General features: G+C 35.8%; 5 protein-coding genes across 6 annotated transcripts; 2 read left to right on the top strand and 3 right to left on the bottom strand.

The window, feature by feature from the left end:
* Positions 1-6,622: 6,622 nt before the first annotated feature.
* On the bottom strand, positions 6,623-7,342 carry LOC140804810 (uncharacterized). The gene has a single exon (XM_073160952.1). It carries the CDS (start codon positions 7,340-7,342, stop codon positions 6,623-6,625), a length of 720 nt encoding a protein of 239 aa, XP_073017053.1.
* Positions 7,343-19,075: 11,733 nt separating this feature from the next.
* On the top strand, positions 19,076-19,766 carry LOC140811601 (auxin-responsive protein SAUR23-like). The gene has a single exon (XM_073169593.1). The coding sequence runs from the start codon at positions 19,203-19,205 to the stop codon at positions 19,494-19,496; it is 294 nt and encodes a 97-aa protein (XP_073025694.1). The 5' UTR covers positions 19,076-19,202; the 3' UTR covers positions 19,497-19,766.
* Positions 19,767-24,766: 5,000 nt separating this feature from the next.
* Positions 24,767-26,156, bottom strand: LOC140811587 (aquaporin PIP1-2-like). Of its 2 annotated transcripts, none has more exons than XM_073169580.1 (3): positions 26,046-26,156; positions 25,693-25,771; positions 24,767-25,600 (listed from the first exon to the last, which is right to left on the bottom strand). In XM_073169580.1, the coding sequence occupies exons 1-3, from the start codon at positions 26,138-26,140 to the stop codon at positions 24,791-24,793; spliced, it is 984 nt and encodes a 327-aa protein (XP_073025681.1). In that variant the 5' UTR covers positions 26,141-26,156; the 3' UTR covers positions 24,767-24,790. The 2 variants fall into 2 exon arrangements, with proteins under 2 accessions (XP_073025681.1, XP_073025674.1); XM_073169573.1 differs by having other exon boundaries at positions 25,693-25,774; positions 26,046-26,155.
* Positions 26,157-29,212: 3,056 nt separating this feature from the next.
* LOC140811583 (cyanidin 3-O-galactoside 2''-O-xylosyltransferase FGGT1-like) lies at positions 29,213-30,721 on the bottom strand. Its single transcript, XM_073169560.1, has one exon. The coding sequence runs from the start codon at positions 30,638-30,640 to the stop codon at positions 29,279-29,281; it is 1,362 nt and encodes a 453-aa protein (XP_073025661.1). The 5' UTR covers positions 30,641-30,721; the 3' UTR covers positions 29,213-29,278.
* A 5,328-nt stretch (positions 30,722-36,049) lies between these two features.
* LOC140804795 (uncharacterized) lies at positions 36,050-36,679 on the top strand. Its single transcript, XM_073160932.1, has one exon. The coding sequence runs from the start codon at positions 36,050-36,052 to the stop codon at positions 36,677-36,679; it is 630 nt and encodes a 209-aa protein (XP_073017033.1).
* The last annotated feature ends 35,410 nt before the right edge of the window (positions 36,680-72,089 follow it).

Below are 72,089 nucleotides of genomic sequence, written 5' to 3'. Positions count from 1 at the left end.
TCCCAAGAATTTATTTGTATCACTAACTGAATCGATATGGCCCCATATTTATTATTTTTACAATCATTTTTTTTTAAAAAAAAATCAGTTCGTTTATAATTATTTAATGGTATATTATATAACTAGATATATAATTAATTAAATTATTTTTTAGTATAATTTAAGCTATTTTACAAAATTTATAGCTGATCAAATATATAGTCGTTTAGTTTTAAAAATATTTTAGATTTGTTAATTTGTTTCATATATAACAGTTTTAACTTAAATCGGTGTTTTAATTTACATGACAAAATAGTAATTTAATGTTTTAATGTTTTAATCTATATATATATAAAAGTAGAGTTTTTGCCAAAAATAGTAATTTCCCGCCAAAATGTCATTATTAAAAAAGGAAATATTTATAATGGATATTGATATGTGTGTACTGCAATAAATGATCACTTCAATTATTGTTTACATTGATTTTATCAATTCATTTAATTCAAATTTGAATTTAATTAAATTTATATTAATTCAAATGTAATTTATGTATTATATATTTTTATTTTTTTTACTCAAATTAAAACTAAACTCTATTGAAAATGTAAAATATATTAAATTTTTACATTGATTATATCAATCAGTTTAATTAAACATTGTATAAATAAATTTAAAATACAAATTGCAATAATCAGTATTACTAATGAAGTAAATCATTCAAAAATAAATTTTGCTATTTAAATAATTTTCTGCCCAAATTACTTACTAAAAAATACGATATTTAATTAGTTTATTAAATTTTTCAAAAAAAAAATTGGTTGAGTGTTAAGAGTTATCATTACATCAAGGTTTTCAATGGACATTAATTTACCATTTAATAATCATAACTTTTTTATCTCAGATACATATTATTTCGAAATTATCTTAATTTGAAAGAATTAATACATTGAGTTTTTCTTCCAAAACCATACGTATTTTTTTTATCTTTAATTGTCTTTTTAAAATTCAAATAAGAGAGCATAAGAAAATTAAAAGAGATAGATTCAAGAGATTTTCAAATGAACATTAAACTACTCTCAATAAACATGTATATTAACCTCAATAATCAGAAATGTTTGACACCCAATGCATGCCATTCGAGATTTCATAATTTGAAAGAGTTAATGTATGGTATAATTCTGTCAAAAGCATCCAATGTATAATTTTTGTCTTTTGAGATATCTTATTTGAATTTTAAATTATAAATAATGTAATATTACATATTCTATTAGAAATCAAGTTTATTATATTTATCTTACTAAATTTATCTACTCCAAAATTTAATTATAAAATGACTCCTCTTTTTAGCACCATATATGAGTTGAATCATTCCAAGATGTAATATTCGTTTAAATTTATATTTGTTCGTTGTTATGAACTACTTACATATGGAAACAACGAGAACAACATATATTAAGTTTGAAGTATGTCTTTCATGATCGAGAAGTAAAAAATATTATTTTTATATCTGTACAAAATTTTAATTATTACGTATTTCTAATGTGATAATTTTCTTCTATATTATAAAGTTCATGTATATATGATAGTATAAAATGTTCCGTAATGAAAATGATTAAACCAATTTAAAGAAAGTAAACATCTTATTAGAAGATACATTATAAAATTTATCGACATTGTTTTGGAATACACATAGTAAATATTAATAAAATAACTTTTCTGATTTATACATAATTTATTTATGATTACGTTTTTCATTTTTCTTTCGAAATAATATGTTGTTGTGTATATTATGAAGATATTTTGTAAATAAAATCACAACCCATTTGGATAAATATATTGATGAAACAATTATTATTATAATTCAAATGTGTCGAACACGTGTCATGTCACAAAATTCCTTGTGAATGTAGATTTAGACGAAATTACTGAATTTTAAAAAACTTATTTCTCATTAATTTTATTGAATGTGATTTAAAAATATTTTTTATCACATTTTAAAAAAAATAAAAATATACTGCTTCTCGAAAATTAAAGAATTAAATATGTATTAAGATTGGTGGCCGACATCAATACACTAAATATGATAAGCATCATGTCATTGCCTTAGGCTATCACAATCTAAACTTTTGATATTGATAGTGATTATTAGTAAAAAAAATTAATCGACATGCGTTGTATTTAATAAATTTTTTTAAAATTAACGAAAAAATAGTTTTATTTTTTATAATTATAATATTTTTTTCGATTTAAATATCTATTATTTTTCACTAATTTTTAATAATATCATCCCGTGCATCGCACGGGTTAAATACTAGTTGTTTTTTATAATTACGATCATTTAGATCGTGTAATAGTTGTCGTAAGATCATTCAATTTAAAATGAGGGATTAGTGGGTGGACAAAGTAGATTTAACCTTAATTAATAAATCTTGATTCATTTAAAGGAAGACCTGTCATGCCCCGGGACGAGGGTTGGTTGACACCGGCGTTGCTCTCAAATTTACATTCGAAAACAACAAGCCTCAGAAGTACAAAATTCAGAAATCAGTCTTTTATTCATAAAATTGTTGTTTGATACAAGCTCAATGATAAATGTTTTACAGCGGAAATGTAAAACAAGAAAATACAATGTCTGAACAGATGCAGCGGAAAATAAAATATAAAACAGAACTAAGATGACGATCTTCATCACCAGCCCCAAAAATGATGTTGCTCATCTTCTTCTAACGACTCTTCCTCGTTCTTATCTGAGATGGGTTTGGTGGATGAGTGATATGATTGTCACTCAGTAAGCGGGGGCGGGAATAACTTCCATTTTCGAAATCATTTTCATACAGAAACAATAATACGAATAATATACAGAAATTCTCATTTTCATAACAGAAATCAGTATTCAGTATAAGGAAATCAGAATCAATATTCAGTAAACAGGAACCAGAAGTTTAACAAGTAAGCACTGAGCACGTTCGTGAATTTCATGGCTAAACTGATATCAGTCCCCTATATGTTCTCTCCTCTAAGAGGTGAGGCCAGTAATCAGTAATCAATAATTTTCAGAATATATATTCCTACTATTAGTTCACTAAGTTTCAGTGCTTCAAAATTCAGATATCAGAAATCGATCATACATAAACTGGATTTCAAGATACTATACATAAGCCCACTTACTGTAACTTGCTACAAGTGTTTCGGTTGAAGTCTGAAATCTGCTTGTTCTTACTACTGGTTTCTGCTGCTCGAAAATCAGCACTCCCTTATCTCAAATATTTCAAGTGATAACTCAAGATTTGTGTAACACCAATTCAGAGGTTGATGTTACTATTTATAGGCCAAAATATGACTGTTAGCCTCCCAAATAAATGGCCATAATCTGCCATTAACAGCCTTTATTCCATGTTAAATATTTCAGTTACAACTCAATAGTTGAATCAGTAACTGTCTGCTGGAATTCGCTCTTCTGCTGCTGGATTTTGTCTGCTGGATTCTGTATGCTGGAAAATATTATCTTCTGAAATATGAGTTGCTGCTGGAATTGTTAGCTTCTACTGAAATTGGCCAGCTGCTGCTACTACTGGAATTTCAGGTTCTCACATCCCTCCATCCTTATAAGAAGTTTCGTCCTCGAAACTTGGCTAAACATGATTCTCAAAGAGGTAAGGATATTGTGCTCGCATTTTTTCTTCCAACTCCCAAGTGGCTTCTCTTTCGGTGTGGTTGGACCATTGTACTTTGACATATGGATTAGTTCGTCGCCTCAGTACTTGGTCTTTGAAATACACAATTCGAGTCGGATTTTCTTCATACTTCAGCTCTTCATTTAGGTTGCTCTCAACCAGAAGTGTTCCAGCTTCTAGAATATGACTTGGATCAGAAATATATCTCCTCAGCTGCGATACATGAAATACATTGTGAATTCTTGACATGTCGGGTGGCAGTGCTAATCTATAAGCAAGTGTTCCCACTTTCTCAAGAATTTCAAATGGTCCGACGTATCTGGGATTCAGTTTCCCAGCCTTATTGAATCGGATTACATCCTTCATGGGTGACACTTTCACATATGCCTTCTCTCCAACTTCAAATTCCACGGGCCTTCTTTTCAGGTCAGCCCAGCTTTTCTGTCGATCTTGTGCAGTTTTTAATCTCTCCTTGATCACAGCAACTTTATCCACTGTTTCTTGGATTAGTTCGGGTCCAACGATGGCTTTTTCCCCTACTTCCTCCCAATACAGTGGTGATTGACATTTTCGTCCATACAGAGCTTCGTATGGTGCCATTCCAATACTACTGTGGTAACTATTATTGTATGAGAACTCGATTAAGGGCAGATGTTCGCTCTAATTACCCCTGAAGTCTAGAGCACAAGCTCTCAGCATATCCTCAAGAGTTTAAATTGTTTTCTCTATTTGGCCATCGGTCTGAGGATGATAGGCCGTACTCAGAGTAACCTTTGTCCCCATAGCTTGTTGAAAGCTCTTCCAAAATCGAGATGTAAACCTAGGATCTCTGTCTGATAGTATGCTAGCTGGTACTCCATGTAATCGCACGATCTCAGTCATGTACAAGGTGGCTAGCTTGTCCAAATTATAATTCATGCGGACAGGTAAGAAATGCGCAGATTTTGTGAGCCTATCTACGATTACTCATATTCCATCATGACCTTGTCTCGACTTTGGTAAACCAACTACAAAATCCATGGAAATATGTTCTCATTTCCATTCCGGGATTTCTAATGGTTGAAGAAGTCCACCAGGTCTTTGGTGCTCTGCCTTGACTTGCTGGCACACGTGACACTTAGAAACAAACATTGCCACGTCTTTCTTCATTCCATTCCACCAGAAATTTTTCTTCAAATCTCTGTACATCTTGGTACTGCCAAGATGTACTGAAAATTTTGACTTATGTGCTTCAGACATTACTTATTGTCGAAGGTCATCAATGTCTGGTACGCACAATCGTCCTTTCATCCACAAGATTCCTTTGTTATCCGTCTCGAATTCTGGTGCTTTCTCTTCTTTAACTTGCTATTTCAGCTTCACTAAAGCGGAATCTCTATCTTGACTCATTTTGATGGCCTCTCGAAGGCATGGTTGTACTGAAAGTGACGCTAGGATTTCTTTGTTCATATCCTTCCGACTCAAAGCATCGGCTACCTTGTTTGCTTTGCCTGGGTGGTAGCTTATTGCCAAGTCGTAGTCCTTCAAGAGTTCAATCCATCGTCTCTGCCTCATGTTTAACTCTTTCTAAGTGAACAATTACTTGAGGCTTTGGTGATCAGTGAAAATCTCACACTTAGCACCATATAAGTAGTGTCTCCAAATCTTTAATGCGAACACTATTGCAGCTAATTCAAGGTCATGCATTGGGTAATTCTGTTTATACGGCTTCAACTGTCTTGACGCGTATGCAATCACCCTTCACTCTTGCATGAGTACACATCCTAAACCTCCTTTAGATGCATCACTGTAGATGGTGAAGTCTTTGTCTTCCATCGGTAATACCAACACTGGCGTGGAGGTAAGTTTTTTCTTCAAAGTCTCGAAGCTTTGCTCACATTTTTCACTCCATTGAAACTTAGAGTTCTTTTGTGTGAGCTTGGTGAGAGGTATGGCTATTAAAGAAAATCATTCAACAAATTTTCGGTAATAGCCTGCGAGTCCCAAGAAACTTCGAATTTCGGTCGCATTCTTTAGTCTGGGCCAATCTGAGATTGCCTCTACTTTCTTTGGGTCCACAGAGACTCATGCTGCTGATATTATGTGTCCCAAGAATGTGACGCTCTCTAGCCATAATTCGCATTTCTTGAATTTGGCATAAAGTTCCTTTTCTCTTAGCGTCTGGAGGGTAAGACGAAGATGTTCTTTGTTGTCTTCTTCACTTGACGAATATACTAAAATATCGTCGATGAATACCACAACAAACTTGTCTAGAAATGGCTTGAACACTCGGTTCATGAGTTCCATGAATACTGCCGGTGCGTTTATTAATCCGAACGGCATCACCATGAACTCATAGTGTCCATATCTTGTTCTGAAGGCTGTCTTCGGAATATCGTCTGTCTTGACCTTGAATTGGTGGTAGCCTGACATTAATTCGAGCTTGGAAAAGACCGTAGCTCCCTTGAGTTGGTCAAACAAGTCATCTATCCTTGGAAGTGGGTATTTATTCTTGATTTTGATCTTATTCAGTTATCTGTAGTCGATACACAATCTCATGCTTCCGTCCTTCTTTTTAACAAATAGGACAGGAGCTCCCCACGGAGATGCGCTTGGTCGTATCTGCTTCTTATCCAACAACTCTTGAAGTTGATCTTTGAGTTCTTTCAATTCTGCTGGAGCCATTTGATAAGGTGCTTTTGAGATTGGTTTAGCATTGGGCACTAAGTTAATCTCAAATTCCACTTCGCGATCGTGAAGTTCGCCAGGGAGTTCTTCAGGAAAGACATCCGGAAATTCTTGTACTACCGGAATCTCTTCTAGCGTACGTGTGGTTTCTTTCTTTACCTCGCTTAACATAGCCAGGTAAACTTCTTCTCCTCTTTTCATGGCTTTCCAAGTTTGAGAAGCAGAAAAAAGAGTCTTTCGTTCTTTTGTCTTGCCATGAATAAAAGTTTATCTTGATATGGAGCTTGGATGGTTACCGTCTTTCAATGACAGTCCACTATAGCATGATTCTTGGCTAACCAATCCATTCCAAGAATTACGTCGAATTCTACCATGTTTAGTTGGATTAGGTTTGCCTTGAAATTCTGATCTTCTATGAGAACACTAATATTCTGATATAGAGTGCGAGTTTCTAGAATTCGATTTGCAGGAGTTGCTACTCTATATGGTTCTTCTAAGTTATCAGGCTTAGCTCCTAACTTCTTGGCAAATCTCTTAGACACGAATGAATGCGTATCACCACAATCAAATAACACATAAGCATGTATATTATTGATTAGAATGGTATCGGCTACGATATCATTTGAGTTGTCAACCTCTTCTTGAATGATAGCATAGACTCGCGCATTGGGCTTGTTCTCCTTAGGCTTATTTGGAGTTGCTCCGCCTACTGGACCATTCCTCGGATCTGGAAAAGGGCATTGAGCAATGCGATGGCCCATCTTTCCACAACGGAAACAAGATCCCGAATTTTTACGGCATTCACCAGTGTGAGTGAATCCACAATTTTGGCATTTGACTCCATCTTTGCTTGATGGAGAAGAAGTGGTTCTTTTGGTTATATCACTGGTGAATTGGTTGCTTGGAAACCTAGGCCTCTTGAATTGTTGGCCCTGTTGGTATTGGCTTGACTGAGGACGTTTGAGTTTGTTCTCACCTTCACGCCTCTTAATGTCATTCTCAGCCCTGATGGCGGCTCCCATCAATTCATCAAAACTGTTGGGCTCGATAACGGCAAGGGCAGATTGAATACGGCTGTTCAATCTGTAGTGACCCGTTCCAGAATCACCTACTAGGCAAGAACTAAGCATGCAATTAACCTAAATAACAATAATCAGAGATAACAGCGGAAATAGTCAACAAAAATAATGGTTATACAACCCAATCGAAATCGAAGTCTAGACTAACTCAAAATGAAATATCCAGTACAACCATATCGAATCAAATGGAAAACACTGAAAACTAAACCAACCAGCTACTCAACGTCCTCCTCCTGCTCCTCCTGAGCCATCCAACCTGAGGCCTGCCCCGTGGGAATGGGGTGTCCAAGAATAAACAAAACCGAGGACGTGAGCGATAAGAACGCCCAGTACAAAAGTATGAGTATACAGACCTATATGAAATGCACATGCTATGATCATGATACCGGGGTAGTCAAGAAACAGGAGTCACAAAAGGATCTCAACAATGCTCAGTCTAGAGGCGCCAAGTGGATAGTGCCGCGCGGTACACCTCTGGGTCACTGCATCCACTACAAGACAGACGTGGACCTAAAATGTCCCGGACCACCGAAGCCCTCCCGACCCGTCGGCCACTGTGTACTCTCGGTGTCCATGCGTCCACAAGACAGGGCTGAGCGGCCCCAAGATATAGCTTATCTCGAAAGAGATACAGCTCAACAGTAAAGGCTATCTCGAAGAAGATACGGCTCAACATGAAATGCAACGTGCAGTAATAAACGTGACATAATAGCATGCATCATATGACATATATCAATGCACCACATAATCATGCAACACATATAAGAATGTATACTCAACCAGGATATCTCGGATAGTACTTTCGTACCTCTATCACAGCAAGCCTAGCCTTACGCAACACCGCTAATCAGGTCTAGAACAAGCCTACGCATCAAAAGCATACTCAATCAATACTACCATGCTCGACTAGCAAAACCAGTACTCCCTAGTACTACCAAAGGTTTAGGGTTTACCTTCGTCCGTCGACAGCCCTTTGATGTCGATTGCCTCGTAACTCAGGCGCCGCTACGCTACTACTCCTGGCAGCTCTTGGCTATCGCTCGACCAACAACTAACCCTAGAAACCTTCCAAACTCTCCAAAATGAGAGAAAACTCAAGAAATTGGCAAGTCAAAAATGAGAAATCCGAGCACTATTTATAGGCCATGTTCGGATCCTCCGAACAACACTTCGGAACGTCCGAACGCTACGTGTCCATTGGCTCTTGACAGCTCATGATCGGATCCTCCGATTATACACTTCGGACCGTCCGAACATGCATGGAAAAATGACGTGTCGATCAACACTTGACACCTATGATCGGATTCACCGAACTACACTTCGGATCGTCCGAACTCTTCGGTGCTTCCGAACCCTCTTCGGTCCGTCCGATCATGACTCGGTCAAAATTACACCTTAAACCTTCTTAATCACCATTACTCCGTTAATTACCCAATTTGGAATTCGGGCTACTACATTCTTCCCCCCTTAAAAAGATTTCGTCCTCGAAATCTAGGCAAGAGAATGAAACACCATTGTAATACACTGCAAATATTCTTCATTACAACTGTATAACAATTACATCCCAGGCTGATCCTGGTTCAGCGCAAAAACCTGACCTTGGGCACAAGGTCGAAGATTCGAACTACCCACTGCCTGACCCTGTCTCCTCTGCTGAATAGTCGTCTGGGATCCAGAACCAGATCCTGCTCCACCTCGCAGCTGAGGACAATTCTTCTTGAGATGACCCATCTCTCCGCACTGAAAACAAGCTCCTGCTGCTAATCGGCATTGCTCCGATGGATGGTTCTTCCCACAATGCGCACAAGAATCCTTCTTCTCACCAAAGCGAACAACACCGCTAGACCTTGATCCAGATCCAGAGGAAGAAGAACCAGATTTCTTGAAAGACTGAGGTCGAGGGCTCAAAACACTCGGAGGTCTAGAAGAAAGAATAGCCCTACCACGCTGGAGACTGATCTCTGCTTGACGACACCGGTTCACTAACCCATCATAAGAAGTAGGATTATCACAGACAGTGACTCGATCAAAGATCTCCTGGTTAAGGCCCTGGAGGAAATGATCATACTTGGCTTCAGAACTGCCACTGATATGAGGCGCAAAGGGTAACAACTCGAAGAATTTCTGCTGATACTCATCAACAGACATACTCCCCTGCTTAAGGTTCAGGAGCTCAATCGTCTTGGCCTGGCGAAGGGCTGGAGGAAAGTACAGCTGCATGAACGCTGCACGGAAATCGGCCCAAGTCGCTCTACCCTGGGACTGGACTATCGGCGCAGAAGTCGATCGCCACCACTTGCGAGCACGGCCCTCGAGAAGAAAACTAAGGGTCTCCATCTTCTGCTCATCGGTGCACTGGAATGCACGGAAACAACTCTCCATGCGCTCTAACCAATCCTCCGCATCATCGGGAGTCTCACCGCCAACTAAAGGCTTAGGCCCCATCTGAATGAAACGATGCAAATCAAAACGCCTAGGACCATCCCGACGATGACGATGTTCACGGTTACGATGACGCCTACTATCGTCCTGATCACCCCATCGACCTACACTCCCCTGACTACTCCCGTCACCAAAGTGGTCAGCCATCGCTACAACATAGAATGGGGAAACTAGTAAATTGGTCAACGGAAATCCCAAAACAGAAATCTATATCCCAAAATCGTATGCATGCTCTGATACCATAAATGTAGTGACCCGTTCCAGAATCACCTACTAGGCAAGAACTAAGCATGCAATTAACCTAAATAACAATAATCAGAGATAACAGCGGAAATAGTCAACAAAAATAATGGTTATACAACCCAATCGAAATCGAAGTCTAGACTAACTCAAAATGAAATATCCAGTACAACCATATCGAATCAAATGGAAAACACTGAAAACTAAACCAACCAGCTACTCAACGTCCTCCTCCTGCTCCTCCTGAGCCATCCAACCTGAGGCCTGCCCCGTGGGAATGGGGTGTCCAAGAATAAACAAAACCGAGGACGTGAGCGATAAGAACGCCCAGTACAAAAGTATGAGTATACAGACCTATATGAAATGCACATGCTATGATCATGATACCGGGGTAGTCAAGAAACAGGAGTCACAAAAGGATCTCAACAATGCTCAGTCTAGAGGCGCCAAGTGGATAGTGCCGCGCGGTACACCTCTGGGTCACTGCATCCACTACAAGACAGACGTGGACCTAAAATGTCCCGGACCACCGAAGCCCTCCCGACCCGTCGGCCACTGTGTACTCTCGGTGTCCATGCGTCCACAAGACAGGGCTGAGCGGCCCCAAGATATAGCTTATCTCGAAAGAGATACAGCTCAACAGTAAAGGCTATCTCGAAGAAGATACGGCTCAACATGAAATGCAACGTGCAGTAATAAACGTGACATAATAGCATGCATCATATGACATATATCAATGCACCACATAATCATGCAACACATATAAGAATGTATACTCAACCAGGATATCTCGGATAGTACTTTCGTACCTCTATCACAGCAAGCCTAGCCTTACGCAACACCGCTAATCAGGTCTAGAACAAGCCTACGCATCAAAAGCATACTCAATCAATACTACCATGCTCGACTAGCAAAACCAGTACTCCCTAGTACTACCAAAGGTTTAGGGTTTACCTTCGTCCGTCGACAGCCCTTTGATGTCGATTGCCTCGTAACTCAGGCGCCGCTACGCTACTACTCCTGGCAGCTCTTGGCTATCGCTCGACCAACAACTAACCCTAGAAACCTTCCAAACTCTCCAAAATGAGAGAAAACTCAAGAAATTGGCAAGTCAAAAATGAGAAATCCGAGCACTATTTATAGGCCATGTTCGGATCCTCCGAACAACACTTCGGAACGTCCGAACGCTACGTGTCCATTGGCTCTTGACAGCTCATGATCGGATCCTCCGATTATACACTTCGGACCGTCCGAACATGCATGGAAAAATGACGTGTCGATCAACACTTGACACCTATGATCGGATTCACCGAACTACACTTCGGATCGTCCGAACTCTTCGGTGCTTCCGAACCCTCTTCGGTCCGTCCGATCATGACTCGGTCAAAATTACACCTTAAACCTTCTTAATCACCATTACTCCGTTAATTACCCAATTTGGAATTCGGGCTACTACACAATCCCTTCTTGAAGCGATGCATCTTCAAGGCCTCGTCTCTCATGAGGGTTGGGGAGTAAGTTCCCAATGAGTGGAACCTAGATGAATACTCCACCACTGACATACTTGGTTCTTGAACCAAGCTTTTGAATTCTGACAACTTCTGCACTCGGACTGCTGTCGGGGAGTACTGCTTCAGAAATGCCTCTCGGAACCTTTGCCAAGTGACATGTCCCGCCCTTACCATAGCTGGTGAGACTTTTTCCCACCATTTGGCTGCTTTATCCACAAGAAAAGGTGTAATCACATCTACTCTGATCCCTTGTGGAACCTCAAGTAGTCGAAGGTGATTCTCCACTTCTTTCATCCAATTTTTTCCGACCTCAGGATCGGTGCTTCCATCAAAGTTTGGGACTCTTGCTCTTCGGAGAGCCTCATAGTGTTGCTTAGTCTCATTCTGAGCTGGAGGTGGTGGTGGTGGCTGGTTAGCATTAGGGTTCACTAACCCTTGTAGCGTAGTGGCCGCAATCGTGGCTATAGCCATCAAATCCACTTGACTGAGGCCAACTACTGGTGGTGGTTGTGGTGGTTGTTGCTGTTGTGCATCCTCATCGTTGCGGTTATTATTGCGGTTTCCATATCTAGGGTTGCGATTGTTTCTTACTGGTCTTCCGTCCATTTTCTACAAGTACGAAAGTTCTAATGTTGATGGCAAAATATGGACTTAAGAAAAGAAACAAAATGATTGAGTAATTGCTCGTAATTTAAATATGAAACCAATGGATAAAAATAACTTTTATTGATTTCCCAGGAAAGTGCAATTACAACTGAACTTCGAAATGAAAACAGAAATGCAAATGAGACAAGTTTTATTACAAAGAACTATTACAGATGTTCTAATCTATCACTTCTCCCAAATCTAAATCCATATGATCCTCTTCAACTTCTTCTTCTTCTTCTTCGGGATCCTCCTCGGGTTCATCTTCATGGTTAGCTATTACTGCTTCTAGATGTTCAATATGCCCATGCAGAACTGCATTCTGGTCGCTAAGAACTTCAACAGTATCTTGCAACTCATGAATTTGAGCATCCGTCTGCTCACAATACTGATTATGCTGATGCACAAGTTGGTGATTCTGATCCTTAAGCACTTGGATCTTCTCAACGAGTGTATCACGTAACTCGATGAATTCTGCGACAGTCTCTTGGGAGGTTTCAAACTCTTATTGAGCCTTCCTATTCCTCTCTTCTGCTTCATGCATATAATGCACCACTTCTTAAGTGTTCTGTTCGCCGCTCTAATTCATCTTTATCTAGCTCTAGACAATAGTTATGTTCCTTGAGCTTCTCTAGCTTCCCCTCTAAGCTCTTAATATAGCTATTTTGGTCAGCCATATCCTACATCCAAAACATAAGGGTAAAGGTTCAGAAATGATCTCAAGAATATAGGTCGAGTTATAGACACATACTAGAATGAACAGAATCAGTACTGCCTATATAATTAACAGAAGAACTAGCTCAAAATTTTTCGGTCTCAGAATTACGTGAAAAATTTACTAAAAATCCTTGACATCAAGACCATGAATGGTGCCAAGTTTGGTGCAAAAATACTAAACCATTTGGAAATGAAAATTCCTCAAAGTTTCGAAAATTTGGAAAATGATATCACTATCTAAACGATGGTTTTGGGGTTCGTCGGCGGTGGTAGAACAAATAAATCGTTCTAAGTTAGGTTCTCCTCGTCGAGAGCTTTCAAACGCCTACTTTTAATAGTAAAAATTCCTCCTTGATCAAAAGTTATGGCCGTTTAAAATTTGCGCGAAAAACACCTCAACTTCCATGCCCTTTGCAAGGTCTACTGCATGCGCCTGCTGGAATTCTCTATCTACTGCAATTCTGATGCTTCTGCCATCAGTGTGCTGCTTTTCCAGCCTTGTCTGCTGCTTTCCAGCACTTAGAACCAGTCTGATGCATTCCGAGTCTACTTACTCAGTCTTCTGCATTCAGATCTACTGATTTCGTCTACTGGTTCTGGTTTCGGGCTACTGGTCTGATACTACTGATTTCCATCTACTGGTTCTGGTTTCAGATCTACTGGTTTGATACTACTGGTTTCCATCTACTGGTTCTGGTTTCCATCTACTGGTCTACTGATTTGTTTCCCTACTGATTTTCCTAACTGTACGTATTCAGTCTATCATTTCAGTAGTCTATTACCGTAGTTTATTTTCAGTAGTCTATTCCCGAAATTTTCAGAACTTATTTTCAGAAGTCTATTAGAACTTATTATTTCTAGTTCCTCCTCCCCAGATTATGAAACCTGGTTTGCTGTGATACCACTTCCATGTCACGCCCGGGACGAGGGTTGGTTGACACCGGCGTTACTCTCAAATTTACATTCGAAAACAATAAGCCTCAAAAGTACAAAATTCAGAAACCAGTCTTTTATTCATAAAATCGTTGTTTGATACAAGCTCAATGATAAATGTTTTACATCGGAAATGTAAAACCAGAAAATTCAATGTCTGAACAGATGCAGCGGAAAATAAAATATAAAACAGAACTAAGATGACGATCTTCATCACCAGCCCCAAAAATGATGTGGCTCCTCTTCTTCTAACGACTCTTCCTCGTTATTATCTGAGATGTGTTTGGTTGGTGAGTGATATGATTGTCACTCAGTAAGCGGGGACGGGAATAACTCCTATTTTCGAAATCATTTTCATACAGAAACAATAATACGAATAATATACAGAAATTCTCATTTTCATAACAGAAATCAGTATTCAGTATTCAGAAATCGTAATCAGTATTCAGTAATCAGGAATCAGAAGTTTAACAAGTAAGCACTGAGCACGTTCGTGAATTTCATGGCTAAACTGATATCAGTCCCCTATATGTTCTCTCCTCTAAAGGGTGAGGCCGGTAATCAGTAATTAGTAATCAGTAATGTTCAGAATATATATTCCTACCATTAGTTCACTCAGTTTTAGTGCTTCAAAATTCAGATATCATAAATCGATCATACAGAAACTTTGCTTTAAAACATAAATCATCAAACTGGATTTCAAGATACTATACATAAGCCCACTTACTGTAACTTGCTAAAAGTGTTTCGGTTGAAGTCTGAAATCTGCTTGTCCTTGCTACTGGTTTCTGCTGCTCGAAAATCAGCACTCCCTTATCTCAAATATTTCAAGTGATAACTCAAGATTTGTGTAACACCAATTCAGAGGTTGATGGTGCTATTTATAGGCCAAAATCTGACTGTTAGCCTCCCAAATAAATGACCATAATCTGCTATTAACAGCCTTTATTCCATGTTAAATTCTTCCGTTATAACTCAATAGCTGAATCAGTAACTGTCTGCTGGAATTCGCTCTTCCGCTGCTAGATTCTGTCTGCTGGAATCTGTCTGCTAGATTTTGTCTGCTGGAAAATATCATCTTCTGAAATATGAGTTGCTGCTGGAATTGTTAGCTTCTGGTGAAATTGGCCAGCTGCTGCTATTGCTGGAATTTCAGGTTCTTACAAAGACCGACCTAGGTTTCCGATAAAAATCGATTTGAAATCAACATATTTCCGATGCGGACAGTGAAGGAGCCCATGGCGGGATGGGTGGATGCGATCGCCCCTACTTATTTTTTAAATTTTACTGACTAGGCACCTAAAAATAAATATATTTTTTCACTTTCCTCCTTAATATTTGCTATTGACCCCCTAAAAATTTGTAAAATAAATTATTCCCTCTCTTAATCTCCATTTTCTTGCTCTGTCTATGAGTGCAGATCAATAATCCAACATTGAAATTATATGAAAATAATTATATGTAATACAAGCCTTCAGTGATTTATGTACAAGTTGGTGCAATAGTTAATGATATATTGACCAATTGTTATGTGATCGATTTATCCTACCAAAACTTTCTCCAGCAAGACTGTCGCACAAAGTTTGTCTACTCAAAATTTGCAAGATACCGCGTCAGCTCAAGAAAATTGTGTAAATACCAAAGGCCAACTACATGCATCAAAAGAGCAATCAAACATTATAGATCCATGCATGCTTCCGCTTAATCGTCCAAATGAACTCCAAGATTGATCATCACGATCGAGTTCATGGGATTTCGGATTATGGTTTCTAATTCGAAGAAATTATTTAGAAAAATGGTGGATGGAAAAAAAAAAGACCATAAATTAAGTAAGAAAACATTTGAGACAATGAAAGGACCATATGCCGAAGCTTCCATGCACGTTACCAACGGCATGGAATTGACATATGATTTATCAATATAAGCATGATTAGCAGACATGGGCATTAATTTTGAAAGCGGCCCCCCTTCTTTCCCTATGCCCGACGGTGCCTTAATTGCAATTAGGCTCAATTAGCAGCAATAACCCTTAAATATCATTATCAAGATGGCGATGTATAAACTACGTCTTGGGCGTATGACAATTTCAGTTATGATGATGATCTCTTCTTGTTAGTTGTTACATAATAATAATAATAAAAAAAAAACAATTAAGGAGCAATGATATCGTACGAGTTCCAAAAAAACTCCAATTTTCGTCTCTATGTTTAACTTTTTGCGATTTTGATGATTTATTTTGTCTAATCTAAGTTTTTTTTAAAAAAAATTGTCATTTTTCGCGTGACATGGATATGAAGTTGATGTGTCCAATGTCCAGTAAGTACTTGTATGAAAAAATGATATATGACCTAAAATTGCAAATAGGGGAGAGAAAAAACGAAAAGAACAATTATTGCTATTTATTTGTATACCAGAAAATATTAAAGTAATGGGCATGCATATGAAATTATATTATATATAATATATTTTTGCTAAAACCTTATTTAATAACTTTGTTATTTATATAATATATTTTATAATAGAAGATGTTTTTGTTTAAAATTTATTGTACAAATATATAAACTGCAAAGCTTGATCTTGAGAAGTTGATGTAGGAAATGTGATGTAATATGACATGCTCGTAAAAAAATACAAAGAATTGAAAAGGTCCCCGAGATATGTTCGAGTTAGTACATTAAGCGAGCGTTGTGTCTCACATGATTTGTTCAATTCGATTTTTTGAATGATATGATTTACATGTTATTGTGTTAGTCTAGGAGTTTACTAAGTGAACAATGAAGGGTAACGACTGCAAATTACATGAATGCAAAAAAAAAAAAATTTAAATAACTGAAAATTAAGACTTGAGATTTCATTGTTATTTTTTTCATTCTAAAATATCTGTCTGTGTATCTGCTAGGTTCACATGGAAAACCGTGGATGAGGTGCATTAAATATCTGTGTATATATTGATGAATAAAAGTTTGAACCAAAATTAATTGTTACAGCACACTCCATCAATTTCAGACGCGCTCATCCTCGGTCAGAAAACAACTCAAATTTCGGAAAAAAATACAACCAAATCCTTGAGATGTCGATTGAGTATTGACTATAATGTTAAGATTTAGAAATTTGTTTTTTTGACTAAAATTATAGGAAAGAAAATTGTGCTTATATTCACATATGTTGTACAATCGAACATCCGCACAATCATCCAAATGATAACTAACAAAGTTTGAATTTACATTTTACTTTCACTTTTGAAAAGTTTACTATATAGAGCCCATTTACTTTTTTTATGTATATTTCATCCAATTTTTCTATGCAACTCAAGCTCGAGAGAGCAATTCAAATGAGAAAAAAAATTGAGTATTATTTGTGAGTAAATTTGAGAAATTATTTTCTCGGCTATACTCGAGTGAGATTAATTATGAGATATTGAGTATGTGTTCACACTAGTTGGCACGATAGTAAGCTGGGTATCTAAGTTGCAAAAGATAGTTGCTTGTATTTTCGACTATTGAAGCTGAATACATTGCAGTTACAGAAGCTAGCAAGAATATGATATGGTTGAAATACTTTCTAGAAAAACTAGGTCAGAAGCTTGATAATAGCACTTTAATTACATTATGACGAACTTTACATTATGACAGTTAGAGTGCTATTCATTTAGCAAAAAATCATGTTAATCACATTAGGACAAAGCATATACGTAATATTGATGCTTGAAAAGATTCCAAGAAGTAAGAATCCAGTTGATATGCTTACAAAGGCTGTGACCATTGACAAACTTGTGTTCAACTTCCGTTTGGACGAAAAGTTTAAAAGATGATACATGAGCTACTGCATTGATGATGTGAAGACATGATTGAAATCAAATCTTCAAGTAAGAGAATTGTTAAAATTAGGACATGTGTTTTTTGACTAAAATTGTAAGCAAGAAAATTGTGCATATGTTCAATATATCGTCCAATGCGAACGTCCGTACTACCGTCCAAATGATAGCTAGCAAAATTTGAATTTGCATTTGACTTTCATATTCGAAGAGTTTGCTATATAGAGAGCCAATTTGCTAGATATATCATCAAAGCTTTCTGAGCATCTCAAGCTCAATATAGCAACTCAAGCGAGAAGAAAAATTAAGTGTTATTTTTTAGCGAGTTTGAGAAATTATTTTCTCGGTTATATTTGGGTTGAGTTTATGATCAGATATTGAGTGTTTTGTATATACTTGTAATTTTCTCCATACGATAAAGATTTGTAATAGCACATAAATCTTTATGTTATTGTTGATTATTTTATTCCATATTTTTGGTACTATATAATAATCACGATCGTCATGGTTTTGGTGTATTACCCAACATATAGGCCTAATCTCCCAACTTCTTAGATGTAACGAAATGAGAAATGTAGTTAGAAATTCAACTGTTTTGTTTTGTCAAATCGACTAATGGTGCATATCGCAGGAGACTATTTGAACAGAGAACATCTTGAAAAATTCGGGATTTGATAACTGCTCATCAAACCAAACGATTGATCATTAATAAATCCTGTCAAATGGACAAAGATAGTTTCATATCACAGCTAAATAATTTAAGCTGAGAAATAAGGTTTGATAACTGGTCATCAAACCTACATGTTTTGCCTATCTTCGTACGCCCTCCCACGTACCTATTTGCCCAAGATTTTAGGCCGAAAAATCGAAGGATCCGAGAACATGCTACCTTGAAAAATTCCTTCATTTCCTCATGTTCCGATCATCCTTTCATAAAAACTTCAGATTAGTACTTGGGTGAAAATTATCCGTTTTACTTACAAATGGATCGATTCAACGTCCATGAATTATATCTTAGAACGGACATATATAATAAACACTATTATATACTTGCTATATTATCAAGTGTGAGCCCCTTAGACTAACTATTATATATATATATATATATATATATATATATATATATATATATATATATGCGCGCGGGCTTCGCATTATTAGTGCAGAATGAGAACTTTAATAATTACGTTCCAGTGGGCTTCTGGTCCATGTGCTGATGCGTACAGATACGAGAAATATTTTTAATATCATATATTTCATGACAAAGGCCATGTGCTTCTTCTTCTGGTAGACCCCTTCTTAAGGTATCATCCACTCCGTCCCCGAATTGATACGATTCCAATATATATATATATATATATATATATATATATATATATATATATATATATATATATATATATATAAACACACACTCATCCGTACCAAATACACATCCATTAAGATCAAAAAACATTACACACACTTAGTTTTCATTCGAACACCTTCGCAGGAGCCATACATGGCGATTCGGTTCCCTTCATTGATTGCGAACGCCAAGCAATTTCACAAGCTTCAATCCCTTCTGAATAGAAACCAGTCGGATGTGCCGAAGGGCCATCTTGCGGTCTACGTAGGAGAGTATCAGAGGAAGAGATTCGTGGTGCCCATATCATACCTAAATCACCCTTGGTTCCAAGATTTGTTGCATCGAGCGGAAGAAGAATTCGGGTTTAATCATCCGGCGGGAGGCTTGACGATCCCATGCAGCGTGAATGCGTTTGTCGAACTCACATCGAGGATGCACCTGTCGTGATTCAAGAAACCTCAACTTTTTTTGACTGATTCTTTGGCTATATATATTAGAGTATTGTAGATTCATCAACGAGGAATTCTTGTGCTAATATCATACGAATCCGTGATCTGGAAATTTAGCTATTTAAATTATATGAAATTTTTAAAAAATATCGTATTATATTATGTAGGCTATGATCTTTTAAGCATTGTCCTTATACATAATTGCATGTATTCATAGTTTCCTCGAGGATGGTTGTTTAGGCTAATTTTATGAACCGTATGGGCATGGCCAAACTATTTGTGTATCAATGATTTTTTTTCTTTTTACTGTTGGAAAATTATAAAAAATAAAGTTAATTGATATATTAATGCTTCATTAAAGTAACAACCATGCCATCTTAAGAAAAATTAAATTTCTAATTAAAGTAGCAGGCAATGTAATAAAATCAACATGAAGTGCACATTCTAGAAGCAGAGTTTATGTTTTTAAAATTCAAAATAAATAATAATAGGAATATATGACAAAGGAAATACATGAATTTAAGCTAGAGGCAAAATTCTAAAAAAGACCTAAGTGCGACAAAACATCGAGCGAGTCAAATTTCATTGGAAAAATGTATTTGATTTTTCACAAAAACTCTTGTGGAACGGTCTCACGGGTTAATTTTGTGAAACACATATTCAATATGGGTCATCAGCTAAAAAAATATTACTTTTTTATGTCAAATATATTAATTTTTATTGTAAATATGACAATGAATGATCCGTCTCATTAATAAAGATCCGTGAGACCGTCTTATAAAAGACCTACTCTTGATTTTTAATATAATATAATATAATTTTTATTATCACAAGTCAAATAATAGATTGAAACATATTGAAATTAAAAGTAAATGCAAAAATTTCAGATTGTTTAAAAAGCGCGCACACACACATACTATATATATTATGTATATATATATATATATATATATATATATATATATATATATATATTATAGTAGGTCTCATGTGAGACTGTCTCACGGATCACAATCCGTGAGACGGGTCAATCCTACCCATATTCACAATAAAAAGTAATACTCTTAGAATAAAAAGTAATACTTTTTCATGGATTATCCATATAAATATTCGTCTCACAAAATACGACCCGTGAGACCGTCTGACGCAAGTTTTTGTTTTTGAGAATGATATGGAGCAGTTTTCATTAGTAATGTTTATGTAGCGCTAAATTTCGTCACATCAAAAACATCCAGACACATGCCAATACTCCGACAAAAATGATTAAAAATAAAAAAGTAAGCTTACTAACACTAAATTTCGACTATATAATAATAAACAGAACCCGAATTAATTACGAAAGTAAATAAGAAGATTAATTATTTAAAAAGTTCCTTTTTCAAAGTTGATCTCTTTACGAATAGGCTCAAGATTGGAATTATATAAGAATTCGACTAGCACATAACCTACAATATTTGGATGTTGGGCTTGAAGAAATCGACTACTTTTTATAAGTATGCAGTCGAGTCATCCCATCTTATTATTTAATCAAAGTCTTTTTTTTTTTTTGGAAACTACGTACCAAAGATTTTTAAGAAGTGAGAGGGACATATATGCTTCGAGAATTATAATGTATTGATGATGAGAGTATATAATTATAGATTTAAGTTTGAAATTACTACTTAACAAAAAGGGCCATGTAGAAATAAATAGCTAGAGGCCTTAAATGGTCCTTTTACAATTAATATTAATAATCGGACTCGTCCATTTTTAGATAGAAAAGTGCCCGAATCAACTTTTTTTTTTAAACGAAGAAATTTGCATTCTTTATTCAATAATCAAAAGTTATCATATATAAGTCTGTCAAGTCATCAGAGAAAATCACCCAGATACCCAAAATAGAAAATTTTGCTGGAACATGTGCAACTCCGTTAGCTGATCGTATGATATGATATAGATGTGATACCATTGGACCCTTTCTCAACTCTCCGATCTTTGTCGTGATGGTTCCCATGTACCCAAAATCCTCATGTGGCTTGAGGACTGCTTGCATCGCTAATAGATAATCTGATGTAACGTATGTTCCTTGATAATTTTTCTCACGTAGAATCTTTAGTCCTTCATGTAATGCTATCAAATTCTCCACGTGTGACCTATAAAGGTTGCTTGATTTGCTGTCCAAAAGCGAATAACAGCTTTTTTTAATGGTCTCTTACAACTCCTTCAATTGCACTTGCATTCAGATTTGTGTTATAAAAAACATCCACATCCAAGATATCTCGAAGGAGGAGGTAGTCATCTCATCGGTGGTTCTAAAATAGTTGATTCTGAAGTCGGTCTTTTCATACTTTTCACATTATGATATTCACCTAGAAAGTCCATGCACTTTTACCACCCAATTGTTGTACTATGTTTGTGGCATTCCTCAATGTGCAACAAACTTGTTCTTTCCTTCTATATCGCCCACATACACGTAGCCAGTTTCTCAAACTTCGGTCTCCTTAGTTCATTCATCAACCGAAATCATATATTGCGTGAATCATGTCACTGAATACTACAAATGAAGTAGTAAAAATCAGTTTCCACTATAAGAAAAAAGGCAAAAGACAACGGTTTTTCACCGTTGTCGTAGGTCAAAAAAACTGTTGATAAATCCCCTGTAGTTAAAGGGTGTGCTCAAAGACAATGATGAAAAACCGTTGTCATAGACGTCAAAGACAACGGTGAAAAACCGTTGTCGTAGGTCTTGTAAAACCGTTGTTAAAGTCATGTGGTTAAAGGGTGTGCTTTAAGACAACGGTGAAAAATCGTTGTCGTAGACGTATAAAGACGACGTTGAAATACCGTTGTCGTAGCATTGAAAAATTGTTGTCAAACTACATAATTTGCGACGGTTATATAAAAACCATCGCTCATTAGCGACGGTTAACATATTATTTCGTCGCCATTTAGCGACGGTTAATATATTATTTTCGTCGCCAATTAGCGACGGTTAACATCATTTCCGTCGCTTCTTAGCGACGGGAATTTAATAGTTTCGTCGCTAATTAGCGTCGGTTATACATATGATTGCCGTCGCTAATTGTTTACGTTTTGCTTTTATAATTTAATAAATCTTGAAACATTTCAAAAATTAACACCATCATTTATAATTTAATAAACGACAGTTTTACTACATTAATAATATTTATAATCTATAATTTAATAACTTACAATTTTACTACATTATATTTATAATCGTAACATTTAAAATGGAAGCGAAAATGAAATCATAGAAGATAGAAAATGAAGGGAAATATAATTTTCATATTAAATTGATTTCCATAATATTATCTTTTCCTTGTTGATTTGATTGAGTATAATATTTAATTGTGGTTTTGCCTTTCTATATAATTATGTTAAGATTTTATTGTCATATAATATCATGTGGAATATTTACTTTTCTAGATATTATCTTTGTGATAAATATCTTCTATATATAATATTTATGATAGTGATTTACATGATATGGTATTATTGATTTGTTTCTAATAGAATTCTTGTTTACCATATCTTATAGATTTCTTTATGGAAGATAAACTTGAGGAGAGATGAAAGCTATACATAAGAGGTATCAACGTGAGGTGATGGAGTGTGAATAGAGAGAAGATTGTAGAGAGAGACTAAGAGAAATTCATAGAGTTTTAGTGGAGGAGTTTTTTTGTGGAAAAATTTTCGTGTGAGGTTCTTGGAGTTTTCTTCGTGGGAAAGTTTTCGTGGTGGTCTCTCTTCCTCGGTCAAATATTCACTCACATGTGAACGTTCATAATTTCAGAGAAAACTTTATTCAAGAGACGTTGCTGTTTTGAAGAGTGCTGGTTTACGTGTTGTCATGAATGTTGCCGACATCTACAGACAACATCCGTAACGATGTTGGCTGAAGATCGTGTTTAGCTGCTCGTGTTTTTAGGGATCTCGTTTTTGCTTTCTTATTCATGTTTTAATATTGTTGGTTGTTTTTAGAAAGCTTTATTTTCTCAAAGTGCTGAGGAAATTGATTTTTGAAAAAATCACTTATGATAGGTTTTTGTGAACGGTTAAGTTTTCTAGTGATTAATTTTTGCCATAAGGCACCGCACAAGTATTTATACTTGTGCATATTTAATCTTGTCCATCTATTTATTTAAAGTGAATTTGTGTTATTAATTTTCCGCTGCATGTAGATGTTATCCGAGATGTTGTAGCATCTGGCACAACATTTAATTCTGATAAAACACAAATTTATTATTTTTAATCTTATTCTGATATTTTTATTATTTTTGATATCTGTTGGACAAAATAATCCTTACAGAAAATTATCGTTTGAAGAAAATGACTGAGGGTGGGGGTATTTATAGACATTTTGGCGGTGGTTTTTGTGTAAACTGTCGCTATGAACGACGGTTCTGGCTTAAACCGTCGCTATTTGCGACGGTTAAGCTTACTTTGTCGCTAATAGAGACGTGTAAACTAAAGCCGTTGCTACTATTGAAACGTCGCAATTTTTAAATCAGCGACGGTTATGAGTTAAAAGTACGACAGTTTTATTAAAATCGTCGCTAAATATAGCGACGGTTGTTAAAAACCGTCGTTTATTTAAAAATGCGACATTTGCATAAAACCGTCGTTATATTTAACGACCGTTTATAACGTCGCTAAGTTAAATTTGCGACAACAACTGTCGCTAATGTTAGCGACGATTTACATAACAACCATCGCAAATTTAAATTAGCGACGGTTTTATGTCGTTTTACCCGATTTTTTTTAAAAATATTAGAACAACGACAACGGTTTTTGAACTGTTGTCTTAGTTCTAAAAAAAACCAGTTGAAAGAAAACGGTTTACACAAATCGTTGTCTTTGACCCATGAAAGAAACACATATAAACAACGGTTTTTAAAAACCGTTGTTGTAGCCCAAAAAAACACATACATAGACCACGTTTTAAAAACCGTTGTAGCAAAAAAAAACGCTTTTAGACAACGGTTTTTAAAAACCGTTATTGTAGCCTAAAAAAAACGCTAATAGACAACGGTTTTTAAAACCGTTATATATATATTCGATTGAAAGTATGAAAATACAAAACATGGTTGCAAAAAGATAACAATTTTATTTATTACATAATAGCAATTATACAGCCTCTAAGCTTTTTACAACGTATTAATCTCTAACCACCAGAAGAAGAAATTCAACTTACAAGATAAATAAATCATGCATATAAAATTAATACATGCATGACATATTATATATATATATATATATATATATATATATATATATATATCTTTACCATTTTTATTTAGTTATATGATCACCTCCTAACGTAACCTTCATCACATTGAAGAAATCATGGTCATAAGCCTTGGACTTGTGATGCTGGCTGGGAATAATCTTTGTGTACAAATAGAAAATAGCACAAGCTATAGTTGGCCCGGCCCAGAACACCCAATGCCCGTCCCAAAGATGCCCACCTCGAACGATGGCCGGACCGAGGCACCTCGCCGGATTCATCCCGGCTCCTGCATAACCCTTTTCGGTCGTAACTGTGGTTGAGACGAAAACGAGAAGGCCCAAAACAACGCCAACAATCGTGAAGACCAAGACATGACCCAATACACTGGCCTGTCTATGATCATAGGCCATCCAAATCGAGGCGAATAGGAAAATGAAGCTGCAAAAGATCTCAAGCCACAACGCTTGGTCCATACTGAGCCCGATGGTTACTGGCCCATTTATGCCTGGTGCAATGACTGTAATAGTACATCCCCCAAGTGAGAAGGTTTCCTCGATTGTGCTACTAACCACAGCCTTCAAGGCCAGGGCACCTAGTGTTGCACCGAGGCATTGTGCAGCTATGTAGGCTACGGCACGGGACATCGATATAAGGCCGACTAATGCGGCGGAGAACGAGATTATCGGGTTTATGTGGCCACCGGAGACCGGGTGTACGGCAAGCAGGAGAATCGTGATTATTATCGCCGCGAGTATTGACAACACTAGGTTCGGCAATTTGATGTCCGATTGTATAGTCGATATTACAATAGTGTCTAGCATGAACACGAGAACCGCGGTCCCGACGAGCTCCCCGACCGATGCTCGCCACAACTATTATATATTTTCAAGAAATTAAAAATCAAATAAAAACTATATAAATGCTTTAAATATTATTCTATGAATGTAATTGCAATTATTCTTACATCCAAAGTCAAAAGCTCATTCAAGCCCCACATCTCACTTGTTGTTTGCTTTCGAGGATCAATCATCCAGGTCTCTGGACTGCTCAACAACAGCAATCAAAAACATTCATTAAAAAAAATATTACAAATATATATAGTGCGATATATTCTTGAATAAAGGAGTAATACGTCCATACATACGGAGACATATATATATATATGTCTCCGTATATATATATATATATATATATATATATATATATATATATATATATATATATATATATATATATATCTGTGTGTGTGTGTATGCACAGAAAAACACACACATGTCTGTGTTTGTGTGGGAATATCTGGGAAGAATTTGTAGTTACTCGGGAGTACAGAAGACAGGCGGAATCTTGGTGGCGTTGGATTGGCTTTCTTCATCATCTGCAACATGTAGACGCTGCCCATTATTTGCAGCCATGTTTTTATTTTTTACAAGCTTAAATTATTTCAATCTAAAACAATATTTAATATCCTAATTTGTTATGACATAGATTATAAAATATCAAGTAAAATTAATGAATTTCAGTAATCGACATATACACAAAATTTTGTCCACATGGTTCGATCAGCATAAAAAAATTGGAATGAATATTATGTGTCTTTTTCTCTTAGACGAGGAAATCACTCTGGATTGGAGAGAATATTGTCAAATTAATATAACACAGAAATTTTTATCAGATCATTTAATGAATTAATTTTGTGAGACGGATCTACGATCGAATCCGATTCATAAAAATATACACTACAAAAAAATATATCATCAACAACACTCTTACGACAACGGTTTTTATTAAAACCGTTCTGTTTTTTCTTTTAACAACGGTTTTAACAAAAACTGTTATTGTAGCCTAAAAAAACTCGCTTATAGACAACAGTTTTTTAAAAACCGTTGTCTTTGATGTGTCTGCGACAACGGTTTTTAAAAACCGTTGTCTATGAACGTGTTTTTTTGGGCTACAACAACGGTTTTTCAAAACCTTTGTCTCTATAAGTTTTTCTCAAGAGTCAAAGACAACGGTTTGTGTAAACTCTTGTCTTTCGGCTGGTTTTTTAACTACGACGACGGTTTTTTAAAACATTGTCGTTTTTTAGTGTTTTATTTGGTTAACGACAACGGTTTTTGAAAAAACGTTTTCGTAGTTTCTAATTTTTTTTAAAAAAACTCGGTTAATATTTAACGACGGTTTTTCTTAAACCATCGAATCAATACAATTTATATCGAAATTCAATTTTAGAAAGAAAAAAAAATCGAGCCTTCCTTTCGGTTTTGATTCATACTGGGATACCCCAGGGAAAATTTGCAATATTTATCCTTGTATGTTGGCCTTGTTGTGATTTTGGAAGCTTTAAAATATTAGATGATTATTGATACAACATCATATATCACTTATGTGTTTGACATTTCAATAATATCACGGTTGAACAACATTATCACATTAACATTTCAATGTTGTGACAGATTTTCAATTAATGGGATTGAATGGTAGATTTACTGAATAAATTACAATGGAACTCTTGACTCTCCACTTAGCTTAGAATCCACTTGATGAGTTTGGGTTCACATCTTTTAAATGTATTCAAGTATTTTTGTTGTATAGAAAAGTAAGATCATAAACTTTAAATACACCTCTTATATGTTTATCTAGTTTTTATGTTAGTTATGATGAAATTCACTTAATAATAGTATCATTAATATTCAATCTGTTTATTTTTATGTAAATAAGTAAGTGATGCCCCTAAAAGTGATACATCTGGACAGATCGAAGCTCATTTCAGAATTAGCCCTAGCTCTATAAAGTCCAGACCTCATTGTCGATGGCCCGGACACGGAGCTCGACCATTTAGTTAGAAGTCCGAACCCATATGCCCTTGCCCATGAATCTCCAATAGGTCCGATCCCCTCAACCCTGGCCAACAGAAGCCTGAGCCCACCAAGGGGTCGAGAAATCCGAGCCTTGATACGGTTGAGAAATCTGAAAACATTCTCATTAGTAGATAAGAGATCTCGATAAATACGTGATTAAATCAAATCTAATCAAGATAACACAAGAGTCCTAGCCACTATCAAAGATCTCAGCTGTCACAGTCATGGAATCCTATTGTCTGAGGTCTCCTATCTCAGGTAGGATTATACATCAGCAAGAATCTTACTCCAACAAGATAACTAATATCTTCCCTCTATAAATACCAGGTAGTGGTCTCGGTTTTGACACACATTCTCTTGCTCACTTAGCATAATTATATCTCTCTCTTAAGTTTGCTCTCCAGACTGACTTAAGCATCGGAGAGATCACGATGGAAAACTCTCCGAGACCCCCTAACCATATTTCTCTCTGTGCAGAGTGTCAACCCGATCCACTTAGCTGGGAAGATTTGAAGACCCGCTCTTCAGATTGAATTATAGGTAAATTTTTTTTATCATCAATAAAGTATTGATTTAAAATTTAATTTATTGTTTCATTATAAATAATAAAATTATAATCGAAATCCATTGATTCCAAATCCATCGATATAAAGAAAACCTTTTATCATTTTGCATTGAGGACAACTCTTGCTCAGATATTCTATCCTCAATATTTACTCGATTTGAGTTAGATTAATCTTTGAGAAGACAACTGGAGCAATATGAATATGCAGCAGTTCATCATGCAGATTTGAGAAAATTTATTCTCTTTCTTAGTTATGTCAAGTATTATTTGAAACTATAAAATCTGAACATTTCAATTTGGTTGATTAATTAATTTGATTTTTCTAGTTTCCATAGAACTATACGGAGAACATTTTCAGAAATGAACCATGTTTAAGACGGTAGATGAGATATTACTTATGTGGACACTACCCTCACTTCATTTCAATGGGTAAGATCTTGCCACACATACAATTTAAAAAAAAAGTGGGTCCTATATATACATAGGCAAATCTTGGCCATCCATCCTATCATGGGGACAATGCCCACATGGATAGGATGAAATAAATCGTTTAAGACATCACTTTGCACTAAGATAGATGAAGATTTTCTTGCATATTGCATGATTGTTTACATTGAGTGGGAGTTTGCATTTTCAATAAATGAGAATGTAACATAATAACAATGAAATTGTTTTAATGTATTTATAATAACTGGTATGTTTATTATTTATATTTTTGACTTACTTGTTTGTATATTTTCTTGAGATGATATCAATTATATATAGTTAGTTTTTAGGTTGATTTATGTCTAAGTCTTAATAATTAAATGATATTATTTGTTATAAATATGATATTACTCTTATTTGAATATAAATCAAATTAATTAAAAATATATATATATATATACAAGCACAACGCGCATGCTAAAGTACACTTAGTATATATTATGTATTTCCATTGTTCACTTCCGTATATACATAATTATTACTCACGTCACCATGAATATATGTTTTATGCATGATCGAGATATCATCAAAACCAATCAGAGATCCATTTATTTCCATTATTCGCTTCCGTCAATTCAAATAAGGATCCATTAATTTCAAGCCATTAATTAACACTAAATAAAAAGACAGATAATTTGAAGTCACTCCACGAGGAGGCTTGCCAGCCCCTGAACAAACTCATGCATGTAAGAATCCTCGAGCCCTTTGGTCAACAAGAAGTCCCTCCACTTGCCATGATTTTCCATTATTTCTTTCCCAATCTCACTCTCTTCTTCCATCACCAGTTTGATCTTCTCCATCACAGCCTCTTTTGTGAAAAAACCATCTTCTTCTCGCCTCTTAACCTCAACCCCGACCCCCAAATTTCCCTGCAAGAATCTTGCATTGATGAAATTGTCCCCCTTGTGTGGTATCAGCACCAACTTCTGGCAGTCGCTCACCATCGCCTCCGATATCGAAACCCACCCGCAATGCGTGACGAAGCATCCGATGGAAGGGTGTGATAAGATCAGCTGTTGCTGTACCCAACCCCCATGGATGACGCCTCTTTTCTCAGTTCTCTGCCTGAAGCCTTCGGGCAATGCTTCTTCCACGGTATTACGTCCTTCGGGTGGTTTCAGTGCAGCAAGAAACGGAAGACCTGTGATTTCTAAACCCAGAACCAGTTCCTGAAATTGATCAAGTTTAAGAATTGCTTCAGTGCCGAATGAGCAGAAGATCACTGATTTGGCTTTGAATTGATCCAGCCAATTAACCCATGTCTCGTCTAGACTCACTGTTGGTGGCTCTGGTAACACGGGGCCTGCAAGAATAAACGGTTTTTTGTGTTTTTTCCCAAGAAATTCACAGTATGGCCCGTCTATTTCTCTGCATGATTTAAACCCAAGTGCATCACATTCTTCCATTGACATAAGCATGCGTTGCACGAAGTTCATGCCACTCCCATATTCTATCAAAGTGCACCATTGCCTCCGCGAACGCACTTCTTGCGGACTAAGCTTGATTCCTGATGGAGGGAAACCGATGGGAGGTTCCAACAAAGCATCGGCGTTAGGCTCTTCCCTGAGGAGGTACCCTACAGCGGCAGGGCTTACGATCATATAACAAACGGATTTAATACCTAATGGCCTCGCCAAAGCTGGCAACCAATGCGTGAAATCGTAGAAAGCGAAATGGGGTTTGATTTCTTGTAGTATAGAATCAACCAAGGGTTGTGTTAGATCCATTGCGTGCCTGAGAAGTGGACCCATCGAAAAGCTAATGTCTGCGGTGCTTTCGGCTCCTTCGGGGAGGCCATCAACACGAGGGATCGTAATCGGTATGAAGCTTATGAGATCCGGGCGGAGATTGAATTGGTTCAATTTGGACAGTGTTTTTGTGGGGAGGATGAAGAAGATTTTGTGGCCTCTTTCTGCCAGTTTGTTGGAAAGCTGAAGAAATGCTGTGAGATGCGCCATGGCCAGCCATGGATACATCACAATCTTGAAGGTTTCTTCACTCATCTCTCTTCAGTTTTTTAGGTAAATCAGGAAAATATATTTTGAAGGGAAATCGAGCTCAAGTTTAGGACAGACGAGGTCCATATTCTTATAGAAGATAAAGCTAGGAGAAAACATGTTTCCTTAACGCATTTTCTTGCGACTGTAATCTTGTCTACTAGCGTCACGATTTATTCACCTCACCTGTAGACTAGCACAGATTACAAAGGGATCACATGTGTTTTCACTTTGCGAACGTATTGCATCACACTAAAAAACGATGAATTACCTCCAAATGTCAAAAGAAAAAGCGATCTTCCGTAGAAAGAAGAAGTGAATGATGAGAGAATGAGAGAATTTGACAAAAGACTTGGATGTTTATCTTTTCAGATTTTTTCTTAATTGAATAAACTTTGGTGGATTATCTTTATCACCACAATTTTTTAAAAGTAGGGAACTTTTTGTGGAGAGATTTTTGTAAATCAATTGGTTAAATGAAAATTTTAGTGGTAATATTATACTATCTACCGCCAAAATTTTCATTTAACCAATTCAATTACAAAAATCTCTCCACAAAAAGTTCCCTACTTTTTAATTAAAAGACAAAAATTTGGGGTTTTTATTAAAATTAATTTAAAATTAAAATTTTTTTTCAAAAATAATTGAAAAAAAAAACATTTTCAAAAATACTGCAATCCGCGCTTACGGAGCGCGGGCGCTGCACACGTGGATCAGCGTCCGCGCTCCGTCAGCACGAACGCTGGTCCATGTCAGCATCATATAATATTAGCGACGGAAAATATATATAAACCGTCGCTAAATGGCGACAGTTTCTTAAACCGTCGCTAAACTGTCGCCAATAATTGCGACGGTTTATAAACCGCCGCTGTAATGGAATCCGTGACGGTTGTAAAACCCGTCACTACTTTAGCGACGGTTAAAACCATCGCTAAATGCACCCCAAACCGTCGCTAAATGCACATAATTTTATTAGAGAGTTTGCGCGGTGCGAAAAGCTATTTTTGTCGCACTGAAGACAGAAGAGAAAAAAGACAAGAAATTCATCAAGAAATAGGGGTGTTTATCGGTCGATTTTTTTTTTATTTCGGTTTTAAAAATATATGATCAGATATCCGAATCATTTTTCTTCATATCGGTTCGGTTTTCTACCAAAACGGTTCGGTTAGTTGGGTCGGTTAATTCGATTTTGATATAATTATTTAAATTAATAATATAAATATATTGTAAAATATAATATGTTAACTTTCTACATGTTTTCTTAGTAAAATCTTTAAATATAAGGTCTAAATTAATTAAGACTAGTTTTAATTCGGGGTGAGAAAAAATACGGAAATACCGAAAAACCGCACCGAAAAAAATACCGAATTTACCAAAAAAATCGGTATACCGAAAATTTCGGTATCGATATCGGTACAGAATATTTTTTTTTTCGGTATTTCGGTATATACCGAAATACCGAAAATAAATTTTTTTATTTTTTTTTTGAAAAATTTAAGTTCGGTATACCGACAACATTTTCGGTGTCGGTACGGTACTGGTATGAATTTTTTTCATACCGGGAATTCGGTGTACCGCATGTGCGGTACACCGAATTTCCTGGTATCGGTATGGAATTTTTCCATACCGATATTTTCGGTACGGTATACCGTACCGTACCCACCCCTAGTTTTAATTATAATTGGATCGTCGATCGGGATTATAATGAGATTATAATTAAAACTAGTCTTAATTAATTTAGACCTTATATTTAAAGATTTTACTAAGAAAACATGTAGAAAGTTAACATATTATATTTTACAATATATTTATATTATTAATTTAAATAATTATATCAAAATCGAATTAAACGACCCAACTAACCGAACCGTTTTGGTAGAAAACCGAACCGATATGAAGAAAAATGATTCGGATATCAGATCATATATTTTTAAAACCGAAATAAAAAAAACCGACCGATGAACACCCCTATTTCTTTATGAATTTCTTGTTTTTTTTTTTTGCTCTGTCTTCACTGCGACAAAAATAGCTTTTCGCACCACGCAAACTCTCTTATAAAATTATGTGCATTTAGCGACGGTTGTAACCGTCGCTAACGTAGCGACGGTTTTGCAACCGTCGCGGATTCCATTACAGCGGCGGTTTGTAAACCGTCGCAACTATTAGCGACGGTGTGGCGACGGTTTGAGAAACCGGCGCAATTTAGCGACGGTTTCTATATATTTTCCGTCGCTAATATTATCTGATGATGACATGTACCAGAGTCCGTGCTTACGGAGCGCGGACGCTGATCCACGTGTGCAGCGTCCGCGCTCCGTAAGCGCGGATTGCAGTATTTTTGAAAATGTTTTTTTTTTCAATTATTTTTGAAAAAAAAATTTAAATTTAAATTAATTTTAATAAAAACCCCAAAAATTTGTGTGAGACGGTCTCACAGGTCGTATTTGTGAGATGAATCTCTTATTTGGGTCATCGATGAAAAAAGTATTACTTTTAATTTTAAGAGTATTAATTCTTATTGTGAATATCGATAAGGTTGATCTGTCTCATAAATTAAGATCCATGAGACGGTATAACATGAGACTCACTCTTTTAAAAATTCTGGTGATAAAGATAATCCACCAAAGTTTCTCCAATTAAGAAAAAATCTGAAAAGATAAACATCCGTATTATACTATCTACCGCCAAAATTTTGGTCTTTGTGAAATTGAATATAATGTTAAATAAAAAAAATTAAAGAAACCAACATCATTATCTAATCAACTTACAAAAATTTTAGATTTTATATTGAGGAATGATTTTTATAGATTTATTATATCATTTTCATATTTTACGAAATTTTTGGATTCCAAAAAATATATCGAGATTCCATAAAATCAAAATTACATCTTACGGGAAGCATGTGGCTAGAATATTAAGGCCATCTCCAATCCACTACACTGCATTCTGCACTATATTCTGTACTATATTGGTGTTACACTAAAATCATCTCCAACCACATTCCACTACATTTTACACTACAATAGAATATTTCAAGAATATTATTTTTTTTTCAATATTAATATTTCTGTTTTATATTAATTATTTATAATTTGATAATATAATGATAATTAAATATTATAATTTATATATTAAAATTTATATATTTAAATATTTTAATTTATATATTAAAATTTGAATTAATTATTTCATATTAACAAAATAATTATTTGATTTACGTACAATTATTCAATACAAACTATATTTTAATAAAATCAAAATATCATTGAAAAAACACGTTCATTTGATATTAAATTAATAATACAACAAAAATACAATATTAAATATTCAAATTACTATATTGTTCCCATAAATACTCAATTAATGTATTTCGTAATTCATAGTGAGCATCTCTGTTTTTCATTTTTTTTATAACGAGCGAGAAATTCTTGAAATCTTGTATTTTCGTCATTGACCATCATTTCAACGTCTGGAACAGGTGCTTCCATTGCATCTTGAATTGGTGCACTAAGGTCACGTTCATCTTCAATAATCATGTTGTGCATGATAATACAAGCTTTCATAATGTAATGTAAATCATTTTTACGCCAAGACCGTGCTGGAGCTGCCACAATCGCAGATCGAGATTGAAGAACACCAAATGCACGCTCCACATCTTTTCTACATGACTCTTGTTTCATAGCAAAATATTTCTTTTTCGGCCCAAGTGGGTCGCGGATAGTTTGCACAATGGTTGCCCATTTTGGGTAGATACCATCGGCTAAGTAATAGCCAGTATGATATTCTTTTCCACAAATAGTGTAATGTGCAGGAGGAGCAATGCCTTGAGCCAAATTGGTAAACAAGGTGGATGCCTCCAAAACATTGATGTCATTATTAGAACCAGGCATACCAAAATATGTGTACCATATCCAAAGATCATAATCGGCCAATGCTTCTAAAATAATTGTTGGAGACCCACTACGGCCTGTATATTGTCCAGCCCAAGCAGTAGGACAATTTTTCCATTTCCAATGCATACAATCGAGACTTCCCAACATTCCCGGGAAGCCCCGTTGTTTACCAATATGTAATAGTCGAGCAACATCATTGGCATTTGGAGATCGTAAGTACTGGTTTGCAAAAACTTCAACAACTGCTCGGCAAAAGTGTTGTAAGCATTTAATCGCAGTTGACTCTCCTATTTTGATGTATTCATCGGCCGCATCTGCAGGTAAGGCGTATGCTAATAAACGAATTGCAGCTGTTGTTTTTTGATTAGTTGATAGCCCAAGTCGTCCCAACCCATCACTCTGTTGTATAAAGTAGCTATCATGATTCTTGACAGCATCGATGATATGAAGGAATAGATTACGGGACATTCGAAATCGGCGTCGAAACAAACCTTCATGAAATCTTGGATTTTCAGAAAAATAGCCGTTGAACAAATTAAGATCCGCTATTTCTCTATCGCGTCGGATTACAACATGACCTGGAATTGATCCTCTTCTCGTGCCTTCGTTAAGTTGTTGATTGATATAGGTGTGCATCATCATATTGCGTGTATGAATATGAGTAACAATTGCTCCTGGAATTTCTTCATCAATGGCTTTAGCATCGTTAACCAAATAATTAGTTATGTCATCTTCATTATTAGACAATGAAGACGAACCTGAAGAAGAATTCATTTTTTTGGTGGTGTTGTGAATTGTGTTATGATGAAGATGTAATTGTTACTACTTTATACAAAGTTTGTAAGGATAATATAGATGAGATTTCTTATCTACAAGAATCTACATTTGTAAGGATAAGCTTTTATTTTAATTTATTTTTAGTATGATTTATTTTATTTTATCAATGGCATAGTATCATTTAAATTTATGATACATACATGCATAGTATAATATTTTTGTATGGATGCATACTTTTGTAAGAATAATATTTTTAGTATCATCTATTTTATTTTAATTTATCAATGCCATAGTTAATCTAAATATTATATATATATATATAAGAATAATATATAAAAAATGATAAGATTTTCTTGGATGAGATTTATTGAAATCTCATCCAAAAGATACCATTTCTTTTTCATATTTCTAAGGATAACTCCGAAATATTATAAATATGTCTATATCTATTTAGAAACATATCCAACACAAATACAATCATATTATTTTGAGAATGATGGACGAAAGTTCAAGAAAGAACTACACTATTGATGAAGATAAGTTCTTATGTCATATTTATTTTGATATTTCGCAGGATCCTATAATAGGTATAAATCAATCGAGAGGTCAGCTTTGGTCTCGGGTTGCAGAGAAGTACAACAAAGAAAGAAGAAGTGATTTACATCCTCGTGAGTTATTTATTTTTAAAAAATACAAGTTATTAATAATCAACATTTTTTAATTAATTTTGTGAACTTTGATGTAGATGAATCGTGCAAAAATACTGTATGCGCAAGAGAGTAAAGATAACAAAGCATTTCCATTCGATCATGTGTGGAATATTGTTAAGGATTGTGAAAAAATTGCAGGAGACAAAATCCATCCAACCAAGAAATCTAAGACGCGTGCTACTTATCTAGACATATCACAATCTGATACTCCACTAGAAGAATCGCCCCAATCAGGTTCACCTATGTTCTCTACATTTCCTATAAATTTGAGTGATGACAATATCGGTGACAGTTCTGAAAGACCAATTGGAGTGAAAAAAGCCAAATCAAAAAAGAAAAGAGATGAAGACATATCTCAAATTCAACGTACAATGGAAGAACAACATCGCGAGTTAATGAATGTTTTGAAACAAGGAACTGCCGAAAGACAACAAAACTACGATCTTCAAAAGATTAAACTTGAACAAGAAGAAAGAAAAATGGATGAACGAATTTTATACAAAGATTTGAGCAAAATTACTGATCCAACTCTGCGTGAGTACACTAAAGCTCAGCAACAAAAAGTATTGCAAAAAAGACTTGAATATGAACGTCGAGAAAATGACAACTTCGGATCTTATTTTGGAGATATTGGAGGATCGGGGTCTGGTTTACCGCATTACTAAAAATCTTTTTTTGACGTAATTTTTTTTATGTTTCGTAATTTTATGGTTTGTTAGTTGTCGTAGTTTGTTTATTGTTTCGTAATTTTTGTTGTTTTTTGTTCGTAATTTGTACCATTTTAACGCATTATTAATTTAATCTGTGTTTTTTTATTTTTTATTTTTACACATAAATAATTTCTAATCAGAATATTAAAAATTTTATAATTAAAATTTCAAAAAAATATTAATTAATTAAATATTCAACAAAATAAAAAAAATAAAAAAAATTGTGGCGCCATATGTGGGGCAGCTTGTAGAGCTGCTCCAATCCAGCGCCAGTTTTGGTACTGGATTGGAGTGAAAAATCATGGCACCACAATGGTGTGGCACCAATGTGGTGCCATGATTGGAGATGCTCTAATATGCGATTTAGATTTATATAACATTAGTTAGGAATTCTTTGTACATATTTAATTATAATTAAAAAATATTTCAATGATTCGATTTATATATAATTTATATCTTGTTATTTTACATATTTAATTATTAAAAATAATTATTTCAGTGATTCTATTTATATATGATTTATATTTTGTTATTTTGTGGATTTCAGTTTTAATCATTGGGCTTTCATTTTTCTTTTTAAGCATTATATATACTTGTCATTCGGCATGCGGATTTTGGTGTGCATAAATAATTTATGTTACATCTAAAAATAAATTACATTTTTTATTTTTTAAAATTGAAAAAATAAAGTTGAAAGATGATAGTAAGCATTAAATAATAAATTCAATTAAATACCTATTTTATTTTTCTATATTATTTTATTGATTAAAATTATAAAAATAAATTTGTATATATATATATATATTAATTGGTAAATTATACACTCAAAATAATATATATTTTAAAAAAAATTATTAATATATAATAAAATAATGTATTTCTCTTTTATCTATAATAATATAATTATATATTAACGTCTCTTGCACGTGATGAATTCATATATATATATATATATATATATATATATATATATATATATATATATATATAAATTATGTTTATAATTAAGTTTAATATTATTTTCGGGACATTATGAATTAAGAGTATGTCTTTTGTGAGATGGTCTCACGAATCTTTATCTATGAGACATGTCAACATATCGATATTGACAATAAAAAGTAATACTCTTAGCATTAAAAGTAATATTTTTTTCATGGATGACCCAAATAATAGATCTGTCTCACAAAATACGACATGTGAGATCGTTTCACACAAATTTTTGACATGAATTAAATATTCAAAATTTTAAACTAAGAAAAAAAAAATATTTAGTAATTTTAAATTTTTAAAAAGTAGATAAATAAAAATAATGGATAAAACTAACTTTAAAGAAATAAAACAATCACGGCACTCTAAAACTTATATTGTTGCATTACAAATACACTCATATTTTGGGATCGAGTTGACAAGTGGCCACTGCTTTAAGCGAACGTCAGCTCCAAATCAGGAAATAAAACATTGCTAACGGAAAATACTTCAATACACTTGCACATTACCTGAAATTCTTCCCCATTTATATCACTTAAGAGTGATTGTATACAAGAAAAATTGATATCAACAGAATGCATTGTATCACTATCATCTTCATCACCCGTATTGTATGTATCTCTTGGTATGTGACGAATAACACAATATATAGCAATTTATATCGGCAAGAACAGTTTGTAAATTGTACTAACGATATATAAAACAAAAGCTAAAAAGTATTCAATAGATATATTTTAAAAACAATCCTAAAAAACTAGATCAATAAAAGCGGTCCACAACAACATTTTTGTAAAAACCGTTGTTATATGTTTTCAATATGAGTTCTAGAATGCTACTAATAGTTATATCAATAAGAACAATTTATAAAAGCGTTTTATATGACCAATACTAAAAGTATTTAATAGGTACAATTTCTAAACTCATCTTAAAAAAAAAAAGCAATAAAAGCGGGCAACGACATCAATTATGTGAAAACCGTGGTTACATATTTTCAATATGAGCAGTTTCGAGAATGCTCCTAATAGTTTACCATGTCTGAAATTTCAGAAATAGGGTCTTGTTCGAAAAGGAGAAGATAAACATTGAAGCTATCATCACCAAGATTAAGATTCACACCTACCGAAGTGTACCTGAAGCTTCTATGATTTTATTTGCTACTGATAATTAGAGTTTGAATTGGGTTTGTATGATTATTGTGGTTTTATGAATTGTGGTTATCTCCTGGGATGTCCAGCGTATTTGTACTATAAAATTTTTTACATCTTTTAATGAATTAATGAATTCACTTCATTAAAAAAATAAGAACTATTTATAGAAGCGGTTTATACGACCAATACTAAAAGTATTCAATAGGTACAATTTCTAAACCAATCCTAAAAAAATAGAGAAATAAAAGTGGTCCACGACACAGGTTATGTGAAAACCGTTGTTATGTCTTCAATATGAGCAATTTCCGGAATGCTCTTATAGTTATATCAATAAGAGCATTGTATAGAAACGGTTTATATGACCAATACTAAATGTATTTAATAGGTATAATTTTCAAATCAATCTTAAAAAAACAAAGCCATAAGATCGGTCCGCAACACCGTTTTTGTGAAACCGCTGTTAAAAATATTCAATTAGAGTAGTTTCCAGAATGATCCTCACAGCTAAATCAATAGGAGCAATTTATAACAGGGATTGATACAAATCGGTACTAAAAACTTCGCAACTAAAGCAGTTATGTGAACACTCTTAAAAGTAAGGAAATAAAAACGGTTTAAGTAAAACCGATTTTGTTGTGCAGTTTTCACGAGCGTTTTTAAAAATGCTCCTAAAAAACAACTCCTAGAAACACTTTTTTTGTAGTAAGGTCGTGTTAAAGCCCTTGTGTCGGGACATTCTGATTAGCGTACTGATATGACTATTGTTCGGCAATTCTTGAAAATATTGTTACAAGTTTGTTCATCACTAATTTGGGTGTTTCATTTGATTTGTGAATGTTAATGGTTCCTCAGTTTAGCATTTATCATCAGAGCTTGATATGAATCTGTTTATATGATTTTGTTTTGTTGTACAGATCGAATAGGAAGGGTTTCAAGATTTCCCTGACATGCAGGAGATTTTGTTATAACAAGTTGTGAGTAAACACACTAAATCCGATTAAAGATTCTAATTTGATTTACAGGTTTTAGAAAAAGATTAGGTCCAATAGTGTAGATACTGATTGTTCATAGAAAAACATAATATTTACATTATACACATCCGTTTACACTAAAGAAAAGTAATTGTTTCTGTGTTTGAATGTGTTGGTCCAACGTGCGGAATTTGAGATAATAAAAACCAAAAATAAAGAATAAACTGGACACTGAGATTTACTTGGAAAACCCCTAAAAATTATTAGGTTAAAAACCACGGCTAAAATGAAAAAATTTCACTATAATATTTTGTGGTGTACAACACACTCACTGTGTTTCCAAAGAGAATACATACTCTCTTAATACAGGAGAACAAAACAACTCACAAATATTATAGAACTAATAGGAGAGAAGAGAGACAACTCAATATGTTTCTTGAGAATGGGATGCTCCAACTGACGAAGAAATGCATCTATTTATAGATGCAATTCCTCGTCTGAACAAAAGCTTTCGTTTCAAACTTTTTTCCGTCCACGGAACGAATTCAACAAACATGTGGTCTTTCCTCATTAATTGCTCCACTCCATTATTACCGACATTTCTCCCACTTGGAGATTTGATTGAGAATTAAACACATCTCCACACATCTTTTCAATCTCGCCATTTCCTGCTGCTTACGTTTCTGCTAGACCGCTTGAGGATCTACACCACTTAAACTTATCAGTGTTTACTGGCTTGGTCAGAAAATCGGCTATGTTATCCTTTGTATGGATCTTCTGCATATCCACACTTCCTTCCTCTACTACTTCTCACACAAAATGAAATTGTACTCCAATGTGTTTCGTCCTGGAATGAAAGGCTGGATTCCTTGTGATATGCAAGGCACTCTGACTGTCACAAAACAAATATACTTTCTCTTGTTTGTGCCCGATCTCCTCCAATAACCTTTTAATCCATATTGTCTCCTTGTAAGCTTGAGTAGCTGCCATGTATTCTGCCTCCGTTGCAGATAACACCATAAATGTCTGCAATTTTGAAACCTAGCTTACTGCTCCCCTTGCAAGTGTAAACACATAACCAGTAGTAGATTTTCTCTTATCAGGATCACCTGCATAATCTGAATCGATATAGCCCCTGAGTGTAAAATCCGATCCTCCATAACATAATGCAGCATTCGAGGTACCCTTAATGTATCGAAGGATCATCTTAACAGTGCTCCAATGCTTTCTTCCAGGATTCGCCATATACCGACTAACTGCTCTCACTTCTTGAGCAATGTCCGGTCTTGTACAGATCATGGCGAACATCAAACTTCCCACTGCTGATGCATATGGTACTCGATACATCTCCATCCTCTCTACTTCACTGCTAGGACACTTCTCGGAGGATAACTTGAAGTTAACAGGAAGAGAGGTCGATATTGGCTTACTCTCTTGCATGTTGAAGCGTTGGAAGACTTTCTTCAAATAATTTTCTGGGAAAGCCAAATCTTTCGGTTACTTCTGTCTCGGTGAACTTGCATCCCTATAATCTTGTTTGCTGGTCTCAAGTCCTTCGTATCAAATTCCCTAGCCAACTATGCCTTCAATCCTTGGACCTGATCTTTGTTGCGGCCTGCTACCAACATGTCGTCCACATACAACAGCAAAATGATATAATCATCACCAGACCTCTTGAAATACGTACAAGGGTCTGCACTCAATCTGTTGTATCCAAGCCTCATGATATAGGAATCAAATCTCTTGTACCAACACCTCGGCGCCTGTTTGATACCGTATAGAGATTTGTTCAACCTGCAAACCAAGTTCTCTTTGCCTTTTTCCGCAAAACCTTCTGGCTGGAGCATATTGATTTCTTCTTCAAGATCTCCATGAAGAAATGTTGTTTTCACATATAGTTGTTCTAGATGTAGGACAAACACCGCACACAATGCCAACACTACTCTGACTGTTATAACCCAAGTCAATGAGAAAATATCTCATTGAAGTCAACGCCTTCTTTCTGAGCATACCTTTTTACCACCAATCTAGCACGATATCGCTCCACTTGGTTATTGACATCACGCTTGATCTTATAGACACATCTGTTTCCAATGTCTTTCCTGTCTTGTGGTAGTGTAACAAGATCTCAAGTTTTATTTCTGTCTAAAGCCTCCAATTCTTCTTGCATTGCTATCACCCACAAAGATACATCCGAGCTTTGAGTAGCCTCGTGGAAACTCAATGGCTCACCATCCTCTGATAATAGACAATATGCAATGTTGCTTTCAGTGACATAATCTGAAAGCCAACCTGGTGGTCTTCTGTCTCGAGTTGAGTGCCTCACATTGGAAACCTCATACTCAACATGCTCTTGTTCTTCGTGCTCTGGTACTGCTTCACAAGAAACTTGACATTCGTCCGTCTTATTTTCCACCTAAAATATAGTAATTTCTGAATTCGGTGTGCCTTTGTCTCCATTTACTTTATCTTCCTCGAAGACAACATCCCTGCTGATGACAAGCTTGTGAACAGTAGGATCCCATAAGCGAAACCCCTTTACTCCATCGGCATAACCGAAGAAGATACACATTCTGGATTTCGAATCCAACTTTGATCTTTCTTGTTCATTGTACAGAAAGTACACCGGACTTCCAAATGTATGCAAATGAGAATAATCTGTCGGCTTCCCGGTCCACATCTCCATCGAAGTCTTCAGATCAATCATCACTGAAGGAGAACGATTGATAATATAACAAGCGGTTTTGACTGCTTCCGCCCAAAATGATTTTTCTAGACCCGCAGTCCTCAACATAGCTCTTGTTCTGTCCAACAAGGTTCTGTTCATCCGCTCCGCCACTCCATTCTGTTGAGATGTGTAAGCCGTCGTGAATTGTCTTTTGATGCCCTCATGTTGACAAAATGCATCAAACTCATCACTGGTATATTCTCCTCCATTGTCAGTCCTCAGACTCTTGATTTTCTTTTCAGAATCAAGTTCAACCCGCGCTTTGAAATCTTTGAAGATCTGGAAAACATCTGATTTCTTCTTGATTGGATACACCCAATATCTCCTAGATAAATCATCAATGAACGAGACAAAGTATCTCGCTCCTCCTAGGGATACAACCGGTGCTTGCCAAACATCCGAATGAATCAGCTCCAATATGCTTTTGCTCTTGGAAGTAGACGTGCCAAACTTTAATCCGTGTTGTTTACTAGTAACACAGTGCTCACAAAAGGGTAGTGACAGCTTCCGTTCTGAGAGAATTTTCAACCCTCGTTCTGACATATGCACGAGCTTTCTATGCCATAACACTGTTAATTCTTCTCCTGAACCAATTGATGCAACAGCTAGTTCTGACTCTTCGTGTGTTTCTCCCAAAAGTACATACAGATTTGCAGCAACTTTTTCCGCCTTCATAACCACAAGCGCTCCTTTCACAATTTTCATGATCCCTTTCCCGATACAAGTTTTGCATCCAATGTCATCCAATTGCCCCAAGGACAAAAGATTTTTCACCAGTCCTTTCACATCTCGTACCTCCTGTATGGTGCGAATGGTGCCATCAAACATTTTAATTTTGATAGTACCGACCCCAGCGATTTCCAAGGCATGATCATTTCCCATGAATAAAGATCCTCCTGAGACTGGTTCATAATGATCAAACCATTCTCTCCGACGTCATGTGCCACGTCGCTCCTGAATCCATAATCCATATATCACAAAATTTGTGCCTGCCTTCTGCAACTGTTGCTGCTTCGCTGAATAATATTTCACCACTGCCTGAAGTACTGGCCACATTTCCTTGAGAGCTTTTATCGATACTCGTACACTCTTTCTTGAAGTGCCCTTTACCGCCACATTTAAAGCAGTAAATATTTTTCTTCTTACTTCTTGACTTTGATCTACCTCGCCTTTGTCTCCCACTGGAGTCACGGTCCATGAATCTTCCTCTTATCATCGGTAAAGCCTCTGCCTGCTTCGAGGTTACCAACCTATCTTCCTTATTCTTGCGTCAGCTTTCTTCTCCGAGAACCGCAGTTAAGACATCATCGAATCTTAGAAAGCCCATAAGAATATTGTTGGTTATATTGATGATAAGTTGATGATATTAATCTGGTAGACTTTGAAGTAGAAGCTCTGCACGTTCATTTTCCCTTATTTTATGCCCCATGGAAGTGAGTTGGGTAAATAGATTATTTAGTGTGTTGATATGGTCGGTCATCGATAAAGATTCCGCCATCCGAAGAGTATAAAGCCTTCTCTTTAGGAAAATCATGTTGTGTAGCGACTTAACCTCGTACATCTTTGTCAGAGTATCCCAGATAACTTTAGCTGACTTGATAAAACTTCGTCAGCTATAGCCAAGTGTAAATTGGCAACATCATTATCATTCATCTCGTTCCACTTTCCATTATGTGTAATCTCCATCGGTCTATCTCCAATAGCCGCCAAGCAATTTTCTTTTCTTAAAACTGCTTGTATCTTTATTTTCCACAGCATAAAATTGCTTCCATTGAACTTTGCTATCTCGTACCTTCCCGCCATTATGTCTACAACAAATTTATAGACTGGACAAAATAATCCCGCCTTAAATAAAAAATCTCGAAAAATCTTTTTTGATTTGGAAGATCAGTCTAGGCTGCAACCACAGAGCATACTCAGAATTTTAAGAAATTTTAAACCAAGGATCTGATACCACTTGTTGGTCCTACGTGAGGAATTTGAGATAATAAAAGCCAAAAATAAAGAATAAACTGGACACCGAGATTTACGTGGAAAACCCCTAAAAATTATTAGGGTAAAAACCACGGGAAGATGAAAATAATTTCACTATAATATTTTGTGGTGTACAACTCACTCACTGTGTTTTCAAAGAGAACACACACTCTATTAATACAGGAGAACAAAACACCTCACAAATATTGTAGAACTAATAGGAGAGAAGAGAGACAACTCAATATGTTGCTTGAGAATGGGATGCTCCAACTGATGAAGGAATGCATCTATTTATAGATTCAATTCCTCGTCTGAACAAAAGCTTTCGTTTCAAACTTTTTTCCGTCCACTGAACGAATTCAACAAACATGTGGTCCTTCCTCATTAATTTCTCCACTCCATTATTGCCGACAGAATGGAAGGATATACGCTTGAGACATGGATTTTCATAACATTACATTTTGTTATTTGGAGTTTTGTGGACATGAATTTTGAATTTCTGTTTGGTTTGATGATACAAACTGAATTCTTGGGAGGATTTTGTTGATACAAGGAAGGAAAGCTAGAAAACAAGTAGAGTGAACTCTGCTCTCATTTTTTTTTGAACCCTAGTGAGCTCTTTGAATTTTTGGCTCATTTTCTTTCACTTATGTCTGATTTTAAATTATGTTACCATTTTTTGTTTGTTAATGTGTTGTGTTTTCATATTTTTTTAGTGGAACAAAGAGTTAAGTAGCGAGTTAGTATTTGTTGGCTGCCCTGCATCAATATTTTCATTTTTTTATATCACAATTCAGACTTATTAAGTGGTAGTGTTATTAGGATGAAGAAAGAATTTGTGTCAAGTATGAAAAGCAGTGCAAGAGGCTTAAAATTTAAGAATTTTTTTGCTGCTGCCAAATGAATCTTACTTGGTTCATTCAAAAATCTGGAAAGCAAGCTTATCGAGTTTATAGACAGTGATTGGGCAGGATCGGTTGATGACGAAAAAGCACCTCTTGATATATATTTTGCCTAAGATCAAATGTGATATCATGGACCTCAAGAAAGAAAAAAAAATTGTGGCATTATCTTCTGCAGAAGCAGAGTATATAGCTACCATAGATGCAGCTAGTGAGGCAGTTTGGCTCAGGAGAATTTTGAAAGATTTGAAATTTGTCATGACGAGGAAACAACAATTCATTGTGACAATATATTTGCAATTGCAATGACGAAGAATCCAGTCTTCCATGCACAATCCAAGAAAATCGAACCGCGACGTCACTTTATTCGATATTCTGTTAATCAAAGAGAAATATGCATGGATTTTCTCAAGACAGATGATTAGCAAGCATATTTTATGCAAAGGATGTCAAAGTCGATAACTTCGACAAATCCAAGAATCAACTCAAGATTACAAATTAAGAAGGGGTTAATTAATTGAATTAATTTGCAATCTTAGGATATCAAAGTTTGACCGTTACCTTCTAGAATTGCCTAGGAAAGGATTTTCGAGGTTTGAAGAATGAAGAGTTGATCTCGTGAGTGGTCATCATTTTAATATGGTAGACTAGTCTTATTTTATTCTAGATTGTCGGCAAGACAATGCATTATTCAATGAATTGAAATTTGACTATTCTGTGAGGGAAAAACGTGGGTTGGCAGCAGGAAATTTCGCGTAAATTTTCAGAGGAGAAAACGCGTTTTTATACGCGTTTTCACACGGTCAAGGGTTTCTATGAATAGAGCTCCCCATTCATTCTGAAATCATCCCTTTTTAGAGTTTTCTTTCATCTTATAAGCATTTGAGTGCTTAGTTTTATAATATTTGTGAGGTGTTCTCTTGTATTAAGAGATTATGTGTTCACAGTGAGTGAGTTGTACACAACAAAATATTATAGTGGAATTATTTTCTTCTTGCCCGTCGTTTTTACCCTAATAATTTTTAGAAGTTTTCCACGTAAATCTGGGTGTCCAGTTTATTCTTTATTTTTGGGTTTTATTATCTAAAATTCCGCACGTGGGACCAACAAGTGGTATCAGAGCCTAGGTTTAAAATTTCTTAAAATTCTGAGTATGCTCTGTGGTTGCAGCCTACACTAATCTTCCACAGCAGAAAATTTTTTTTTAGATTTTTTATTAAGGCGGGATTAATTTTGTCCAGTCTACTAAATTGTTGTAGATATAATGGCGGGAAGGTACGAGATAGCAAAGTTCAATGGAAGCAATTTTATGCTATGGAAAATAAAGATACAAGCAGTTTTAAGAAAGGAGAATTGCTTGGCGGCTGTTGGAGATAGAGCGGTGGAGATTGCGGATGATGGAAAGTGGAATGAGATGAATGATAATGTTGTTGCTAATTTACACTTGGCTATAGCAGACGAAGTATTATCAAGTATCTCTGAGATAAAAACAGCAAAAGTTATCTGGGATACTCAGACAACGATTTACGAGGTCAAGTCGCTACACAACATGATTTTCCTAAAGAGAATGCTTTATACTTTTCGGATGGCGGAATCCTCATCAATGACCGACCATATCAATACACTAAATACTCTATTTGCCCAACTCACATCCATGGGGCATAAAATATGAGAAAATGAACGTGCGAGCTTCTACTTCAAAGTCTACCAGATTCATATGATCAACTTATCATCAACATTACCAACAAAATTCTTATGGGTTTTCTAAGATTCGATGATGTCTTAACTGCAGTTCTCTGAGAAGAAAGTCGGCACAAGAATAAGGAAGATAGGTTGGTAACATCAAAGCAGACAGAAGCATTACCGATGATAAGAGGAAGATTTATAGACCGTGACCCCTGTGGGAGCCAAAGACGAGGTAGATCAAAGTCGAGAAGTAAGAAGAAAAATATTTACTGCTTTAAATGTGGTGGTAAAGGACACTTCAAGAAAGAGTATACGAGTATCGAAAATAATTCTCAAGGAAATGTGGCCAGTACTTCAGGCAGTGGTGAAATATTATTCAGCGAAGCGGCAATAGTTGCAGAAGGCATACATAAATTTTGTGACACATGGATAATGGATTCAGGAGCGACGTGGCTCATGAGGTCTCGGAGAGAATGGTTTGATCATTATGAACCAATCTCAGGAGGATCTGTATTCATGGGAAATGAGCATGCTTTGGAAATCGCTGGGGTTGATACTATCAAAATTAAAATATTTGATGTCACCATTCGCACCATACAGGAGGTACGACATGTGAAAGAACTGAAGAAGAATCTTTTGTCATTGGGGCAATTGGATGACATCGGGTGCAAAACCCGCATCGAGAACATGATTATGAAAATTTTGAAGGGTGCGCTTGTGGTTATGAAGGCGGAAAAAGTTGCTGCAAATTTGTATGTACTTTTGGGAGAAACACACAAAGAGGCAGAACTAGTTGTCGCATCAATTGGTTCGGGAGAAGAATTAACAGTGTTATGGCATAGAAAGCTCTGGCATATGTCAGAACGACGGTTGAAAATTCTCTCAGAACGGACGCTACTGCCAGGACTTACAAAAGTCTCACTACCTTTTTGTGAGCATTGTGTTACCAGTAAACAACACAGATTGAAGTTTGGCACTTCTACTGCCAGAAGCTAAAGCATAGTGAAGATGATTCATTTGGATGTTTGGCGAAATATTTTGTCTCGTTCATTGACGATTTCTCTAGGAGATGTTGTGTGTATCCAATCAAGAAAAAATCAGATATTTTTCAAATCTTCAAAGATTTCAAAGGCAGTTTGAACTTGATTCTGAAAATAAAATCAAGTATCTGAGGATTGACAATGGAGGAGAATATATCAGGAACGAATTTGATGCATATTGTCAACATGAAGGCATCAAAATACAATTCACAACGGCTTACACACCTCAACAGAATAGAGTGGCGGAGCGGATGAATAGAACCTTGTTGGACAGAACAAGAGCTATGTTGAGGACTACGGGTCTAGAAAAGTCATTTTGGGCGGAAGCAGTCAAAACCGCTTGTTATATTATCAATCGTTCTCCTTCAGTGACGATTGATCTGAAGACTCCGATGGAGATGTGGACCGGGAAGCCGACAGATTATTCTCATTTGCACACATTTGTAAGTCATATGTACGTTCTGTACAATGAGCAAGAAAGATCCAATTTGGATTCAAAATCCAGAAAATACATCTTCTTGGGTTATGCCGACGGAGTAAAGTGGTTTCGCTTGTGGGATCCTACTGTGCACAAGCTTGTCATCAGCAGGGATGTTATCTTCGAGGAAGATAAAGTAAAGGGAGAAAAAGGCACATTGAATTCAGAAACTACTGTTTTTCAGGTGGAAAAAGAGACAGACAAAGGTCAAGTTTCTTGTGAAGCAGTACCAGAGCACGAAGGACAAGAACATGTTGAGTCTGAAGTTTCCAATGTGAGGAAGTCAACTCGAAACAAAAGACCACCAGATTGGCTTTCAGATTACGTCATTGAAAGATATTTTCTATTATCAGAGGATGGTGAGCCATTGAGTTTCCACGAGGCTACTCAAAGCTCGGATGTATCTTTGTAGATGATAGCAATGCAAGAAGAGTTTGAGGCATTAGACAAGAATAAAACTTGGGATCTTGTTACACTACCACGAGGGAAGAAAGCCATTGGAAACAGATGGGTCTATAAGATCAAGCGTGATGGAATAACCAAATGGAGCAGTATCATGCTAGATGTAAAAACGACATTTCTTCATGGAGATATTGAAGAAGAAATCTATATGCTCCAACCAGAAGGTTTTGCGAAAAAAAGTAAAGAGAACTTGGTTTACAGATTGAACAAATCTCTGTACGGTCTCAAACATGTACCGAGGTCTTGGTACAATAGATTTGATTCCTATATCATAAGCCTTGAATAAGCCTTGAATACAACAGATTGAGTGCAGACCATTGTACGTATTTCAAGAGGTCTGGTGATAATTATATTATTTTGCTGTTGTATGTGGATGACATGTTGGTAGCAGGCCTGAACAAAGATCGGGTCCAAGGATTGAAGGCACGGTTGGGTAGTGAACTTGATATGAAGGACTTGGGACCAACAAACAAGATTCTAGGGATGCAAGTTCATCGAGACAGAAGTAACAGAAAGATTTGGCTTTCGCAGAAAAATTATTTGAAGAAAATCTTGCAACGCTTCAACATGCAAGATAGTAAGTCAATTTCGACCCATCTTCCTGTTAACTTCAAGTTATCCTCCGAGATGTGTCATAGCAGTGAAGCAGAGGAATGGAGATGTCTCGAGTACCATATGCATCAGAAGTGGGAAGTTTGATGTTCGCCATGATCTGTACAAGACCGTACATTGCTCAAGCAGTGGGAGCAGTTAGTCGGTATATGCGAATCTTGGACGAGAGCATTGGAGCACTGTGAGAGGATCCTTAGATACATTAAGGCAGGTTTGGTACATGGATAAAGGATTAAAAATAATCTCCTTTCCCATGTTTGTTTTTAAAAAGCTCTAATAAGCAGGGCCCTGAAAAAATATTTAGATGATAAATTGTCACTTTATTTGGTGATGATAATTTAGTCTAATGATAAAACATACAACATGACTTAACTACCCTCTAAATGATTTTGAATCTATGCTAGTAGGTAGAAATTAAAATCGAATCATATGGAGCACTCGTGATAGACTTGGATCTTTAGATGCAAGACATTAAGGCAACCACATAGTAATGTCATTCATCTAATATATAAATTTTATGAAATCATACAACATTAATATATACCTACACTTAGAGGTTTATCTACATGGTACCAAACTTGCTAAGGTACTCGAATACCATTATGTTATGGAGACGGATTTACAAGGGGCTATGTCGATTCAGAATATGCAAGTGATCCTGATAAAAGAAAATCTACTACTGGTTATGTGTTTACACTTGCAGGAGGAACAATAAGATGGGTGTCAAAACTAAGGACAGTTGTGGCGTTATCTACAACAGAGGCAGAATACATGGCAGCTACTCAAGATTGCAAGGAGGCAATATGGATTAAAAGGTTAATGGAGGAGATTGGGCACAAACAAGAGAATCTTTTTTTGTTTCGTTTTGTGATAGTCAGAGTGCTTTGCACATCGCAAGGAATCCAGCTTATCATTCCAGGATTAAACACATTGGAGTAAAATTTCACTTTGTGCGGGAAGTAATAGAAGAAGGAAGCGTGGATATGCAGAAGATTCATACGAAAGATAACATAGCTGATTTTCTGACCAAGCTAGTGAAAACTGATAAGTTTGAGTGGTGTAGATCCTCAAGTGGTCTAGCGATAACATAAGCCGCAGGAAAAGGCAAGATTGAAAGATGTGTGAAGATATGTTTGATCCTCAATCAAATCTCCAAGTGGGGAAAATGTGGGCAAAACAATGCATTAAACGCATTATTCAATGAATTCAAATTTGACTATTCTTTGAGGGAAAAAAATTGGCTGCAGGAAATTTCGCGGAAATTTTCAGAGAGTGTATTAAACGCATTATTCAAGATATGTATAAAAACGCGTTTTCACGGGGTCAAGAGGTTTTATAAATAGAGCTCCCCCTTCATTCTGAAATCATCCCTTCTTCGAGTTTTCTCTCATCTTATAAGCATTTGAGTGCTTAGTTCTATAATATTTGTGAGGTGTTTTGTTCTCCTGTATTAAGAGAGTGTATGTTCTCTTGGGAAACACAGTGAGTGAGTTGTACACAACAAAATATTATAGTGGAATTATTTTCTTCTTGCCCGTGGTTTGTACCCTAATAATTTTTAGATGTTTTCCACGTAGATCTCGGTGTCCAGGTTATTCTTTATTTTCGGGTTTTATTATCTCAAATTCTGCACGTGGGACCAACATAGATGTCTTTGTTAACTGTAAAGTGGTTCTTAATGTACGTGAATTTAAGCTGAAAAACAACAAAATATAAGAGTGTGATGTAGCTACTCTCAAATTCAGCCAAAAAAATTCATATTTTCTCATATTTTTACGCTTCCGCACCCAACAAATGTGGTACCGGAGAGATAGGCTATAACCATTCCAAGTCTCATCTAAAATTAGAAGATATTTTTTGGAAAGATCCCAGAAATATTTCTAAAGGCTACGTGCAGCCTTCTCCTCTTTCAGAAAGGCAAAATGACATCAACTTTATTTGCTTACTTTCAAGTCAAGTTTCTATTTTTTAAGGAGAATGTTATGCATTTTGGAGCAACCAAATGCAGACTTTCCTTATCTCCTTGGATCTTTGGGATGTGATAGATGAAAAGAACTCGAAGAACTAAGTGACGACAATGAATGATACACAAAAATTTTAAAAAGAATATAAAAAGACAGACACATTGGGGCTACGTTATTCAGCAAGGAGTAGGGAAAACTATTTTTCCTAGTATTTTTTGTACAAAATTTTGCTTCCGATTATAACATGAGACTAAGTTATTGCCAAGGTAAAAACATCATCCTATCGTGTTCTTTATATCATCTAAATCTCCAGCCTAATCGGCATCAGAAAAACCTACTAGGTTGGTATTGTTTTTTTGAGTGTACCATAATTCTAAGTCTATAGTTCCAGCTATGCAGAGTAGAATACGCTTAAAAACTTTTAGATACGAAATTTTAGGATTTGATCGGTACGTAGCACACAAATAGACGCCAAACATTATGCAGTGCGGCTAGCAGTCAAATACAAGAGGCTTCCTATGATGCTGCGATATAAGGTTTTGTCCACATTTTCGGCAACATCATGCTTGTAAAATTTCACACTCGAGCCTATAAGAGTTTTGATGTGTTTATTATTTTCGTTTGCAAATTTTTTAATCAGATTCTTGGCATATTTACTTTGACACAAAAAATATCATCAATGTATTTGTTTAATTTGCAATTCAAGAAAGAAACTTAACTCACATTTCAAAGGTAGAGGACATACATTAAACAAAATTATCGGTATGTTTTGAGAAGATGCACGAAAATGATGTCATCCACATAAACTTGGCAGATAAGTATTTCATCTTTATAATTTTGAATAAAAATAGTTCTGTCTATTTCATCTCGTTTGAAGCCAATTCGAATAAATACTCGGTCAGTCTACCATACCACTGGTTTTTGTTCAACGTAGTCCGCGAGATGTTCTCGTTAACTTGATATTATATAGTTAGAATTTGATATTCCGCACAATCACCAAATTTAAAATGTACCAAACTAATAAAATCGTGACGATTATTCTAGAAAATTGGATCTAAGTCTTCGTTTGCACAAATACATTAAAAATGTTTTAGTGTTTTATAAGTAAAAAAATTTAAATATATGTCCAGATAATATTTTTGTAAAACGTTTTCGAAAATCAAAAAGTATTCTCAATTCAGATTTTTTTTCATGTTTTTAGAAAATGAAAGCAATTATGAAAATTAATACATATTACTTTTTAAATGTAAAAATATTTTTATAGGATGCTTGTTTAAACCCATATTAGTTTTTAAAACAAAATTTTAATTTTTTTTTAAAAACAATTTTAAAAATATATTTTATGAGTACTTGTCCAAACAGAGCTTAATTACCATGTCATGCATATATTAATTATATTTATTAAATATTTCGATGTGCATTATAACTTAAAGAGTGAAATTTTAGCTTTTAAAATTGCAACTAAATAGAGTTTACAAAATAAACTAAGGGTATTTACTCGAAATTGACTTCAAACGAGGTGAAATAGACAAAAATCTTTTTATTCAAAATTCTAAAAGTGAAATACTTATCTGTCAAGTTTATGTGGATGACATCATTTTGGTGTATCCTCTCAAAAGCATGCTCATAATTTTGTTCAATGTATGTCCTCTACCTTTGAAATGAGCATGGTTGGTGAGTTGAGTTTATTTCTTGGATTACAAACAAAGCAAATGCATGATGGTATTTTTCTGTGCCAAAGTAATTATGCCAAGAATATGATTAAAAAAATTTCAAACGAAAACACCAAAAACATGAAAACACCTATAGGCACGAGTGAGAAATTGTGCAAGGATGATGTTGCCGAAAATATCGACAACACCTTACATCGCAGTAACATAGGAAGCATCTTGTATTTGACTGTTAATATTCCTAACATCATGTTTAGCATCTGTTTGTGTGCTCGGTACCAATAAAATCCTAAAATTTCACATCTAAAAGCTGTGAAGCGTATTCTACGATACATAGTTGGAACTATAGACATAGGAATATGGTACACTCCAGAAACAAATACCAACCTGGTAAGTTTTTCTAACGCCAATTGGGCTGGAGATTTAGATGATTGAAATAGCACAACAGGATGATGTTTCTGCTTTGGCTATAACTTAGTCTCATTGTATAGTAGGAAGAAAAATTATGTAACACTTTCAATTGTTGAATCTGAATATGTGGCAGTTGGAAGTTGTTGCCCTAAACTCTTATGGATGAATCAAATAGTAGAAGATTACGGAATTAAGAGTGAGACCCTAATTACGTACTGTTATAATTCTAGCGCAAATTGACATTTCAAAAAATCTAGTACATCACTCTCGAACAAAACACATTGACATTCGACATCATTTTATTCGAGATTTAGTAGAGAAAAGTTTGATCGCATGGAATTTGTTGGTACAAATAACCAATTGACAAACATATTCAAATAAACATTAGATTTTATTTGAGAGATTCTTCAAGCTTAGGAAATCTCTCAGCATATGTGCATCCTGATCTTACACGGATGTTGTCTTAGATGTTACAATCTCTCGGACAATACCTAACATGCATCTGCATTTTTAGGACTTAAGCATTCTGCATTTACATTCATATTGTTATATTTTGTGTTTTTACTAAGTTACGTAATCTTCTGATATGCTTACAATTCTTTAATTTTATTTGAATCTACATACATGGACACTATATACTTTGTCTAGGTCACAAAGTAGTCGAGGGATATTCATGTATACAATGATTTTGTCCCATGTGAAAAGTGACATAAAAAATTGAGAAATGTTAAAAATATGATTTGTCCTGTGTCAGAAGAAAAAGAATAGAAATAGTTATATAAAAGAGTCCACTGAAGACTGTGTTTTTAGTGTGAGAGCTACATCTTCTTAATTAAATACAAAAATCAAAATAGAAGAAAATGGAAAAAGCTACCTAAAAAAGTCCTGAGAAGACCGTTCTTCTAGTGTGGAAGGTACCACTTCTATATTCAGATGGTTTAGCAATTGGACGTGTTGTTAGAAGATATTGTCAACATCAGTAAAAACACGTAAACTGTAAACAAATCACATATTTGTTTTCATATTTCAATTTCTGTTACAATTTTTTGTTAGCCATAACTATATATGCATATACATAGTATTGTGAATATTTTTTGAGTCAGGAAGGTATCAGTATTTAACAGAGAAAAAATAACATGAAAAATTTGAATTTACTATAAATCCAATATTTGTGATTTCTGATGATTTATTGGGTTGACCGATGAGAAGTTTAAACCTAAAAACAATTTTTGGATAAAATTATGTTGAATCAAAGTCGCATTACTTTGCTTGATTTTCAGATATTTTTTCACCCATTAGAATTTTTTACCGTTGGGAACAAACTGAGCAATATATTAGGATTTGATGGATTTCAACTTTGTTACCTTTGAACTGTGTGTGGGTGTTTTTCTTTTAATCCACAACGTTTCAAATTTTCACTCATATTTTTGAAATTCTCTCGGTCAAATAGCACCCTACTCTTCTTAATTTTATCTGCAACATCCTATAATATATCACAATTTGTTTTAAATTGTCTCTGATTTTAGAAATGGCAGGACAAGGGTATGATCCTCAAGACATCCGAAGCGAGATTGGATACGAAGAGGATGTTGCTCTTGTTCCCACAATACCTACTGAAACACCTGTTACTTCGAATTTGGAAATCGTCCCATTTGAGGAGACTCTCGTTCCCCTGAATACAATTGCCCAAGGGGATCCGAGGACTGAAATCGACGTTGAAAATCTTCCTTATTTTGTGAACCAAGATTTTCCACCGCCACCATCGGTCAGATGATCAAAAATATAGGCAAGGTACAACCCTAATCTCATGCCCTCAAAGAGATTTCCCACAAGGGTGAGTCTTCTATAAGACCATCACTGACTGATTCTGGAGATGAGTCGGAAGATGATGATTACGAGTTGGTGGCTCGTAAAAAGCCCACACCCCCTACTGTAAGCAGCTCTTTCGGAGACACTCTCTCAATTTCTGATACTGATGCTGCAAAATCTGACCTAGAGGAACCAACTCCATCTGACGAGGACGAGGTCTCCTTGGCTCAGGTATTAGCAAACCTGAAGAAAGCGAAGAACTCTGCCTCAGATTCCGGTCACTGAGATTCTGATGAAGAACCAGACTCTGAAATGTTGCGAGAATTTTAGGACAATCTCCCTGAACTCTCCACTGACTCTTCCTCCAAGAGCTCTGATGACATTTTTGAGGAAGACACAGAAACCTCTACTGACAATTTCAATATTGCTCTGAGATAAGTGCAAGAATTGCTCTTAGTTTATATGACAATTCATTTGGATTATGTTAGTTTCGACAGAATTACGCGTGGTATTTGTTATTTTTGTGTCGTGCAGGAGATAAACCACCATTGGATTATTGATGACGATTAGGGACAATTTTGGTATCGAATGGTTGATGGATGAGAGCCACAGTGCTACTGTGTGTGGGGGACAAGCGCCGCAGCGCCACAAATGCAGGGCCGCAGCGCTATCATGCCGAGTAACAAGCGCAGCGCCACGAAGCCTACACTGCCGAGAGATAAGTGTCTAGGCGCTAATACTCAGCCCCGCAGCGCTCAACTGCTGAACCACGAGCGCCTAAGCGCTAAGAAGAAAGCGCCAACACCCTCGACACAAGGGCTCCTAGGCACTGCCCAAGCAGAGCCGCAGTGCTAATGATGGCGAGAAACATCAAATGGCTTGAGTTCACGGACCGAACGATACATAAAAGGAAGAACGACGAATCTGTGGACAGAGGCGCCACTTCCGATTTGTTATCTGATTATTTCACCTTTATTTTCTTGTGTTGTGATGTCTAAACATTCAAACAGTTTTTTTTTTTGTTTAGATTTCTTTATGAACTAAATTTTCCATTCTATAGGATGACGTATCTATGTTGATAAGATAATTTTACTCGGTTGTTTATGTGATCGAATTCCTTTTGATTTAATTGTATTTATTTATTTTTTTCTACTTGAAATTTACTGGCCATAAATATAAATTGTTTGTTGTGTAATTAATTCTACAACCGGGAGAAAGACTAGGATTATATATCATTAGAGACACGTCGTTGAATGTTTATATCATTCGGAAAGCGTATAAATTTAGCGAGGCTTAGGTGAGATCATCGTTTGCATATGTCATTTAAACTTAGATTTTTATTATGAATGTTTGAATCGAAATTTGAATGATACAATTTATTCGTCACTTGAGAAATGGGGAATAAAATAACTAAGTGTTCTTGGTCATTAAATACTTGGAATTCAAGAATATAAATTCAATTGGGAATATTTATCGTGAAAACTTAGTGAAATCACTCCTCTAGATATTTTATCTCATTGATATTTTCTCGATTCGGTGATTAGATTAATATTTATTTTCAATTAATTCATTTGCAGTAAACCAAACCTTTTATTGATTTTTTCTAAATAAAGCCGTGAATATTTTAATTACAAGCACTGATATATTTTTACATACACACTCCTCATGAGAATGTAACTACACTCGCATATATTAAAACTTGACAACCGTGCGCTTGCGAGCAAAAAATACGCAACACTCTGGATGGTGAGCAGTCAATGACAGTACTGATGTTGCACCGAATGTTGGCAACATGGATTCCAACACTAATCATGAAAGCTACGATTTGAGCACCACCTTCTCCAATCAGTTCTACTCCAAGAAATCAGTGGGACTGTGGTCCTTGTATACAAAAAGTGAATGCCTAGAAGAGAAGAATGTTGATCTCCATTCCTTTACTAGGAAAATTTTGATAAGATTTCTGATTAATTAGAACTCTATGCAATCTGTCTCAGGGTGTAGCTGATGAGCGATCTAGTAAGTATGAGAAGGTCTTTGTCATGAAAAAGGTGTATTAGTTCTATCCCACGATGATCAACGAATTCTATAATACGCATCTTGATTAAATGGAATGACTCATCCCTAACATTCATGTTGTCACCTCTACAATCACTAGGGGACTTATTCAACAATTCCCTGCTCATCTTAACTGGCTGTCAGCAACCAATCTCACATCATTCTATTATGTCCTACACAAACTTGCAATTCACAAATGGATGCCTTCCACGAATTCCACCGTTGTGACGCAACAACATGCGATGACCATCTACTTCATTGGCACCAATGGGGCCTTCAACTTTAGGAAGCTAGTCTTCGAGACTGTGCTTCAATTTGCTGAGTGGGGACTCAAATCATCAAAGCTCCCATTTCCCTCGTCGTTAAATGGAATTCTCGAATCTCTGGGATTGTGAGGGACGTTAATGAGAACTTCTCTGGCATCATTAATATGTTCAAGATTGCACCAGCTTTATTCAAAGGCAATCGAAAGATAGACCTTCCATGGTCTGAGTCTCGCACTACTTCTGATGTCACTGATATGCCACAAAGCTCTCTCAACACAGTATCTCCAACGAGTTACGTCATGATCTCCACCGCTACAATTCAGACTCAGGTAGATCATGCCCTTGCCAAAATCATTAAAGCCAAGGATAATTTTCTCTATTATGAGAATCTAGTCGTTGACTATCAGCTGGCCCTAGAGGTTTCTATCAATTCTGGGCAAAAAATGGAGAGAAGTTGGAGTTGTACAGTTGGCCCTTTGGGAACAAGAGAAAGCGATGAAGGAGATGAAGCTGACATTGATAGAGATTAGTGATTTATCATTTTGCTCTGTGCTTGTGTTATTTTGTTTTGATGTGCTCTGTGCCTTTTCTTTATGCTTAGTGTATGCTCTACCTTGATGATATGCAATGGATGTCTCTCCCCTGTTTTGTCACTCGAGTTGTCAACACTGCTAACATCATGTGTGCTAACATGATTTAATTTAGGGGGAGATATGTTATCAAATTCAGGGGGAGATGAATTCTCACATTCAGGGGGAGATAAAATGGAATCAACATGGAAAATTATGTTTGTAGTTATTTTGTCCAGAAAGGAAAAAATGGGTATATATTCTTGGTTTCTAAGATATAATTTATTCTTTGAAATAATCTTTTCCTTATATATATTTTCCTTATTGATAAGATTGTGCGAAATATTTAATTAAGGATTTTTCCATTCTAGATATGTGATAATTATGATAAGAATTTTATGATATGGTGTAATTATTTAAAATGAGTTTATTTCTAATAAAACTCTTGACTTCCATATGTTGTAGATTTTCTTTTTGAAGATAATTTCTAGGAGATGAGAAAACTATAAATAAAGGAAGAAAGCTAAGAAAATAGCTTCTTCAATTATTGCTCTCGTGACTTTTGGCTTTTGACTCCTCTCTTGAAAGTTTTCGTGTCAGCTTACTGTTGCACTTTTGTACGTCGTGATTTTCAGCAAAAATAATTTACAAGGATGCTGGTGCTTTGAAGAGTATTGTTTCACGTATTGTCGTGATTGTTGGAGACATCTGTAGACAACACGCGTGAAAGTATTGGCTGAAGATTGCATTTTTATTGCTTCAGTTTTCGGCACCGTGTTTTGCTTTCTTGAATACGTTTTAGTCTTATAATTTTTTTAGAAAGCAAATTTATTTCCAGCGTGTTGAGAAAGTTAGTTTCGTTAAAATCACTAGTGTTGGTTTTCTAAACTTAAGTTGTTTTTTTTATTATTTTGCCATAAAGCACCACACAAGTATTCATACTTGTGCAAAATTATTTCAGAGTTATTTTGGTTCAAGTTATTTTTTTGTGTGATATTATTCTACTGCGTGGTTTCACTGGGTGTTACAACATTTGAGACAATATTATATCTGATACACACAACTTTTTATACTTTTTATAGTTTATTATGCTAAACAGAATATTCTCCTACAAAGGTGTTTTGACTCAAGAAAGTGTTATATGGGTTGAGGCAAGCACCCAATCATGGATAAACAAAATCAATAGCTATTTCATCAAAAATGGATTCAATCAAAGAACAAGTGAATGATCTCTCTTTATGAAGATTGTTTAAAGGATTTCTTGGTCGTATGTCTCTATTTTGATTATCTCATCTACTTTCGAACCAATAAAGTCTGGAAGAATTCAAAAATAAAATGATGAAAGCTTTGAGATGACGAACTTGGGACTTGTTAAATACTTTTTTGGAATTTATGTCCAGAAAAGTCCAGGAAGAGTTTTTGTATTTCATGAAAGATACATTGAGGATCTTGTGAAAAAATTCAACGTGAGCCAGTGTAAGCCTTTCTCCACTCCAATGGCATTGAATGAAAAATTTTTGGTTAATGATGATACTGAAAAGGTGGATTCCACTCTCCACATGAAATTGATTGGTTCTTTGATCTATCTCAACACAAGGCCGGATATCACACATTCGGTAAGCTTGATTTCCAGATTTTTTTAATGAACCAATTAAGATTCATTTGGCAGTAGCAAAAAGAATCTTAAGATACCTCGAGAGTACAAAGAATCATGGAATTGAGTTTGAAAGGAATATTGTATTCCTAATTGATTTTGTTCTTTTATATAATATGGAATTATTAAACTTAAAGTTTTGCAATTCTGGACTAATTTGACTGGATCTAGTAATGGGATTTTTTCCTAGATAATTTAATCTTGGTATTTATCTTATATTTTTTGTTTTTGATATTTATCCCTAAGATATAATATCTTTGATTTGAATAGAGTCTTATTCCTTATAAACTCTTGTTTCCAGGTTTGTAGGATTTGTTTTATGGAAAGATAATTAAATCAAGATATGGAGATATATATGTACTAAATATTCCATGAAAAAGAGAGATCACTTTTGCATAGGCGCAGCTGCTGGAGTTTTTCTGAACACACACAAGTTCAGTATCGAAGATTTTCATGTGAAGAGTTTATGTGATTGATTCACATAATTACCGTGTTGTTGATTAATGTTGACGATACTCAAGAACAACACTACGTAAAGTGTTGAGTGAAGGGTGGCTGAAGGATCATTTTTTGAGCATCTTTCGGATGCTTCGAACATAATATTCTACAATTAGCTGCAATAGCTCGTGTTCTAAGAATGTTAACACCGATGAATTAAATCGAGTTTGGTTTTAAGACCAAGCGGAAAATACTCGAAGTAATTCTTCGTGAAAAAATCTGTTATATTTGAAAATGATTTAACTTATGTAAACTGAATAATTGAAAAAAAATAGATCAGTTTTTGAATTCATCAGTTCAGTTATGGTGCAACTGAACTGACAGATACTCTTGTTGATCCAAACAGTTTGAAAGCAACAGTTAATCAATTAAATACACAAGATATGTTTATGGAAGTTTGGAAATTTCAACTGCTCCTACGTCACCCCTTCTACCACTTCAGGTAGGATTCACTAGAAGACTTTGATTTACTCAACTACTTGTACAAACTCACTCATCTTAAGACTTACCTACTGCCTAACTGAACTCCTATCCTAGACTAAAGACAGCACCTTCGAGCCAACACTTCTTCAACGTCTATGTGTCAAAGACTACATGTGCAAGTGTGCAACACTGTATTTGGGTGGTGGTGAGAAAGTATGTGTGTGAGAACTGAACAAGGATGTTCTCACACATTGAGGGAAATGAGCTTCTAAACTAAGCTGATAACACGTTTAAGTGTCCCTCTAGGCTGATTTGCTTCTTGAAAGCTGAGAAGCATTTAGCTTGTCCTTTTTTTTCTAGGGTTGTGTTGGTCTCTCTCTCTTTTTTGTCTTCACTAATCTCCTCTTTATATAGGCATGAAACTGATCGTACATTGAGCCTCATTTATTGTATCTATTGCATCTTGAATTCGTTTTTTGGATTCTTTGTCTCGATTTTTCGACTACCCTTCTGAAACTTTGTCTTTAATACTCTGATGCAACGTACATTATTGTCTTTTGACTGGACAAATGCTTTGTACCGTTGTGCGTAGCTGGAATCCACTAGAAAGAACTTGTCTTGATCTACAACTGAAAGATTCTGACTTGTAAGGTCCAAAATTAAGACGACGTAATCCAACTGCATGCGACCTTGGAAATAATGAAAAATGAGTAATTAATTGATTTTAATTGCTAATTAATTATGTGACATATTTGTTTATATGCTAAAGGAGATCTTTATTGTCATCATGCATAAAATGGTATTTTAGGAATATTCAAGCGACGATCGAGGAACGGGGACCGAGGGCTGAAGAAAACGTAAAATATTTTTATTAGATAATTATTTTTAATTATTTAAAAGATGGTCGATGCTTTTTAATATTTTTGTGAAATTAATGGTTTTTGAGGTGATTTTATACGCCAGGGCGCAAATTTTATTGGTGTTGGTTTTGCAACTAAAATATGAACGTTTTGGCAACCCGGCTAATAAATTCACATGTTTAATTAATCAAAACTTTGGTTAAAATTTTATTAATCCTAATTAGAGCTAATGGGCTAGAATTTTGTGGCTTAATAGGCCTAAAGCCTACTTAGCAAATAAATTAGTATAAAAAGTAGTAAATTGATCACAAAACCCTATGCTAGATACAAATCCATCGGCCACCTAGTTTTTATTTCTGAAAATTCCCCACCCCTCTCCCTTAAACTCACGGAAATACACACCATATCACTTTGAGGATTGTTTCGAAGGGTCCAACAGCAAGCACAAGCCAAAGTCGTCTCCCGTCACTACAACAAAAACGCCAAACGACAACGGATAAAATCCGTTGTAGTAGGCCATTTTCGACTGTTGTAACTGAGGGTGTTGTTGAAAGTGTCTTCAACGACAACGGTTTTAAACCGTTGTCTTTTCTACCAACGACAACAGTTTTGCAACGGTGTTAAACCGTTGTATTTTCTACCAACGACAACGATTTTGCAAGGGTTTAAAACCGTTGTCTTTTCTACCAACTACATCGGTTTTGCATCGTGGTATAAAAATTCTATTAAAATTTGCGACGGTATCGAAAACCGTCGCAAATGAAAACCGTAGTCGTATTTGCATTTTGCGACGGTTTGTAATAACCGTCGCAAAGTAGAATTGCGACAGAAATCGTCCGCAACCCGTCGCTAAATGTAGCGACAGTATTCATGTGGCTAAATTGTCGCTATTTTGCGACGGTTTATAAGTCCGTCACTAATATTTTAGGTAAAATAAAAAAAAAATTTAAGAATTTTATAAATCTGTGTTGTGAATTGGTACAATCTTATAATAGATTAAAAATTTAAGTGTCGTGAAGTGATAAAATCGTGTAAAAGATAAAATTTTAATTGTTTTTAAATGGTAAAAAAATCGTGTAAGATATAAAAATTTTAAATGTTGTGAAGTGATAAAATTGTGTAAGAGATAAAAATTTTAAGTGTTATGAAGTTGTAAAATCGTGTAAATAAGAAAAATTTTAAGTTTGGTGAAGTGAAGTGGAAGAAAATGGAGTGAATTTGTATGTATTTATAGAGAGTGGTGGAAGAAAATGGAGGGAGAAAGAGGCGGGATCGAATTTTTGAAATTTGCGACGGTTTTTTTCTTAACGGTCGCTAATGTTAGCGACGGGAGCTTTAATACAATCGCTATAGCGACGGTTGTACATGTTACTGTCGCAAATAGTAGCAACGGTTATAGTTTAAACCGTCGCTAATATGAATTTACCAACGGTATATATATAACCGTCGCTAATTAACATTGTGTTTTGTTCTAAAACCGTCGCTAATTAACGTTGTGTTTTCTAAAACCGTTGTCGATTGTCCAAAAATACACGCTAATAGACAACGGTTCATGAAACCGTTGTCGTAAACGTTCTACGACAACGGTTTTTAAAAACCGTTGTAGTGTATTATAATACTACAAATTATTTTAAAAAAATTTTACGACAATGGTTTTTAAAAACCGTTGTCGTAGCTCGAAAAAAAACCACTAATAGACAACGGTTTTTAAAAACCGTTGTCGTTAAAACCGTTTTCGTAGACCAACAAAAAAACAAGCTAAATGACAACAGTTTTTAAAAACCGTTGTCGTAGGCCAAAAAGGACACGCTAATCGATAACGGTTTCTAAAAACCGTTGTCGTAGCTCGAAAAAAACCGCTAATAGACAACAGTTTTTAAAAACCGTTGTCGTTGCCCAAAAAAACACAATAATAGACAACGGTTTTTAAAACCGTTGTCGTAGGCCAACAAAAAAACAAGCTAATAGACAACGGTTTTTAAAAACCGTTGTCGTAGGCCTAAAAAGACACGCTAATAGACAACGGTTTTTAAAAACCGTTGTCGTAGCCCAAAAAAAACAAGCTAATAGACAACAGTTACTAAAAACCGTTGTCGTAGCCCAAAAAAAACACGCTATTAGACAACGGTTATTAAAAACCGTTGTCTTAGACCAAAAAAACACGCTAATAGACAACGGTTTTTAAAAACCGTTGTCGTAGACATATCAATGACAACAGTTTTTAAGAACCGTTGTCGTTGAGCGGGTTTTTTGAGTCTACGACAACGGTTTTTCTTGAATCCGTTGTTAAAAGACAAAACACAACGGTTTTTATAAAAAACTGTTGTCTTTGATGTGTTGTTGAATTAAGATTTTCTTGTAGTGCGTTCTTCATCGCCAACGATTATTCGAGCGTATAACACGCAAATGCACACCTTAATCTCCTTTTCTCATCCATCATGTCATAATATGTTTTTTTGTTCAATAGGTTTTGGTTATAAATCATGAAAACCGAAAGTTGCTGTCTTCGTTTCTCTTTTTTGTCATGATTTATGTATCTCTTGTTGCATGACATGATACACGTTTTTGTTATACCAAGGGGCTGCCATGAGGTCTAGGCATGTATAGGTAAGTATTACACGTGTTTTGGAGTCCCACACACCACACATGAATCGACTGAAACCAAGAAAGAAAGAAAGAAAGGAAACAAGAACATGCAGAAACCGAATTCTGCTGTCAAGGGGATGGGGTTTTCTGTGGTGCAGGGGTTGGGGCTCAGGTTGGCTGGTTCCATGGGCTAGCCAAGGCCTTGAGTGAGTCATGGAGGGAGTCCTAGCCATGCTAGGACTCACACTAAGGGTCGGGAAAGAGTCCTAGCCAAGCTAGGACTCTACCCGAGAAAATAGGATAGCAGTTGTGGGTGTCTTCGCTCGGCTGCAGGGGCCAGGGGCTCGATGCATGGGGCACGGGCTGGCCAGGGTGGTTCATTAGGGTCCTTAGGGGGTGCAAAACACACTGGTTCACGGCTAGAGTCGTTGGCTAGGGTCCCTAACACAGCAAACAAGGAGTCCACACACCTCACAACTCTCGGCCAGAATAGGTGCTTCTTGGGGCAGCTTGTTTTCGGGTTTTGGGGGGAAGTCTTGGTGAACTTAGAGTCCAGTAGGGTACTTTGGCATGTTGGGCAAGTTTTGGCTCGATATTGTTTGGGGGTAACTCGTGAAAATCGAGAGTTGGCTCGGGGATGAAAATTAGGTGTCAAATAGGGTTTTTAAAACAAAGAAAAATTGGAAAACGGCTCACAGGGGTCGAGTCGTGGTCCATAAGGGCTAAAACAATATAAAAAGACTAAATTTAGAATTTAGGAATTTTATATTAAAGTTTGGTATTTTTCGGGATTAAAACACCGTTAAAACAATTAAATAAAGATAAATGAAAAAGTCTAACATTTAAGCCAAATAAATTACGAAAAAATTCATGTAAGCTTAAATAATTATTTGAGACATGTTAGAGTCATGAAATCACGAAAAAAGTCGAAAACGAAAAATGTCGAGTCCAGGGGTAAAACGATCTTTTTACACCGGGAAATTAGTAAAGGTCGTGGCAGTGCCCGAAATGCTGTTTTTATGAAAATATTATTATTTTTACATGTTTATGAATTTCCCATGATTTAAGTATGATTTTTAAATGTCTAAGGGATTTTACGGTTTTAAAAACACGTTTAAAATACATGTTGCATGCTTGGTTTCCAAATGAAAATGTAAATATTATTCACGATTTTTATAAAGTGATGTGAATGAAAAATGTTGAAGGAAGTGAAGTGATTGTGACTAATTCGTTAATAATGGCGACGTCGTGAGGGTTATGGTCCAAGTGGGAGCCCGACGATCGTGTTTTCATTATTGGGAATATGAGGTTATGAGGTTTGAGGAAGAATGTGAATATCGTGAGGGGAGAAGGCCCCAGAGGGAGCCCATTTATGGGAAAAGGCCCCAGAGGGAGCCCCGACGATCGTATTTCTATTCGATCATGTTAGGCCAAGGCTCAGTTGACCGGTGAAAGTGTCGCTGATGTCCCCGCCGCCCAGTACTGTGGTTTTATGTAGATGGATCCATCGTCATGTCATGTCATGTAACGTCCCGAAAATTTGAAGGCTCACGTGAACCATATGCATGCAAGTTATTAAATTTCTTTGATATTTTTTTAAAGCATTAAACGTATGTTTACTTCGTTAATTTGTGTTTTTAATATAATTCATGATTTATTTAAATTTCATGCAATTTAGTTTAAATTATGTGCTTAATTATTTTTATGCATTTTATGCATAATTCATGCATAATAGGATTTAACTAATGAAATTTTAAAAGTTCATGCATTAGGGTTTCTAGGTGCATTTCATATTCGAACGAGGATCGGAGAACGAAGAAATTTCAGGAAAATTATTTTATTACACGATTTATTTTTATAAATTAATTTAAAGAGTTTTTAAGTGTATTTTACAAAAATGAGAATTTTTGGGTGTTTTTACCCGTAAGATTTTATTTTCATCGGTACGCAAATTTTATCGAATTGGGGAACTTTTTAATGGTTCGGCTAATATTCTCAAAATCTTTTCAACACGAAATATTTTTTCAGGAGTGCGTTTGAAATTAATGGGACTACTTTTAAGCTTGTTGGGTTTAAAATCCTTTTAAACTTTTAATTATCAAGTTAATGCCCATTAGTCGATTTTTTTTAGCTATTTAAATATTACTTAATTATCACCTAACCCTAAACCTAATCACTTACCACTCCCTATCAGCCGACACCCACCTTTCAGACATATTCTCTCGGTTTTTGTAGCACCTCTCCAAGAAAGAATTCGGCTGTCAAAGTTTCTTGCAGCAAAGCTTCTCCCGGCGCCTCCTACCTCTCGTTCTTGCTCCTCAATCGTCTAAGGCACGCATTGTATCATCCTTTATGCATCATACACGTTATATATATGTTGTTATAAGCTTGTCCATTCATGAAATTCTCGATCCAGCAACTGTACATGAGGATTTATTGGTTTTGCCTTGTTCCATGCATCTCTACGAGCACCACTCACGTTTTCTGGATTTGTGCAAGGGACCGCTGTTTTATTGAAGTTAAGGGAACAAACAGGAGGGTAGAGCAAAGTTGTGAAGGTGGCACAAAGTTTGGACAGATTTGAGAGAGGGCCGAGAAGTGTAGGAGTGAAGGGCTTTCTCGTTTGGGATAGTGATCGGGATTTACGTATGATTTATTGCAGCCGCATTTCTCTTTGGTTTGGCTTAGTTTAGGAGGTCCTTATGGTCTTAAGGAGGAGATTTAAAGGTTGGACAGGTGGTGGGATTAGAGGGGACCGAAAGGTGCATGAGATTGGGGGCCATGTGTTGTAAGGTGAATATAGAATAGATGAGTCGAGAGTTTTGTTCCATTTTAGAGGTTGCAGCCGAAGATTGTCGAGGCTGTATTATAGTATTAGGGACCTTTTAGTATTTTAAAGATATGGTAAAAGGTTGAGGGATGTTTTCGGTGGAGAAGGGCCAGCACAAAGGTTTAGAGGGGTGAATGATGGTTTACGTGTCTTGTTGGGGGAAATTAGAGTCCAACGACTTGCTGGTTCATCGGCCGTTAGTTTTAGGGGCTGAGGTGGAAGTTTTAGGAGCTTTATAGTGTGTGTAAGATGTGTTAAAAAGTAAGGAAAAATTTGGTTGTGTTTCGAGTCGATTCGGATTAAAATCGGGACCCCAGTCCAAGTTTTAAAATGAATCGATTAAGTTTTGTTTTAGGCTCGAATTTACGTCTAGGGAAGCTTTTAATAATGTTTTGGGATATTTTAAGGAGTTTGGTGAGCCTTCGGGTCAATTTTAGAGGTCCAGGGGTAAAACGGAAATTTTTGGATTCCCAGGGGCAAAATGGTCATTTTGCACCCGGGGTGAGATTTTGGTCCTGGCAGCGCCCCGAGCACAAATTTATGATATTTTAAATGTTTATGCATCATGATCACGATTTTAAGATTTTATGAAGATATACGTCGCATGCTTGGATTTAAGAAAAATTGCATTTATTCATGATTTTTATAAGTGATGAAAATGGTAATGTTTTAAATGATGAGAACTAGTTGTGGCTATCGAAATATATGTAAATGTTTAAGATGTATATGTAAATTATGATGATGATGATGATGATGAGGCCTAGGAACAGTGGATGGTAATCCTGTCACTGATGTCCGACAGCCGCCCGGTACCGCGATTCTATGTATGATAGATCCATCGTAAATGATGATGTACGATAGTCACCTCTAATGAACTGAATTCACCAAAGGAAATGATAAACGATAAACGATGAAAGATGAACGATGAACGATGAAAGATGATTAACGATGAGCTGTTTTGACACGTCATGATTTTATACGACACGATTATGTTACGTTTTTAAAGTTCATGAAAGGTATGTTGAGTATGATATTTTTCACTGTTGTGTGCTACGTATATGTATTTGCTATTAACGGTGCAGGTGTGTTGAGTCTTTAGACTCACTAGGCGTGTGTGATGCAGGTGAGTGACTGGAGGTGCTGGACTCTGAGTAAGCGGGACTGGTGGGCGACACGACCCGAGGACCTATGATTTTTCCGCACATCAAGATTTATGATTTTTGAGATGATATGATTATTTTTCACTCTGTTTTATTTTACAGTAGATGTTAAGATTTTACTCCGCTTCATTTTATTGGTAAATGTTGATGCTTATTTTCAAACGATGATTTTAAGAAGGATTGTTTGCATGGATTTATTTAAATGTTTCTTAAAAAAAAAATTTATTTCCGCATTTTAAATGCGTAGACGTTTCATGTCATGTTGAGGAAAGTCACAATTAACGATCTGAATTCAACTAAAGATAAAGGAAAATGTTTATGATCATGTTAAATGTTCATGTCATGTTGAGGAAAAGTTAAGGATTTATTTATGCATGTCATGAAAATGTTTATGTTTAAAGTTTTATGCACCATGAAAATGTTTATGTTTATGCATCTTCATGAAAACGATATTTTAAGTACAAGTATTTTTCACCGTTATATGTTGACTGTATTACTCGTTATAAAGATTATGGTGTGTTGAGTCTTTAGACTCACTAGGTGTGATGGATGCAAGTGGTATTGAGGGAGGACTTGATGAGTGATTTGACTGGACTGAAGGCGCACACAACCCGAGGACCAGCACTATATTTTCCGCATTATGCTTTATGATTTCATTTACTGATTTTAAGACTATTTACTTATGTTTTTGAGAGATTTTTGAGAGGTTTAGTATGGGCTATACTTTTCAAATTATTGCTTTATAGATTTGGTAAACCAGTAGACGATTTTGCTTTATGATTATTTCACTTGAATTTTGAAAATACTAGTGATTGAGGTTTTATTTAAAAAGGGCAAAATATTTTATAAAAATATTTTTACGGGTTTTTGAGTTGGCCGAATTAAAAAAAATTCTAGTACTTTTAAAGCAATAAAAAGGACAGGACGTTTCAGTTGGTATCAGAGCAAAGGTCCTGTAAAGGGTTGTGCCACCATCAGCGCCGGGAAGATCAGACGTCAAGCTTCCATTGTAAGTTTTTCAAGCTTTATGTGATTCAGTGTGTTCTTACCTGTATGACGTTATGGATATCATGATTATGCTACATGTTTATTAGCTTTTGAGTATTTTTGCTATGCATGCTTAAATTGCTAATTGAGTTAGGATTTGTCACATGATTAGAGAACTTAGATTTAAATGCATGTTGGTTACGTTAGAATTTGGAAAACATTCAGATATAATGCCTCCTAGACGTGCACCCGTTCATGAGAATCAAGCCGAGAATAGTGTTAATCGTAGAGGGAACAGTCAAGGAAATGCACCACCACCACCACCACCCCCACCTGGGGATCCTGCTACTCGTGCATTAGAGGGCATGACTCGTCTCTTCGAGCAGCAGTTACAGCAGCAGTAGTTACAGTAGATGCAGCAGCAGCAGCCACCTAGGCCACATCAGGATATCTATGAGCAGTTCCGGAGGTTAGGGCCGAAGGAATTTTCCGGCACCACCGATCCTTTTGCTGCAGAGGGTTGGATTCATTCACTTGAGGTACATTTTCGCTATCTTGATATGGGAGATGCGGACCGAGTGAGATGTACCACCTATCTGTTTAGAGATGACGCTTCTTTATGGTGGGAAGGAGCCGAGCATGGTGTTGACCTTGCCACATTCACTTGGGCACAGTTCAAGACGAAGTTTTATGAGAAATATTTCACTCTGGATGCTAGGAGCCGAATAAAGAGAGAATTTATGGCTCTCCGCCAGGGAGATGTCACTGTTGCTGAATTTGTGAAGAAGTTTGATAGGGGTTGCCATTTTCTGCCCCTTATTGCCAGGGATGCAGAAGAAAAGCTTAGACATTTCATGGACGGCCTACGACCTACCATTCGGGATAAATTTATGATGATACGTCCTGAAGATTATGCTGTAGCAGTTACCTATGCTTATCAGGCTGAGCAATCCTTGAGGGACATTGACTTTGAGTTACAGCGTAAGAGGCAACAGCATCAGAATAATAATCAGCCTAACAAGAAGCCATATACGGGACCTCCTAGACCTCAAGGGCCTCAAAAGCCCCAAGGTCAAGGCAAGAAGCCAGTGCCACCAAAGCCACAGAATCAGGGTGCGCCAAAGCCTACTGAGAGGAAACCTTGCAAACAGTGCAACCGTACTCATCTTGGCAAATGCGAATGGAGATCTCGTAAATGTTTCTACTGCAAGGAGGAGGGACACATAGCCAATGACTGCCCAAAGAGGAAATCAGCTACTACGGCCCGAGCTTATGTTATGAATGTCGAGGATGCCGAGGAAGAGGCAGACACTACACTCATCACAGGTAACCTAGTCATTAAACATTTTTATATTGCTTACTATTGCATGAAATGTTAAATTGGTTATTAGTATGGATTTGGGATCAAGATTCAACCTAGAATAAATTAAGTTGCATGTTCTACTTAGTTGGGCTTAAGTGATGATTTTAGAAACCATAGAAAATGATTCGAATTTTGTGCCTTATTTATGTGAAGGATGATATGATTCCAAATAAAAAGGTTTTAGGGCCAAAATTAGAGAAAATCATAAAGGGGAATTTCGAATTATTGGGGGCCAATATGCAATTTTCGAAAATTCAAGGGACTTAAATGCGAATATTCGAAATTTAAGAGACCTAAGTGAAATTTCTAAATTCTTAAGGATCAATAATGCAATTCTCGAACATCAAGGATTAAATCAGAATTTTGAATAATATAAGGACTTAATTGCAATAATTCGAAAAATTTGGGGTCAATTTTGCAAATTTCAAAAGTTGAGGGATTAAAGTGCAATTTTTCCTAGAAACGCTTAATTTCAAAACGAAACCTTCATATAATTTTGGGAACTAATGATAGTAAATCCTTAAGATTCAACACGAAAAGATTTAAAAGACATTTTCTGCGCAGGGAGGATCATCATTCTAGGTGTAGCTACCTATGCTTTGCTAGATTCAGGAGCTACACATTCTTTCATATTAGAAACCTTCATCAAAAGACTGAATATTATTCCTCAAGATATGGGTTTGGGTTTCAAAGTTACTATTCCTTCCGGTGATCAGATGCTCACGTCTAAGATTGTCAAGAATCTGGAGCTTCGTTTATTCAGAGATGTAGTTCGGGCAGACCTTATTGTACTTCCTATGCCCGAATTTGATATTATACTTTGGATGGACTGGTTATCAGCGAATGGAGCTTCGATTGATTTTCGTCAGCGATCAGTATCTATCAGGCCACCCAGTGGTAAATCTTTTGTCTTTGAGGCGGCGAGAAACAAGCAAATGCCGCATATTATCTCTTGTCTATGTGCGAGGAAGCTTATTAAGCGGGGATGCCAAGCTTATCTAGCATGTGTCACTACTACGCATGAATCCACCAGTCAGAAAATAGAAGATGTTGATGTTGTGAGAGATTTTCCTGATGTCTTTCCCGAGGACGTTTCTGGCATTCCGCCCGATCGTGAAGTGGAATTCTCTATTGATCTTATGCCAGGCACTGTCCCTATATCTAAAGCACATTATCGTCTAGCACCCGCTGAAATGAAAGAATTGAAAGATCAAATTCAAGAACTGCTAGACAAGGGTTTCATGCGCCCTAGTTACTCTCCATGGGGCTCTC

Source organism: Primulina eburnea, chromosome 1, assembly GCF_022965805.1.
Source record: "Primulina eburnea isolate SZY01 chromosome 1, ASM2296580v1, whole genome shotgun sequence".
Lineage (NCBI taxonomy): Eukaryota > Viridiplantae > Streptophyta > Magnoliopsida > Lamiales > Gesneriaceae > Primulina > Primulina eburnea.
Note: the sequence above shows the minus strand (reverse complement) of the source record. Positions and strands in the feature narration are given on the sequence as shown.

Bases quoted from the DNA above. Each gene is read 5' to 3' on its own strand.
- LOC140811601 (XM_073169593.1), top strand. From the start codon at position 19,203: ATGGCGATTCGGTTCCCTTCATTGATTGCGAACGCCAAGCAATTTCAC.
- LOC140804810 (XM_073160952.1), bottom strand. From the start codon at position 7,342: ATGGGAGCCGCCATCAGGGCTGAGAATGACATTAAGAGGCGTGAAGGT.
- LOC140804795 (XM_073160932.1), top strand. From the start codon at position 36,050: ATGAATCGTGCAAAAATACTGTATGCGCAAGAGAGTAAAGATAACAAA.
- LOC140811587 (XM_073169573.1), bottom strand. From the start codon at position 26,140: ATGGCTGCAAATAATGGGCAGCGTCTACATGTTGCAGATGATGAAGAA. The intron at 25,775-26,045 runs GTAACTACAAAT...GCTGTTGTTGAG, and splicing joins CCTGTCTTCTGTACTCCCGA to CAGTCCAGAGACCTGGATGA. The intron at 25,601-25,692 runs GTAAGAATAATT...AATATATAATAG, and splicing joins ATGAGCTTTTGACTTTGGAT to TTGTGGCGAGCATCGGTCGG.
- LOC140811583 (XM_073169560.1), bottom strand. From the start codon at position 30,640: ATGAGTGAAGAAACCTTCAAGATTGTGATGTATCCATGGCTGGCCATG.